This window comes from Poecilia formosa, unplaced genomic scaffold (assembly GCF_000485575.1).
Source record: "Poecilia formosa unplaced genomic scaffold, Poecilia_formosa-5.1.2 Scaffold105, whole genome shotgun sequence".
NCBI classification, from domain to species: Eukaryota; Metazoa; Chordata; class Actinopteri; order Cyprinodontiformes; family Poeciliidae; genus Poecilia; species Poecilia formosa.
Window position 1 is genome coordinate 1,049,714 of NW_006800044.1, and position 71,270 is coordinate 1,120,983.

Sequence of the window (71,270 nt, forward strand, 5' to 3'; positions counted from 1 at the left end):
CGGCTCCTCCAAACCAGCCAAGAGAATCATAGAGCATTGGGGTGGGGTGGAATTCAATGTCCTTTTTTTCTTGACCTGACAAAATGCCCCTAAAATGAGTCGCATAGATAAAACCGGAACACTGACCCAATACTAACACAGATGCCAATTTTTTAATTATCTTAAATTCTAGTTTTCATTCATTATATATGCTAAAGTTAGCAACCCAGCTGTCAGCTTCTTGCCCCACTTTGTGAACAATTGCTGTGGCTTATATGGCCTGCCTTGATCAGAAAAGAGGAAAAAATAGACAATGGATTTAAAAATCCATTGTCTATTATGGATTTTTAAAAAAAAGTATCTCAATTATCCTTGTGGGCTTAAAATTATGTGCAATAGGTGAACATTTACAGTTGTGTGGTTCTGTATAAGTTCTGTTCATCGGAGTCAGAAGGAAGCTTTAGGACTTTTTTTTTCTTCCAGTGTGTGATTTTTCTGTGATCCATTCCTTGCACAACCCTACTCCACTGGAGGGGTTTTCAAGTAGACCGGCACTAGGTAAGGAGCCACCATTTTATGGCAAGTCCAGCACACAAAATGGCTGTGAGCAGTTAACCCTTTAAATGCCTTTTTATTTTTTTTTATCACAAATCAGCCTTTTGGTCTGTGACTGCAGTTAGGGAACCACCATAGACAGGATGGTTATGGGAGTGCACAGGAGAGTGCTGAGTCTCTGGTGAGGACTTCACTGACAAATGGAATCTGTGCCAATGCAAGCCGCGGAGCACACATGCCTTTGCAAGGAGGGAACCATCATGCATGCTTACAGAGGGGAGCTGCGCTACCAGAGCATCAGGGGTGGACTGTGGAAGATTTGTACAAATTAATTTCTGATATAAACTCATTTTGATCCAGTCTTGTATTCATAGGTTGTAACATATTGATTGCTTGGTACAAGTGTTATTAACCCAGCTCAGGAAAAGAGGGAGAGAGGCAAAAGCAAAAGCCAAAAGGAGACATTTAAAGGTGTCCAATGATCTAGTCTGTGACACCTGTTCTTGTGGGGTGAAAACAATTATGTTAGACCATAAAGGAAAAATATGAACTGTGTGGTTCTGAATAAATTCCTGTTCATCTGAGTCAGGACTGGGCTTAGAACACTTTTCCTTCAAGGTACTCCTTTTCGATTGTGATCCAGCTCTTGCACATACCTACCCCACCAGAGGGGTTTTCAGATAGACAGGCACCAGGAAGGGAGGCGCCATTTTAAAGTCCTGCACACAAAATGGTGTAAGCAACTTAACCCTTTCAATCCCAACCCCCACACAACTCCACCAGAGGTTCTTTGGGGTTCCTGTGACAGCAGCTGCTAGTGCAATACGGACAGTAGGATTATGAACGAGCACAGGGGAAGGCTTCAGTCATCCGAGGTGCCACTGTCACTGCAACCTTCAGGGGCTTTGAACCTTTGCAGGGAGGGAACCACAGTGCACCAGTCCACGGGGAGTCGTGCTACCGCCCCAGCAGCCAGCCCAGAGCCGGGAGACCGTTAGGGGGCGGGCTTTCTTGGAGTCCCCGCATCTTGTTATTGGCTGTTGGGAGACGGTTGTGTAACGTACGCAAAAGTCCGTGCTCATTGTTCGTAAATACGCAAATCGAGATAATGGAGGCGGATCTAGAGCTAGCTCCGCAGTCCGGCTAATTACATGCCAAGTTGCCCCTCGTCGAGGAGAAAAACACGCAAGGGTTTCTGATCGAGAGGTCCAGCACCGGTTCTGAGACCACAAAGGTTGAAAACTGCTTCCTGGCTGTTTTTAATGAGGAAGAAGGAAGAAAGACGTATGTGAAGTGGTTTCTATTTTATTCCTGACAAATAAAGAGAAAGGAGTGCAACGTGTATTACGTGATCGTTTCACCACAAAGAGCTGTAGCTGATAAACCTCGAAGGACACCTGGCAGCACGGATAAAGATCATCGTGGATCCGCGATCTGGTAAGAGCTCCTTCTAAGCAAGCTATTAGCTGCTCTGTGTTACAGCTAGCTAGTTAGCTGCTCTGTGTTACAGCTAGCTAGTTAGCAGCATGCTAGGCACTAACTAAGCTAGCTTCAATCTGAGAAGCTGCAAACATCATTGAAAAATTGTCAAACACGTGGCCGGAGTCACAAAACACCCTGCTGCTGTGGTTCTGCGTGTTTTATTAATGTGGCTGGAGTATGCTGGTGGCATTTTAACCACCTGCCCTCTCACTAAAGCTACAGTAGTTGACCATAACATTCAAGCTAGGAGCTACTACAGCTCTTCAAGACGGTCACAGACGCTGAAAGTACGTGCTATTTTTTTTCCTCCCAAATTAAACCTTACTTTAAGTTCAAATTCACAAAGGTGTGGATGATTGTCAGCTCAAAGACATAGATCTGATACACACATTTACCTGGTAAATCATCTCAAATGCTGCATTTTTGTGTACATCGATTAGTTATGTGATAACTAATTAAGTCTTGTTGGAGATAAATGAAACGGGGGAAAAAGTCGTGCCTATTTCTTATTTGTCCCACAAATGAAGTAATTTTCAAAGTTCTGCAGAACAAGGTCTTAAAATAGAAAATTAAGTATTTGAAACTCCAAACCACTTCCAGAAGGATAAGCACAGTGCTTGTTCACTACAAACACAAACTGACATTAAACTTTTACATTTTGTTGAGGTATTAGTCGTAATGTTGCCATGTCCTGTTTTTATTTTTATCTGGAGCATATTGTTAAGACACACAAATACTCAGCAGGTGTATGTAAATGCCTAAGATTGTAGCATCTGTAAATCTAATAATGAATAACTTAATTTAAACGCTGTCAAATATATATGGTAGTTAAAACATAAGATATCAACAGCATATTTTTTCCTACTTTTTCATAGTTTTTTTTTGATGATTTATTAATACTTTGCCCTGCAACTATGGTGTGGTATTGTTATTCGAACTGAGTTTTAGAAAGCCCTTCTCCATGACAATAGTAATGGCTGCACATGATGTGTATTTATTAGAGATGCTCCGATCAGGTTTTCTGCTGCCGATTCCCATACCAATCACCAATGAGGCCGATCACTGATCTCTGCCGATCACCTGGATTGACTGTTAATTTTTTTTTTTTTTTGCGTTANAATAGTAATGGCTGCACATGATGTGTGTTTATTAGAGATGCTCCGATCAGGTTTTCTGCTGCCGATTCCCATACCAATCACCAATGAGGCCGATCTCTGCCGATCACTGATCTCTGCCGATCACCTGGATTGACTGTTAATTTTTTATTTTTTTTTTTTGGCTTTAGGTATAAATGCTACTATGTGATCTGACAAAATAATAAAAAAAAAAAGATCTGGCAATAAATTCACCTAATTTAAGCATAAAACATGCAGGCACAATACAGCAGCTATTCAGTTAAAAGGACTGAATAATCAGCAATCAGTAAAATAATATTTAATAGTAATTCTCTCCATACCATAAATTATACATGAGTCAAATACATCTGTTTATATCAAATAATGTCACGTAAAAAAGGAAACATTAATTCAAAGTCAAACGCAGGCTGCATCAAAATAAACAATCCTTCCTGATAGCTTGGCTAGCTGATTAATGCTGGTTCTGATTGGTTGTTTCTGACCGAGCGGAGTAATTCTGAAGAACACAGGAGGAGGCAGAGGAGATCGATTATCTGTCTTGTGTTAGGATAGCGAAAGTTTTACTACATATCTTTTCTTTTTTTTCAAGTTACGTGCTGCAGCTTTAAGCAGAGGTTCGGCGTGAGAGTTCACTGCAGGTGGAGCAGAAACGGCGCTACGTCTGTGAAATATTACTAACAGTAGCGCGTTGCGGCGGTTCAACAACGAGAACAGAACCAGCATCTTACACCGCTAGTTCGAAGACTTAGATTATTTTTAGGTTTATTTGTTGAGCATTCAGCCCTTGATGCTAATCCGGGTGAGTGTTGGTAGTTGTGCGCTGCTTTTCTGGCCACTCCGGATGTCCTTTTTTCCTGCATTGAGCCTCAATGTAGCCAAACTCCGTCAAGTGCTTGCTTTTTTTATTTTTAAAAACGTCACATTAGATTCATTGTGTTGATGCATTTTGACATGCTTCACCTCCGAGGTAAATTTCCACCGCAACACGCAAACTTCCCCGTTCACTCTGGGCGTTGTAGTTTCACATCATATTACCTAGGATTTACTGCGGCGCACTTGCGCAGTGTGAAGGAAAGCGGATGTCAGCTGCTCACGCAGACTGCGAATGAGATACAGGTGGTCGGCAACAANTGCTTCACCTCCGAGGTAAATTTCCACCGCAACACGCAAACTTCCCCGTTCACTCTGGGCGTTGTAGTTCCACATCATATTGCTTAGGATTTACTGCAGCGCACTTGCGCAGTGTGAAGGAAAGCGGAGGTCAGCTGCTCACGCAGACTGCGAATGAGATACAGGTGGTCGGCAACAAGAGACCGTGATCGGCGATCACCGATCATACACTTTTTCACAGAAATCGGCCGATTATGATCGGCGGCCGATCGATCGACACACCTTTAGTATTTATTTTTGATATTTATTTTGACCTCCAGTCTGATCTTAGTGACATTCTTACATGTTCTTGTTTTGTTGCTCCTAAGGAAGGGTGTTTTTTTGCTGTCTAGATTTATACACTTTCCCATTTATGATGGCAACATGTAAATCTCGGCTGAGGTTAATTTTATTTGGAAGAGTTCTTTGGAAAAATAATCTCCTCTTTAGCTTGTTTAACCCATTATAGCCATGTAAAATGTTGTACATAAATGGCCCTTTTTTACTCTGATTACCTTCAATGAGATTCAGTGCTTTCAGTTGTGATCAGATTTCTAACATGGGTCCAGCTGTGTGGACCTCTATCTGTATCTCCACTGTGCTGTTTAGGCCCATACAGCTTAAAAGGCAATGTGCTAAAGCTTACACATTTCATATGTGACTCTGCTTCAGTACACTTGACTCATTTTATGTTCTGCAAAAGTCAGACAATGATATTCATTTGAATTTGGTAAGTGGCAACAGGGAAACTTCAAAAACATGCAGAATATAGCTGGTTTAGGGAACTTGGATTGGTGATTGACTACATAGTTAAACAACACTTTAGAACAAACATCATTATGTAGACTAGGGAGCAAATGAGAGTTGAGGGATCAATTCGTGGAGAACTTTAAAGCATAATTATATTGGAAAGCTCTATGCCAAGCTGTCAATATCTCTCTGCACCATTTGCATCCTTTACCAGACTATAGTTCAACTGCAAACCTACCAAAACATCTATAACACCACATCCAGAAGAAAGCTAAGACATGATGTCATTCTGAACTCAACACCCCTTTATATATATATATAATAGAGAAACTTGACTGATCAGAATCTTGACCTCAACCTGAAGACAAACCTTGGGAATGAGTTAAACCAGGGACAACAAGCTAAAGTTTTCTTTAAGCATTGGTGTCTCACTTCATAAAATTGCCTCCTAAAAGAATGGTCACATATTCCTTCAATCCCTCTCCTCTAAACCATGTTGAAAACCTTTTCGGAACTGTTCAATCAGTTTTAGCTGCAAAGCTTGTTCCCTGCGCCATATTAAATCCTTTGTATTAAACACATGATGTTAGTGTGTAGGTCTGCGTTACAGCAAAAAAAGGTCGATATGTGACTTTGTGCCATTCTATTCAGACTTTTATTTGTAGTAAAAAATAAAAAAAATTGGAATATGCATCCTTTTCCTACATTTTGTTGGTCTTCCATATAAAACTCCCCCCAAAATGGACTGAAGTTTGTCTAAATATGAAAAGAAAGTAGACATGTATCCATACGCAAAGCAGTTTTCTTTTTTTCTTTTTCTTTTTTTTCACCTGACTAGCTAAAATAGCATTTTTATTTTGAAATCTTTGTCTTTGGTAAACCATTGGTAGAGAGGTTTGGCGTGACTCCCAAGACTTTCTGATTTTGGATCTGCTCTGACTTGCACACAGCATCAGAAGGAAATGAACCGTTTTTTCTGAGACCTGTTACTGGTCAGAAACTCATTGTTTCCTAAGCTGAATAAGATTGAAGGCTTGCCATTAACCTATCCAGTTCACCAAGCCTGGAGCCCTGCTCACTGTCCTCTGAGGTGTGACTGCAGCTGTTCATTTTACAGGAAGCTTTAATGTCACGTGTTTGAAGCTTGTGCTGCCTACACAACCACAGCAACTGTGTGCCTTAGTGAGGCGCCATCTTGGTTATCTTCTGTGTTCCTTTGCCATGACAAAGCTGATAAATATAGTCTTTGTCAGCCACAAATATAAATGTAAAATAGTGATTGCTTTATCTGTCTGCTGAAAAAATGGTAGTGAGTCTTATAGCATCAGATATTTGGTCTTTATGCAAGACTGAAGTGCACAGTATGTACACTAAAGTTTAGGGGTGGAATGATTTACAATATTATTTGTTAGGTTTACGGTTTCAGGTTCATAGTCTTGTAGGTTTATGGTAAATAGCCTGTGGTCATATAGTGCTTCATCAAGTCCAGAGTGCTTCACATTGCATTCAGTCATTCACGCATTCACACCAGTGGTGGTAAGCTACTGATTAGTAACTACAACATGGCAGCCTTACAGAGGCAAGGCTGCCATGTACTGGTGCCACCAGGAATCTCTGACCACCAATAGCAGGCGAAGCGGTTTAAGTGTTCAAGTGTCCCTAATGGTTATAATTCTTGGAAACACAGTGTACTGTAGACTTAAGTACTTATGCACTTAAGTGCATATGTACTTATTTATTACATTTATGTAATTGTTGCATATAAGCTACTCAAAGGTTCAGTACAAACTGCCTCAAAATGCATAAAATAATTAAAAACAATGCAGGAGCTACCAGCATCCTGTCATCTAGTATACTGAAGGACTAGTTACATACTAGTCCTAGATGATAGGTATGCTGCTACCTCGCCTCCTCCAGTTTTTAATTATTTTAGGGATTTTGAGGCAGTTTGTACTGAATCTTTGAGTAGCAACAATTACATAAATGTAATAAGTACTGATACACAAATTCGCTACATGCCAAAAGTTATGTAGTGAATTTGGATCGCTTCTCTTTTCAGGGAGAATGGGCATGGCTAACTTTATTCTGCTATTGCTTGGAGTACCATTGTACTCAACCTTTGAGGATTACTTCACTCTTGTACAATATTGAAGGTTTTTTTTTTTTACTGATCGTAAAGGTTGCACCTTTAGTTGTCACATGTCTGTATCTGGACATTCAGGATCAATCTAGATTGGTGGTGAAGCTCTGGTTATGACAAATCACACAGGGAAACTGTGGTATAGCAACAACATATCAAGGGCGTAATATGTGTTGAGCAGTCAGATGCTCTCCTCAGAGTTAATTGTGGCCATGGAGAGCAGTTCAGAAAAGGTTTTTTCTAGCATGTTAGGCTTTGAGATATGTTAGTGCCCTGTTTTTGCACAATAAATATCCACAATGCCCTTATGTGAGATTATAACAGGGCCACATGGGTCTGATATTTTATTTTGTAGGTACAATGACACAAATGATACTGAAATTTATATTTCTGTAATGCTAAACAAAGTTTCCATACAAGCCATTATGATACTCCCTGGAAACCTGGCAACGCTATACAGTACAGTATGGTTGGCAAGAATAATTACCCAGAGGTGTGAACAAAAGCATTTCAGTACCTAAATCATGTAGCAGATTCCTTCAGTATAACAATTTCTCCACTCCTCAGATGGCAAGGCGCTTTGGAAAATTGCCAAGCAAAACTTGAGCTGTAAATAAGAAAGACTAACATACCCATCTCGGTGGTTCATCTTCCCCATGTTCAAGCGTTTCCAGAATATTTTTGTTGAAATACTGTCTGACCTTGATCATGTAGTATTAAAGGGTGGTAATCTTTAGGCACTTGACAATTTAACTACCAACTTCTATGCATCTATAATAATGAAGAACCAAAGATGCTTTAGTTCAATGGGTAAAAAAATCTGACAATCGAAATGAAACCACATGCTTAAAAAATCCTTAAGTGTGTCAACACCTCTGAAAGATATGTTTGGAGATCTTCACTAAACTCATAGACAACTGATTGAACTAACAGGTAAACGAGTCCAAAATCTTTCACCTTATCAGTGTCTCAATCCTTCTTAGCACCACACATTGGTAGGCACACATCAGAAACATAACTTTGCAGTTGCCTAGGATTTTATTGCAGTGGTTGTCCTTGCATCACAGGTTAGAGTTGTACTGCCAGCTTAGTGATCTTGTGACTTTGGTCACATAGTGTGGAGATTCCTATATTAATTCCTGATTCTCAATGACTGTTGACGTTTTCAAATCCTTTGAGATAAGAGCTACGTAAGAGCAATAGGTTTTATTTTCCGAATCGTTTGACTGTCTTGTGGTTTACAGTGGGAGGCACTGTAAACCTGAGTGGAAGAGTATAAAATTGTTTCTCATGTTTATCATTTTTCCTCAAACTTGTCAGCCAATTTTAAACACAGCCTGCATATGATGTCTTTCCAGGGTTTTGTTTTTTTTTTTTTTTTCCTTTAGTGTGCAGCATATTGGCTGTCTTTTCTTGCTCAGCCATGCTCTGGTGTTTCTGGTTGGTGTTCAAGACAAACTGTCCAGACGTGGCATTTGTGAGCTCCAGAGTTCCATGATTTGTTTCTGTCTAAATTAGGTGATTAACTTAATAGGAAAATGGCGTTTCATTAATCGATGGATCGGAAAATAGATTTTGTCCCCTGCCTCTACTTTATATGATGTAAAGAAGTCTTGACTGCTGCCCTTTCCCACACCTACAGGGCCATACAGTGGTTCCACCTATTACAGCCTTCTTACTTATATGTTTTCTCTTTTTGATTGGTCAAAGAATAACTGTAGTATTATTAATAGATTACTTTGCAGTAGGTAGCCATGTAGGTGATGGTGTTGAAACCTAGCCCTTAGTTTAATCACTAAAAAGACTACTGAGAAGCAGGCAGGGATTGCATTTTTCCTGAATCAAGGTTTTTGGCATCAATTAGTTGGCTATGCTTTGAGACGGGCATAGTTATGCAAATGTTCTGTAACATCAGTTCTACCCAGTCTGTAGATGGCACTGACATCCAAATGGTCGGTCAAATCAGTTCCTTAAGGATAAGTCTTTGAATGATTTCTCTGTCCTGTGATGGAGGATTCACATTCCAAAGCCATGTGCTTTCACCAGATGGGGGAGGGGAGGAGAAACACAGTCCCTTGCCAAACTTGCTGAGCTCTTGCAATGAGCTGCCAGAACTGTTGGTCAGCAACTGGAATGACATAGACAAGAAATTAATATGTTGAGTCCATTGTACTTTACCCAGAAAAGGAAACAACAAAATGGTACAGCTCCATTGGGAATAATCAAGGCTTACAAAGTCCAAAGCATGGTAATTTTGTGCTCACTCTTGCTTTCTCTTGCAAGCATTCTAACAATCACTGCTCTCCTGGTCCCACCTGATTTGTTCCACCTGGTCTTGTGATATCCCCACTTGTCACACAACATTCTGTAGATGATTTTCTTTCTTCCTTTTTTCCCCTTTCAGTGGGTTTCTTTGAGGAGGATTGAGTGTGTCTGAAGTGCCTCCTTCGGCAGACAGTGGTAGGCATAATGTGTGAACTACTTTCTCAAGCAACGTTGTGGCTTTTTCTTTGAGGGGAATGTCTTCCAAAAGTATTCACACCTCTTTAGCCCTTCCACATTTAATCACATATCATATTTTTCAATGTAATTAATTCAATAAATCAACAACACTATTGGTATGATAATGAAAGGAATAATGCTAAAATCTTTAACATATCTGAAATGTTTGCACGCATTTGTGTTCAGACTCTCTTGAGATATTACTTTGTAGAAGGTTTCACTGTCATTAAAGCTACAAGTCTGTGGGGCATGTCTCCACCAGCTTTGCACATCCATCTGTTTTTTCCTGGTTAATTCTTACAGGGTTGTAGTGGACCTGCGAGCTCTGTCCAGTTTTGAGTGGCCAAAAGGCAGGTCACACAGGACATACAGGATCAACAGCACACACATGAGGGGAATTCATAGCAGCCAGTTACATAGTATGCATGTTTTCCTTTTGAGTGTTGAAGGAAACTAGAGTACCTGGAGAAAATCCAGGTCAGTGGGGGATGAACATGTTTCATACAAAAAAAAGCCCTGGAATAAAATATGAAAGCAAGATTTGCTGCAAGGCAACTAGGCTAATAATGTCACCAGTCAGGCCTTTATATGGTGTCTCAACTATTTTCCTGGTCTTCCTCTCAAAGATTCAAGCTCAGGAAGATTTGAAGCTCCTATGACAATCAACTTTGAAGTATTTCCTGAGATTCTTAACTAAGTCAAAGATTTAGGGTTTGACTGGGCCATTGTACATTCAGAGTAATATTGAGTCATTGGCCCCTTGTCCCTTGGGAAGTTTCACTTTAGCCGGTTTGTGTCTGATTTGATTCTTGCCAAGAGTATAATATGGCAGAAACATGAAAACATGGCTGGACCATGAGTGTGCGGTATCTGTGGTTGACCCATTGATATTGTCATTTGCAGCAGCACTCAGTTGGGGAACTTTGAGGTTGTGCTTAAATCAATCAAGTGTCAAGGAGTGAAGATTAAAGCCTAAAATTATATTACAACTCATCCTCCGTCTGGATGGAGTGGCTGAGTCAAATAAACCCATATTTCATTTGGTCTATAGAAATTCTTTGCTGACCAAACATAATGAAAACTATTTATCTTGCAAGGTCCAGCCTTCACTCCAGCAGTTATGTAAACCACAAACTACTCAAGGAATGCAGTCTGCTTATCAAATCAAGTCATGAAAAACAAGGAAAATTGACACAGGATCTGCTAGTGAAGACAAATCCGGCCCAGGGTTGACTGAACTGGTGAAAGCCACACACCCTTGGAGAAGGGGCTCTGGTCTTTTATCACACACATCATTTTGGATGTAGGCCAAACAGCTTGGTATTGCTTCTTCCACATATTTGTGGAAGAAGCAATACATATTTGTTCTGACCCTTACTTACTTACTTTTTGCCTATTTTCCAACAATGTCCTTCTTCTTTTCATTCTTTAAAGAATTCCAGATTGATAGTGTTATAAGAATAGTTTTCCTTTCTACAGTTTTTTTCACCTGAGCTACGAATCTGCAGTACCTTCAGAGATTCCAGGGATGTATCAACTTTTCATATTAATGCTCTCTATGGTTTGCAATTTTTGAGATGAGTGTCTGTAGACTTTGAGTCTGAACCTGGTCAGTGTGGCGCTGATTGAATGACAACATTGCGCTTGTTGATCTTAAGGTAGTTGAGGCTACAATGTTACTGTTGGGGTTTTTAAAATTAGCTCAAGGCCTGTAAAGAACCAGACACAAGACCAATGAGGTTTTTATGGCTTCCTTTGCAAAGGGAGCGATCCACAACCTCTAACCCGCTCAGGATCAAAGATTGGTGAGCTCTGCTCAATTCTGCTTGGGAATTGGGTTTTATTATGATGACCTTCTTCAGTGGAACAGTGCTGAGATAACAGAACAGATGGACCCCTTGAGTGGGAAATTGCATCATAGCTAAAGAAAGAATCTTAAAGAATAACTGGTCAGAGCCAGTTAGGTAACTGATCACATTTAGATAAAACACTCAAATAAAATGATAAAACAATGATTAGTTTTACCCAACAGTTACTTATCTCCATCAATGTGTGCATGGATGGAGGAGTGACTCATTGTGTTGTAAAGGGTTTTGGAGACCTCAGACTTGATAAATCGCTTTACAAATGTCGGCCATTTACCATCCAGAACACTGTAAATCCTAAAAAGTTGCCATGTACTATGAGACTCAACCCTCTTTGCATAATGGGTCCAGAATAATTGGCTACTAGGTAGGATCATCAATTTTACTATATCTCAAAATAATGAGTCAACTAGTCACAGGTCAACTTCACAATCATCCGATTTTTCAAGGATCTCGAGAATAAATTGTCCTAAGTCTTTGATTTTTAAACTCATGAAAGCGTATAACTTTTCGTCTGCTGAAACCAAACCAGTGTAAACAGGTAAAGTCTTGCAAATTGGGAAGAGCATTGTTGAGACTTGTACTACTCATGCTTCATGCATGACTAAGTTATCAGAGTGAAAGCAAGAACAGCTCCATAGGATGAACAGTGAATTAGCTTTAGAATAGACTAATCAAACAGGTCTCTCCTGTTCACCTTTGTAGTTACTCTGTCTGTATGCTAGAAAAGATAGTTAGCAGTGTTTCTCTTTTATGGAAATGGGTTAAGGAATCTGCTTTTCTTAAGGAAGTATTTGGAGTTTGAAATGATTGAGGCTCAACTTCCTGTTTAGGAAAAATACTATTTTGGGCAAAGTTTTTTTTGTTTGTTTTGTTTTTCATTTTGCCCCAGTTCTTCATCACACTCTCTAAATTCTCCAAGATGCTTAATTTGGAGCAACACACAGAACCATAAAGTTTCAAACACCTTTGTGGTAGAGTCAGAACCGCATGAGCTAGTTTTATTCATGTTAGTTGTATTCAGTTAATGTGACCTTGTAGGATTTTGACTGCATTGCATTTAAAATGGTCAGCAAGTGCCATGCGTTTTTTGTTTTGTTTTGTTTTTTGCCTCAACTAACTACCTGTATTTAAGGAATTGTAACATTATTTTTGATGTTCTTGCTACAGTACTAATTAAAGAAACTGTCACTTTAACTGTGAAAAAGGAGTGTGGTTAGAAATTTTGTTTCAGCATGGCCAGAAATGTAAAGTCTTTCAGGTAATTATTTACTCAGAAATTTGCCAACTTTTTCTATATGTGTAAGTCCTGTTTTGCGCTTCTTTGTGCTGACCTAAACCACAGAAGTTAGTAGTAAGTTGGTGATAAACCCCTAAAGGCCATAGGTGAGGTTTGCAAACATGTTGCCTTGTGAAGTAGACCAAATATGGCAGCTATCCTCTGGAAGCTGGTGAATATCAAGCAGGTGGAATTTTTGCTTCTTGTTCTGTGCAACCAAAACTTCCACAACCATATTGCTAATATATCATGTTATTGCACTTTGCTGACTATAATAAAATTGATTACAGGCAGAAAGTAGAACCAGCAGCACTATACTTTTAAACCTATTGAATTGAATTGCATGTTCCTATGCTTGAGTCTATGAACCTTGCGCTGTGGTGCAGTAGGAATTTGTGGAACGTTGAACATGGTGTGCTGTGGCAAATTCTCTCAGGCAATTGCTGCAGGATATCTGAGACTGCTGTTTTCCTTTGTTTATTCTCTTCCTCTTTGTCAGAACAAGAGGGGTAGTTTTATTATTGTACTCCACTAGGGGTACACCAATACAATTTTGGAACGTCAGTGATTGGCCGATACTTACATGTGATGCCAAGCTTATCCACCAATTCTATTTACCTGTTTTTAGGCAAAGGTCTAAAAACCAACCACTGTCCTCATTTTTGCTTTGCCATGAGAGAGCTTTGACTGATAGACCCACTCACCAGGTCACATCTGCATGTTTACAGTTAACATTAATCAACCTTCGACCTTCTCGCTGTATTTAATAACATTTCAAACAACAACAAAAAAGGAAATGGCAGCCAAAATCGGAATTGGCAGGTCAGGCTCTTTAATGATCCACCATCGACCAGAAAACTGCACTTTTCTGATCGATGTGCCCCTAATCACTATAGTACAGACATCCAAAAGCAGCAAGATCTGTTGACTTCTCAAACAAAAAAGTAGTTTTACTGATATTATGAATGCATAGTCTGCTAATAACAATCCTTTTATTATTCTTGCAGATGGTCAGGACCAGCTTCCTCAAGATTCACATACCAGGAGACGCCTTACCATCAGGTAACACTTTTGAATATTTTGCTCCTTTGTATTATAGATATGTTTTGTCTAATGCATACATTTGTCTTGAATTTAGTTTAGTTAAAAGGAACTCATTATCTCTTGAGTAAACCGACAAAAAGAACTAAGGACAGAAAGAAGTTGGCCTATTTAAGAATAAATTTGTGTTATTACCAAAATTAATTCTAAAATGTGGAGTTCACAAATCCAGACTTGGTGTAAACTAGAGTTGAGGCTTCATCAGAGACAGTAGGAGGTGGTCCATTCCAAATGCTAACTCATACTTACTTGTGTGCTCTTCTCTTTAGTACTCCATTTAACCTAATGGCTTCTTTCCAAAGTTTTACCCTTTAGCGATGAAACTGGTTCATCACTAAACCAGTTTCAGTGATGAAGTAGTCATAGTGTTCACTGAGCAGCAGATCGTTGTGTTTCCACCCAGACCCAACCTGGCCTTAGCCCCGAAAACACTCTAGTCCAATCTGTAGCTGGACTAGAGGAAAAAAACCTTAATTCACCAGCCAGCACATGGTAAACGGCCAATCAAAGCATTGTGAGTTCCTATGCAAGTTGAGCGTTGGGGATGTAGCTCTAAATTATGTTTGTGACCAACTTCTTGGCAGCAAGGGCATCGACACCATTAAGACTATCTTGGTTTGCTGGATGCCTGATTTCATGCCTTTAATATTTAAACAGGTTGTGGTGAATTGCACTAGACTTTAACCACGAGTAGTTTCTTCTGCAGCACCAATGCTTGAAAATGAAACAACACTCTGCTGGTTCCAAGGAAGTCTTGAGGGTCCTCAGCCATGTGCTTTGCTATAGTATTGCAGGGTGGCTGGAAAGGGCTTAGACTGGTTGGAGAGCTAGCTGGTTCTAGATGGGGGATTCATCCGCCCCTGTGTAACACATGCAGTACCACACAGCAGCAGGGTCCTGGGGGGTGAAATGGTGTAACTTGAGCCCCTTCTGCATTATCAAGTTTCTGTCATGTCGGTTAATGTCTCGTTCATCTCCATCCAATTTCAGTGCATTTCCATTTGCAGTGTATGAATGGTTGTGGTTTTGAGTTGTAATCAAGATATATTCATCCCATTGCGTGTAGCGACAGCAGGAGCTGAGGAGGGCTACTGAGTGTTGTAAAGGGGCCACACAGTGATTTGTCTGCACAAATGGATCTCAGGGTGCCTTACTTTGTGCACTAGTCCTGCCTATTTAAATAGCTCTGAGATCCATGAAATATTTTTATTGCATGGATTGCTGCAGTATATAATAATTATTATTGTTGAGGTTGAAGCCTAAATTGATGTTATGTTTCACCCTCTGTCTGGGTGTTATAATTGCCTAAAAAAGCCCAGATACTTAATTTGTCTCAAATACAAACTGCTAAAATGTCAATTCACTTAAAATTTTGGTCTCATCTGGACAAAGTACATTATCGTAATATAAATGCTGACTGTGTGTTGTAATGAGACGCCTTTTTAAAAAAAACCTTAGGTTTGACTGATGTTGTTTTGCACCAATAGGCAGGTTTTCTAAGTAATTATTTTAGAAAGATAATTACTTGGAAAATTGGTGATGTGTTAAATACTTATTTTAACAGCCATACTCTGACTTTGAAGAGACATGGAGTATTGACAAATATTCCTACATATTTTAATGCAGGCTGCCTACCAGATGAGGCCCCGATAACCTGGGATGGTGCTTGTTTGTCGAAATAGAGGTGAACAAATATTCTTTCTGCTGTAGTATATTGGTTGTCAAAGATTTTACTAAAACATTTGTTTTTCTCTTGTCTGTGTACTTTCAGGATTGGATGCAAAAACCGATTTCGCCTGGTCCCGCTAGAGAATGGCTCATGGCTGGAATTCATACTTCCCAAACATTCCACCTCGTTCATCAGATCCTCGAAGGAGGACTGCGGACTCGGGTAGACCTCTGTCCCAGCATATAGGGAACTTCACTGGACATCATGACTTCTCCGGTACACGGGGCTCACGAGAAGTCCCTGTACCACACACAAACTTCAACGCAAACTATTGCAGAAATAACAGTTTTGAAACTCCAAGATCAGACTGTGCCTATAATAGGTACTATGAAAGACAATGGCAAGCTGATAGACAACAAATGGGAAGGGATTACCCACAAAGATGCAGGAACAGAGATTTTCCCAATTACTCTTCAAACCAGTTTTCAACATCGGGATCGTATCATTCTTCATTTGCACCTGATTTTCATCATCCTAAGCAAGACCGAGACATGCGGAACATGTCATATCGTGGGAACTCCTCTGCTACAAACTACTCTGACACTGATGCAAGGGAAGCAAGGCCCTCATGCAAATTCACTCAAGCGAATGTTTTCCCTCGGCCAAAAACGGACATTGTTTCAAATGAAAGCTCAACAAAATACCTTTACCCTCCAGCTGGAAATCAAAATTCACAGAATGCAAGACTGTGTCCTAATATGTCAGAGACAAGTTCATTTTCAGTCAAAGGTTACAGGGAACACAATCACTCTTCTGCTACCTCTTCTGATGCAAGGACGAAAGGGAATGAATGCGATGGAAATGTTTATCATCATCAAAAACAAAAGATTGACGTGGACAGGGATCTTGGAAAAGCTGCATATTCAGACTTCCAAATGACTGAGAAATGTTCTGGAGATGGAAGTCGTCAGCATCTAGTGGACAAGGAGGATGAGCCTCCAAACTTAACTGACTCAACTGGTGATCAAGACCCAGTTGTAAATGACAACATGCTGCAAAAAAGTCAGGCCTTAGAAAACCTTTGGGAAAAATCAGACTCATTGAATGAGGAAGTTCTTAATGAAAAAACATCGTTAAGTCCAGTTCCCACTAATGGCAAAGATGAACTAATAGAAACTGACCAACATGAAAGAGGAATCCAGAAGGACGCATCTTACCCGCTGACCCTGAATGAAGCAAGTTCTTCAGATTGCAATGATGATGAGCAAAGTGAAAGCATCTCAAGTAGCAACAACCCCGACATAGAGTTCAGTTTGCAGTTACCTGAATCACAATTCTGTGAAAGTCTTGGTGGAGTGAGTGATAGTCATTCAAGTGACTCCAATGCAGGTACAAATATTTGTCAAGAGAAACAGAAAGATGAACAATTTTCAAATTCTGTAGTGGAGGAAAAGTCAACTCTTTCTCCAGACGTAGATTGTTGCAGGTCGGGTGATACGAGGGGCCAGTCTTTTGAAGAGATGATTGACCGTAAAAACAAAGATGTAGCCAGTGATGTAATGTCATCACATAGTTCAGGTACAGATGAACATCTCCAAACACACAAAGTGGCTACAAATACAGCAAAGTCAAACATGAATTCCCAAGTTCCAGATTGTTGTGGCTCCACTGCTATCAATGACAGCATTTCGAAGAATTCTGGTCAGAATAATTCTGCCTTGCAACCTTCATCTTCAGGCACTGACGTTGACCCTACTGTAGAAATGGAAAAAAGGAGCCCATCAGAAAAAATAAGCCCAATTTTCTCCCAAGGTGGTTGTACCCCTAATCTAACTGACTTTATTTCTGATGACCCTTGTGACAAAAACCATAACTGTGTGGAAGATCATACAGAATCCCCATTAAAACAAGGTGATTTGGACACAAACTTGCATGCAGTTCCTGAAAATGAAAGGCCATCATTAAAGATTGCACCAAATTCTCCAAGTGAAGGGTCTAGTCCCACTGTCACAAGTGAGACTATCTCTGCAGATACTATTGATATTGTCAGAAATTCAGAATTCCCTTTAAAAGAAAATAGTTCAGACACAGAGTTGCATACTGATGAGGAAATGAGAAACCCACTAGACAAGGAAGCTCCAAATTCGCCTTCAAATCCAGAATCTAGTCCCAGTCCCATTCATGACACTGCATCTAATGATATCTTGAACACGGATCTGCTTTCCAGTCATTCAGAGGAATGGACAAGTCCAGTTGAGAGCACAAAAACTACCTCCCATACAGATCCAGAATGTATAACCAGAGCTTTGAAAACTGAAAGTAACACACAAGATTTCAGTGAGTTAAAGTCTTGTTTACAACCCGATGCAGGATTTGATGTCAATTCACTGTCGGAAGAGAAATCAGACAGTCAAGAGGAGAATACAAATTCAGCCTTCTTCCCAGATCCCCACAATTCAATAAATGACAGTTTTACAACCCAAGAACAAGTCGAACATGATTTAAATTTTCCTGAAGATACAAAGGACTCATTTGAAAAGTTGGATCTCTCCTTGTCAGAACCAAGTTTGTTGTATGGGGAGCCTCTCTCTGGAGACGAGTCTTCATGTGGCGATGTTGAAACTTACAATACCTCATATCAACTTCAAGAAACACCAGGGAAGAGACCTGATGAGGACCCAATGGACCAGTTGAAACCGCCAGCACCTCAACTGACTTCTTCCATACGTATGAGACCCTTCATGCACCCCGTTGTTGTATTGATGAACATGGAGTCAACAGAGGTAAACGACACCTACAACTGTGCTGATTGCCTACACACAGCCAACAGTGTAGACAATCTAATTGAGCACCACTACTGTTGTCATCCAATGCTAAGTTATCAATTTTGCAAGACGTGTGATGTTTATATGTTGAAAAATGAACAAGACAAAGACCATTTGTGTGGTGAGGTCATCTCAGAGAAGAAAAACTGTGGTCGGCACAAGTGCAATAGGTGCGGACTCTTATTTTCCAAAAAAAATCACTACATCAAGCATATGCGTGATCACACTGGTCGAACACCTTATAGGTGCATTGGGTGTGGTGTGTATTTTTCACAGTCTAGTGCTCTGAATCATCACAGAAAAGTTCCTGGGAGGTGCAAGCAATCTCTGTTGGCTAAGAAGACAGACCCTGTTGTTGTAAAAAGTCCAAAACCAACCCCGAAAATCCAGGCTCAAAACCTTTCATATAAAAGCATGACGCAATGTTATGTCAGGCTTCTTGACATCTCCAAAACGAATATCTGTCATTTTTGTGGCAAAACTTTTTCAACTAAGAGAAAGATCAAAAAGCACATCTACAACATGCACAAAAGGAAAAACGTGGCTTCCTTGTCCTACACAGCTGAGACTAGTTCGTTAAATAAATGTCCTCTATGTCCGCGACTTTTCAAGTATTCCTACAACAGGGCTCGGCATTTACGTTTCTGCATCCGAAATGCAATATCTGGAGGCAAGAAGAAAGTTGGTGGCAAATATGTCTGTCCCTTGTGCAAGGCTGCTTTCACAGCAGCGTCCAACAGATATAGACATATTAAACTAACCTGCCTGCGAGAAACCATTAATCGCCTCGCAAGGGAGAGGGTGCGATTACGTAAAACGTCTGTGATGGAAAATGAGCAGAGACCAAGCTCAAAAGAATCTGTACACATAACACAAGAGAAGGGGGCAGAAGCAAAACAGCAGGCACCCCAAGGTTCAGGAATGTCCCCCATTCAGTACAAATGCAATCACTGTCCAGCAATTTTTTTCCATCCCTCTGGAAAGTACAGACATATGAAAAAACACGAGTTATTTAAGCACACTGGCAAAATAATCAAGTATAGGAAATCTGTCATGCCCAAACGATCCTCTCCAGATGACACAGTAACCGAAGAGAGCACCAGTCAGCCAGACATTGCAGAAGACTGCCCAAAACCTACTTTGACCTGTCGCTTTTGTGGACTATGTTTTCATGTTCTGTCAACACTAAAGAAACATGAACGCAATCATCGTGGCGAAAGACCATACCGCTGTCTGGAGTGTAGAAAGGGATTTAAGAAGCTTACTCATCTGATTAGTCACAGAGTTGTCCACCAGAAGAGGATACAATGCACAGTTTGCAGAAAGATTCTACCCACAATTGGAGATTTGATCCAGCACCGAAGCTCCCACCCTAGAGAGAAAAAGGGAATGCTTCAATGCCCAGAGTGCCCGGCGAAGTTTCAGTATCCGGTATATCTGTTTAGGCATCTCCAGACACACAGAAATAAAGACAAATCCATATGTAAGTCTGAAGAGGAAACTCTTATGAAACCACAACAGTCCTCGAACTCTGTCAAAGAGAAGAATAGCCACAAATTGTTACGATGTTCGTTGTGCAAAGAAACATTTGATGATGCGCAAAAACTAAGAACACACTCCCTCACACACATTTCCAAATCTTCTTTAAACCAGTGTCCATACTGCAAGAAGAAATTTACAAGTCGTCATTCTCTGATACGTCACATGGTTAAGCACACTGGGGACAAACCTTTTTCCTGTGCCAACTGTGGAAGACAGTTTTATAAATCGATATACCTCAAAATTCACTCAGAGACCTGCGCACCTCCAATAAACAGTCCCCCTAAAGAAGAAGACACTAGTAATCTGATGAAAAAACGATATTGTTGTACAATTTGTCCCCGCAGATTTTGGAAAAAAAACCGTTTACAAATGCATTTAATTGCCCACAAGAATAAGTCACTCCATCAGTGTACAAAATGCAGTCAGTACTATGGAGCAAACATGATCTCTCGTCACAAGTTGCTTTGCATCACAACGCAAGAGAGCTCCTCTGCTGATCAATCAACTAATGGTAGTCTTGAATCAAACTCAATCCAAGTGAGTCAGAAAAGCCAACAAACGCCTTCAAACTCCAATGCAAAGAACCTGTTCAAGCTTAAATGCTCCTACTGCCCAAAGCGATTCAGGTACAGATCACTTTTACTTCGACACAGTGTTACACATACTCGTCTGCAACCCTTCAAATGTATGCACTGTAACCAAAGATTCAAGAATCAAACTCTGTGTATAAAACACGAAGCCGTTTGTGACAGTGGGTCAGAAACATCTCAGCCAAAGCTCAAAGTGAATGCTGAGGCAAATATGGCATCAGAAAAGTTCCCATCGGAGGCTGACGTTGAGTTGAAATGCAAATTCTGCACCAAGACCTTTGTGAAAGCACGAAGCCTGAGGCATCACATTCTGACGCATAACGAGGTAAAGCCGTATCGTTGCAAAGCCTGTGACAGCTGCTTTTCACGATATGATCATCTTAAAGTGCACCAGGCTCTGTGCAAAAGTAAAAAGACACGGCTAGAGGTGAGAATCCCCAAAATCAGCCTGGAAGATGTTGGAAGAGGTTGGCAAAGTAAATGCTACCTGAGGCCTCTTGATGAGCAGGAGAGTTTTGAATGCAAGGTTTGCTTGAAAAGCTTCCCAACTGAGAGGAGACTGTCCAGACACAATACTATGTTCCACACTATAAAGAAATTCAGGTGTTCACGTTGCGGTTCAGCCTTTTCTCACGAGAAAACGCTGAAACAACACCAAAGGCTGAAAAAATGCAAAAGAACAATAAATGAATCGCATACTTCACTGCAGGAACGTGATCAACCAACTCACAATATTGCCAAACAACTTGATGGCATAAGGAAAAAGATTTTGGTGAAAATTCATCCTTTATTTAACAAAGACTTGAAGTTTGTATGCAGCTACTGCCCCCGTGCTTTCAAAAACAGCTGGCAATTAAATGTGCACACGCGGTTACACACGGGGGAGAGACCGTATTCGTGCAAGCACTGTGGAGAGAAATTTATTAGAAGTGATTATCTTATACGTCATTATCCCAAGTGCAAGGATGCGACTCGGCCGGGCAGTGCTCTCTGCGACAGGTGTGGTGGATTTTTCTCTGAAAAACAGCTTGAACACCACAAAAAAACTTGCATTCTAATCTCTAGCTCACCAAACATTTCTAAAAGCAAGCAGCCATCCCCTCAGGGCCCACCAAAAGGCTTTTCATGTGCATACTGCAGTTCACGATTCTTGCTGTTTTCACAACTCCAAGAGCATTTTTTAAGTACACACAAGCTGGAAACGGATGCTCAGCCCATGTCAGCTGCTCCGCTGCAACAACTTCTGTCCAATATCCAAAAAATTAAAGAAGAGCCTGTGGATGAAAGTTATGGAAAAGCATCCAGTAGTCATGCTGGTGTATTGTCCAAACCAGGAGCAGCTCTAATGTCTGGCACCTCAGATCAGTTTGTCTGCCAGCAGTGTAACATGTGTTTCAATAACAGAGCAGGACTAATTGGTCATCAGCGTGCGCATGCAACAAAAACACCATACAGCTGTAAATACTGCAACAAGGGCTTCTGGAACAAGACTCAACAGCGCAATCACATCAGAAAATGTAGAAATGTTACCCAATACCTGGACATTCCTGTTAAAGCAGAGATTGATGATGCATTTATCTCCAAGTCCAAAGATAATTTCAGATCAGCAGCAACAACAACAAGAGCAAAGGTTTCACCAACTAATGTCCCCTGCAAGGAAGAGCCAGAAGATGAATCAACACAAAGCTCCTATGGAAATCAGGGCAACAGTACCAACTCCAAAGCAGAAAAGAAAACTGTACAGTACCAATGTTCAGAATGCGAGAAAAGCTTCACTGATGGTCTATTGCTCATAAGTCACCTTGAAGACCATGGAAGGGAGGAACAAGAGAGAAGAGCGAATAAATGTTCCAAGTGTGGACGAAGGTTCTCTAATCAAGGAAACCTGAGAAGACACATGAAACTGCATATGGCCCACCAGAGGTACTTCTGTTCCCTTTGCACCAGGGTCTTTAGCACTATGTCTGAGCTTGAAAATCACAACGCAAGTCATGATAGTAACAAACCCTTTTCCTGCAAATTGTGTGACCAACATTTTTTGACGAGGCTAGCCTTATGTGAACATTACAGTGGAGAGCATGCTGATGAGATATTTCATTGCCAGTGCTGCAGCAAAGTGTACGCATCCAAAAGGTCGCTGTATAGACACTATAAAAAATGGCATCCAAAAGAAATTAGGGACATTAGGAGTGCAAATCTGCAAAGGGGAGGTGCTGACCAGCAATCAAGCAGTCATGTAAGTACCAACGGTGACAGTGATGATGATCAAAACCTTGGCAGTGACAGCGATTCTGACTCTGCCCCTTATTTCCCATGCCATGTGTGTGGGAAGACATTCCCAACATCTGAAAGTCTTGAGGATCACCAGTTGTGTCATCTGGGCAAAAAGCCACATGAATGTGCAGAATGTGGTAAATGTTTCTTCCAGGCATCCCAGCTTCAGCAGCATCAGCGTATGCATAAGTCTGAGTTTCAATGTCAGACATGCGGCAGAGGATTTGTTACTCTCTTTGCGTTACGGAACCATAAGCACTCTCATGGGAGGAGTCGTCCATTCCGTTGTTCCAAATGTGACCTTGGTTTTGCTGGACCCACACAATTAGCAGAGCATATGTCCACCCACCGTGAAGAGAGCTTTCCATGCGATATCTGCAATAAGATTTTCCAGTGCAAGAGCAGCAGAGCCGAGCATCGGAAGACCCACTCAGTGTTAGGTGACAGTGCCTCATCTTCAGGTTCAAAGGGAGAGCATAAACAGTCTAAAAGTGTGTTTGGATATAGCACAGAGTTCAGGTACCGCTGTGGCATCTGCAATGAGCGCTTCAGAGATCCAGAAGAACTCTCAGAGCATGGCTGCTTGGAAGCAGTAGAGCGACCCTACATTTGCAAAGAGTGCAATAAACATTTTCTTCATGCATCTCACCTGAAGAAGCACCGGAACACCCATCAGCAGTCATCATGGTCTGATCGGGAATATCCGTGCAATCAGTGCAACAGTAGTTTTTCCTCATCTCAAAACTTTCTCCGTCATCTTGAAACCCATGTTGGCACAGCAACCGGAGACGTTCAGGAACAAGACTCATCAGATGGGTTCATATGTCCAGTTTGCCACCAATGTTTTGCCAGTGCCACAGAACTGATCCATCATTTTCCAGCGCACCCTGATTGTGCACCTGAAACGGAAAAGGCTGAATGCGACGCCACTGAAGGTGAGCTTGAAGGACAAGAACTGCTTCGGCCTACAACACCCGCTGAATATGAATGTTCACTGTGCAGTGGAATCTTTCTGGGAAAAGAGGCTCTTTGCGGCCATCTATGTGCCTTGCAAGGCCAGAAAGAAGTGGAGAACACAACCTCCGATCCAGCTGATGCAAGTTCAGCTCATCAGGCTGCATGGGATGAAGAGGAAGTGGACGTTACTGGAGAGGACCTGTACAAGTGCCATGAGTGCACAATGCAGTTCTCCTCCAAAAGCAGCCTCCTGGAGCATCAGAACAATAAACACCCCAACAATTGGAAGGAGTTCAAATGTGAGACCTGTGGAAAGTCATTCGCCAAGAAACGATATCTCAGAAAGCATCAGCTCAGACAACATGGTCCCAAAGAGCATGCCCCCACGACAGCCGACCTGGACAAGACTTTCAAGTGTGTCCAGTGTCGAGCCAAATTCTACACAGCCCAGGATTTATCTAACCACATGAGACTGCATGCTGAAAAACAAGCTGGAGAGTACCGTTGTGACATGTGCTACAAGTCATTCAGCAAGCGGGCACTCCTTAGACAGCATCAGGAAAGCCATGTTGGTGAGGTCGTGTACGAATGCACAGAATGTGACAAAGCTTTTGCTTTTCCTCACCTTCTGGAAGAACATCAGCTTTCTCACGCTGCACCCTCTGAGTAATGGATCCCGGTTATCTAATTAACTCAAGGTATTTTATGGTCCCCTTCATGCCTTACTTATGTGTTCTTCCAACTCTTTGGACCTTACTTGTTGCGTATTCATAAAGCACTTGACTTTCGTCAGTATGTCAGAACATCTTTTTAGTTAAACGTCTTAGTTTCAGAGACAGTGTTTGTAAATCTGTGTTAAAATTGTTGAATTATTGTTTAAGAGAATAAATATTGACCAATATGGCTTGGTTAACGACCTTTAGGTTTAGCATATTTGATTCACAATGTGTAAATTAGGGTTTACCCTGGTAATTGTATTCCTTTGATCCCCCTTTCTATGCTATTACTATTCCTGTACAATATAATTTTGTAATTTTCAGTTTATTTCTTGTATGCCTTTTACCAATTGTTTCTTTTTTGATAATGTGAAAAAGTCTTGTACAGACACTGACAACATGCTTTGATGGAATGTTGTTTTCACCACCTGATACTTTTTTTTTCTTAAGGAAATTAGTTAATGCAGTAAATTCAGTTCTAAAATACATTTGTAGGTCTCGTTTGTTTCTCTGTCCTCCTTTTTACTACCTCAGAAGAAGCATAATAATTTGATGTAACTGAAGGATGCTGATGGGGCTTAGAGGCATTTGGAAGTACAGAAAAAGTAAAAATACAACTGATGTGAGTAGTTTGTTTTTATTAATTGTTACATAGATGTGGGCCATATCAAAAGGATGTTTTTTTTACTACTCTGATATGTGAGCCTCATCAGGATGCATATTCTAATTAAATATGTAGAAACTCGTATGAAGTAGTGTCATTCTACAAAAAAATGGGAATCTGAGGGACATAAATCTGCTGAAATGTAATTATATATAAACAAACAACATTCAAACAACTAGCAAAGTTTAGTAAATCATAAAAAGGTTTACTTTGGTTCCCGTTTATTATAGTTTTTCAAAAATAATAGGAGTCCCACATCACTAGTGTTGAGAATGAAAATCCTAATCGATGAATCATAATTTGTATTGACACATGGAGCATAAAATCAGCCAGAAAAGCTTTCAGACTTTACGTATTTTATTCACTTTAAGCGCTGAAAGGAGACGCTTTACCATTACATTTAAGAGTTTCTAATAAAAAAAAAGTCTGTGCAGCGTCTGAGTAGAAGGAGGAGGGTAAGCTGATTATATGGACTGAAGACACTCCCTGAAATCACACCATGTCTCTGTGTCCCTGATAAGTTTCTGTTTCTCTGAGGAATGAGCCTTAGTGTCTAACAGAATCAAAAATGTAATTCTTTACTATGGGCCTTTTGTCTAACAGCATACGACTCTTTCTTGACCTGGTAAAGCATCTCAACACTAGCGAGACGAATCACTGTTTCTGTTAAAATGTCAACTTCTAAGCTGCAAGTATGTTTGCAGAAGGTTCAGTAAAAGTATAGAAAGCCAACAGGGATGATGTGCATGTTGCTGTTCTGTGAAACTGAATCATTTGCCAAAAGGGGCGTGTTCAGTTAGTGAGGTCATTGATTATGTGGAAAAAATAGGTGTTAAACGGGTGGACCTTATTTAAGGTTCAAGGCAACTGACATGCATATGCTGACTGCATTTGTTCTTGAACAGTGTGAAATGGGTAATTTAAGACAATGTACAGAAGGAGAGCCCTCTTTAAGAAATTAATAAAAGAGGAGAAACCCATAACGAAGTGTAGATTATATCACTTTAAAATGGCAGCCAAAACTAGAAAGGCAAGGAAGAAGAAAAACGACTATTTGAATGGATTGGATAATAACCAAAATGGCAAAGGCTCAGCCAATGATCAGCTCCAGAAGGATCAAAGAATATCTGAGATTGCTTGTGAGTACTGTAACAATCGGACCACATCTACGTGAACCCAAGCTACCAGCAAGAAGCCCATTGTTTAAAAAAAAAAAAAATACACGTGTTAAAGCAGTTAAAATTCGCCAAAGAACGCATTGACGTGTTAAAAGAAGCAGCATAATATTTTGTGGACTGATGAGTGAGATTATCTTTGGGTCTCAGGGCCACAGACAGTTTGTCAGACGCCCTGCAAACACTGGATTTAATCCACAATACACAGTGAAGGCAGTGAAGCATGATGATGCATCATGATATGGGGATGTTTCTTGTACTATGGCGTTGGTCCTATTTATTACATACCAGGGATCATGGATCAATTTGAGTACACCAGAATCCTGGAAGAAGTCATGTTGCTGTATGCTGAAGAGAACATAGCCTTGAAATGGGTGTTTCAACAAGACAATGACCCCAAACACACCAGCAAGCGAGCAGAATCATGGTTCTAGACAGACAGAATTCAAGTAATGGAGTGGCCAGCACAATCCCCAAACCTCTAACTCTTTCAAAACTTGTGGACTGACATAAATATGCTGTTCATGAGGCAAAACCAATAAAAACAGAGGAACTGTGGAAGGTAGTACAGTTGTCCTGGGCTGCAATACTTGTTGATCGGTGCAAGGCATCACAAGTCCATGTACCACAGATGTAAAGCAGTTATTAGAAACAGGGGTTATCCAACTAAACAGTAATTTATGATTCTCAGGAAAGTTAAATCTTTTCTTAGTTTTTACAGGATATTTTTGAATTTGTAAAGAAAGATGTCAGCACACTGTTGTTTTTTGGCCATTGTATTTCTGGACTTTCTGTAAAATATTATATTCAATTACTTTTTCCAATTTTCTTGCTTTGAAATAGAATGTGCAGTGTCTCCAATGCATTTGTGTTAATTAAAAATACAATTTATTTGAAAAATGTTGAAGTTTATCACAATGCTATTATGAACATAACTGTAAATCAAAAAGCGTTAAGCTATTTTTCAATGGTTTCCCTTACGATCTAAGCTATACTAATGGTACTGTTTGTGGGCTAAGTTAGACCAGTATCAGAATAATAGAACTCTTTCTTCCTTAAATATTAAACAAAAATGCTTTGAGTTGCTTGAAAATGTCAACTGTATTTTAAGTACAAAATACTAATATTGTGAGGGAAAATACATTCAAACAGTTAAACAAAACCATTGGGTAAATAATGATAGTAAAGCATTAAGTTTTAAATTTCTGCTTACTATATTTATGTCAGTATTTCATTAAATGCTTGGAGATTACCACAGTAAAATTTGAACATTTTTATTTTGTTGAACTACTGTACGTTTATTTTCAGTGTAGCAGTTTAGGAGAGTAATTTTAAATATAAATGCTTTCATTTCAACATTATGGTTGTCATTTTAAAGAAATTTTAATAATCCTGTATTATAACAATATTGCATTACTATGCAATATTGTTCACCAATGTGACATTTTAAAATTTAAAATCAACTTCCTCCCCCCTCGTCTTACTGTAACAGCAGTTTTTTAATACTAAAAATGTAACCCTCACTGTTTGAAATGAGCCAAATGAGACCTTGTAAAGTCAAACACCAACTACAAATGCATGCCTGGTGGGTTAATTGGTCTCTTTAAATTCCCTGTGAGTGTGTATGTGCATGACTGTTTGTCCGATGTCTCTGTGTTGTCCCATCAGTGGAAACCTGCCCAGGGTGAACCTTGATTCTTACTTTGTGACCGAAGCAAGAATCTGCATAGAATGGTGTCTGTTGGCATAAAAAGATGACCAAAATGGAAAGTTGTCAAGGCACTGCCCAAGCTAGATTCACCGGATCCACCTAAGCTTCCTAAAAAACACACTCTCGTATGATTCATTACCGCCGCTAATTGAAGAAGACCCAGACTGCCTGTGATTTTTTTTCAACCAGTTGTCAAGGGATACTCCCCCAAGAGGATGACATGCAAACATTTGACATGTGGGAAATATCCTATCATCCCCATCTGTTCGCATTGTTCCAACAAACTGGATGCAGCCCAGACATTTTAAACAGACTGGATATTAACTGAGCTTATAGATAAAACTCATGATAAAAAAAAAATACCACTTCTGATTGCTGCTTAGAGGAGAGACTCCCTACTCCAACCCAAACCTTAAGGTAGCGTGATTGCCTTCTACAAGTTTCAGCATGACCTGAACAGATCACCAGCGTCTTTTATGATTTTAGGATGGTTGTGTTGTGTGCCCTTGTGCTACATCCCTTCTTTCCCCCTCCCTTCCATGATGCTGATTCTCTCTGAGTGTGGCCTCCTCATGCTGTGTTGATGATTCACCTGTTTGCAATTTCCGCATCGGGACTGGCAGGAGTCCTCAGTGGTGCCTGATTGTCCTACATGGTTACAACAATCAAGACTCCTTGTGCTTTCCTGTACTTTTTTGAGCTCAAACAACCTTTTTGGAGCATACCTCAAATCCACTCACCAGATCCTTTCTCAGATTCTCAAGTCACTTTGTGATAAAGACTACAAGCTCTGCTTAAGGCTTTTACAATCAAACAAGACACATAACACTAGACAGAAGTCAATGCATGCCAACTAACTAGTCAGCGCACTTTCAGTACCTTCCCAAGTACTCCATGTGGTCCAGGTGACGTTTTTGGGTGTACTCTTTTCAGTACCCAAAGTACTTAGTGTTCCTGAAGACCAATGGCCGGAAGATTGACTAGCAGTGTTTTGCATTTTGTTTCAAATCTTGCAAAAAAAGAGATGTAGTTCTTCCACTAGTAGGGAATGAGTGAAAACAACCTAGGTTTAGTAGCTGCACCTTTGGCTGCAAGCACAGTACAGAGTCTGTGTGGATAGGAAAGAGGGAAGCAAAATTGCTCAGAGGACAGAAGAAGCAAACTGCACAATGAGAAAGTGACCTTTAATCAACCTCAGGTCAAGACTTTTCTAAGCAGGACAGAGAACTCCATCTAATGCAGGCCTGATGGCTAATTCATGTTGGGCAAAGATAAAGTTTACCTCTCTCTCCTTTTATGGAGCTGTGATCAACGAGGTTATGGGTGTCAGTAGCTGAACAAGCCCATGACGTCTACCACCAAGATGAGAAACTTTGCGATTTCCTTCCAAGCAGTCAACCTTGCTCATGTCTAGACGGACCAAAGGCCTTAGAACAAGGTGAAGAGGATCTATGAACTGCAGAGGGCTGTTTTGTGTCTGAGGAAAAAACCCCAAGAATTACGAATGACTGCCGTTCTAAATTGGATCTCTGCCATCAGCTGAGGCCTGGAGGTCCCATAACCAAGACAAGAGCAAAAACACATTAGTCCAGAGAAGGTGGCTGCCATCAACTAGCTAAATGGGGACCATTGACAGACTCCCCTGAGGACCTCTGCTTGGCTTCAGCCTGCTGTTCCCCATGCTCACACTGCTGGGGTTCGCTCATCATCAGGCCTGTATTGGGGTTCAAATCCTCCGTCTATCAAAGTCTTCTTTTAGCTCTCTCTGTTTCAGAGTTAGGGAAAGGTGTCTTAGATTAAAGCTGATTCTACCTTATTCGTTTGCCTTAATGTTATCTTGATTGATGCTTCTGAATTATGCTCAAAAGCATTAGTAATAAATTGAGCATGGAAAAAGCTTAGAAGCTGTGTGGACATTGGACTTAATGAATCATCTTACTTCATGTGTTCTTTGATGGTGGTAAGTCAGCCATGGTGTATGATTCTAGAAAAATAAGGAAGGTTTGTCTGAATTGCTTTTAGCCCAATTTCTAAGATATAAAATAACATCCATGGGACTAGTCAAAGTGGCTAAAATAAACCTGAATCAGCTCCAAGAGACAGTTGTGAGAAGAGAAGAGCAGCTGTTTAATGAATGTCTTCTGTGGGACCTATCTGATTCAGGCGATATGGAAGGAAGCGAGATGGGAATTTAGACATAGGCTGTTAGAATCCAGGCAGATCTTCTCCAATAAACCAGCTAGATAGAGTCTCTATGGATTCTGATAACCTGCAGACAAGGGATTTGAAAAATCTATAAATTGGTGAATTCACAGACACTTAATGAATTGGTGGGGCTCCACCAATTTGCCATAGAGTTTGTGAAAATTGGTTTCAGTGTAATGCTGTGGGGTTACCTCTCTATGGGAAATGCAGAGAAGCTGTTCAACATCGACGGATAAGCATGGATGAGTAAAGGGGAACCATGGAAGAAAAACCAAATCGAGGCTGCAAACGACTGGAGCAAAGGGTTGAGGTATGGATCCAAGGAGGACACTGAGGATGAACATACAGCCAGTGGAATAGTTTTGATCAAGTCAAACGTGTGTCTAAGTCTGGTTCAGACGAAGTACAGAAGCACAAACTATAAATACAATGGAGGCGCTGTTGCAAGATTTGAAAATTATTGCTCACAGATGCTTTCCATTCAGTAATTTAGTTATTTTTGCAAAGTTGAGTGAGCAAAAAATTTGTTCTCCAGATGTACAAACCCTGTAGGAACATACCACAAAATACTTCCAGCTGTATTCTTCTTCTCTTTTGGCTTTTCCCTTCAGGGGTTGCCACAGTGAATCATCTGTCTCCATTTAGTCCTAACCTCTGCATCCCCTGGCCTCACATCAACCAAGTCCATGTCCTCTTTCACCACATCCATAAATCTCCTTTGTTGTCTTCGTTTCGCTGGTTCTACCATATATTCACTTGAAGCAGATTGGTCACAGATTTTTGCCATACTTTTAGATATTTTGAGGGGAAAAAAAAACATTTAAAATGATGTGTAATTTTCTTTCATTTCAGAATTGTATTATTTGTGTTCTTACATCACCTCAAACCCCAATTACTTATACTGCTGTCATTCCTCTTCAGTCACCACAGCTCATTGTTTATGAATGCAAAAGACACTGCTAAGTATTTCACCTGTGCAGACCTCAAAATGCAACCTTCCACACATCACGCAAAAGATCTGCAAACCAAAGTGCCACTTGCCTCTGCTTTGGCATTGCCTCTTTCACATCTCACTCAGATATAGCCTTTCTACCTATCCAGTTTTCTTATACACAAGTCCCATTATTTGTCTACTATACCTGTCTATCCTTCATCAGAGTTCTCAATCTACTTTTTATTTCACCCTCATCCGAAATGAATCCAGCCTTGATTGCACTGATTACACACACTGGGAAGATGTAGTTGTTTTATCCTCCTTTCCTGCCTGGAGCCTCTCTTTCTCTGTCTGTGTGTGTGTATCTGTGTGAGAGTTCTTGATTGCAGGAAAAAGATTGGTTCCTGAGGACTGTGCAGAGTCCCACCAGCTGCAATGGCTTCTGCTGTAGAGCCTTCTTGAATTAATCAACCCAGCCAACGTCACCCACAACCCAGACTCTGCAGCTCTGTTTTTTTTTTTTTTTGTTTTTTGTTTTTTTTTGTTGTTTGATATTTCTGTGTGGAACATTTTTTTGTGTGATTAGCGGTGTCAATGAATATTAAAAGCACTGTACAACATTGCTTCACTGACTGTTGTACAGTGCGTCTACAAAGTAATCACAGCGATTAATATTCCATTTCATTTTATGTTATTCCAGCTTGTATTTAATAATCTACTTCCTCAAACTTACACACACAGACATCTCATTATGACAATGTGGGAAAAGGGTTTTGAGATTTTTGCAAATTAATTCAAAACAGAAAACCAAGTAAACCAACATACCTAAGTATTCACAGCCTGTGTTTAATACTTTGTTGATACACATTTAACAACAATTACAGAGTCAAGTCTTTATGAATATGATGCAACCTGCTTAGCTCAACTACGGTATCTTTAGGGAGTTTCACCCATTTTTCTTTGCAGTTCTCAAGCTCCAACAGGTTGGATGGGAGATGTCTGTGCAGCTGTTTTCTGATCTCTCCAAAGATGTTCAATGAAATTCTAGTCTGGATTCTCCACTCCAGAACGTTCACAAAGTGGTTCTGAAGCCACTCCTTTGGGATCTTGGTCATATGTTTTGGGTCGTTGTCCTGCTGAAAAATGAACTATTGCCCCAGTGTAAGGTCAAGGTGCTCGAGCAGGTTCACATCCAGAATGTTTCTGTACATTCCTGCATTCATCTTTCCCTCTTCCTCACAAGTCTGCCAGTTCCTGCTGCAAAAAAAAAATAAAAATCCCATAGCATGATGCAGCCACCACCATGCTTCACTGTAGGAATGGTGTTGGCCTGGTGATGACTCATGCATGGTTTCCTCCAAACTTGATGCCTGGCAAACACACCACAGAGTTCAATCTTTGTCTAAGGTGCTTTTGGCAAACTCCAGACAGGCCACCATGTGCCTTTTATTAAAAAGTGGCTTTTATCTGGCAATGCTACCATATCGATTTGATTTCCTATTTTCAATAAATTTGCAAAAAGCCCCCCCCCTAAAAAAATACCCACAATGTCATAACAGGGTATTTGTACGTATAATTTAAAACTAGTTCGGACAAGGCTGTGACTTAACAAAATGTGGAAACAGCAAAGGGCTGCAAATATTTTCCGGATGTACTGTTATTATTGCTATTCATTTTTTACACAATGAATGACATGGTGGTGCAGTTGTCAGCATTGGGGCCTTGCAGAAAGAAGGTTTTGGATTTAATTGCCAGTCTGGAGTCATTCAGCAAGAGAATAACATATTTTCTTGTGAATGATTTCTCACCAGGTACTCTGGCTTCCTGCCAGAGTATCTTACTCTAAATTGCTTTTTGGAGTGGTCATTTGTCTTTTTGTTATCCTGCGATGGATGTATGGATGGATGGATAGACGGCCAGTTGTCCATAACAATGTGAACCAGGGGCGGACCTACTGGGGCGGCAGTTGCCACCCCAAACGAGAGCCTTGCCACCCCTGTTGCCACCCCAGCTAGCGACAATGAATTCAATAAATAGTTATGGCAAATCGGACATTAAGCGCATGAAACTCTTTTTTCCGACAATATTGAATGCAACACAATGTAACCTGACACCCACTGCTAAGTAGCGGGAAGTGCGAGCAATGCAGCATTGATGGATAAATATTACTGGACTGGACATTACNTAGCGACAATGAATTCAATAAATAGTTATGGCAAATCGGACATTAAGCGCATGAAACTCTTTTTTCCGACAACATTGAATGCAACACAATGTAACCTGACACCCACTGCTAAGTAGCGGGAAGTGCGAGCAATGCAGCATTGATGGATAAATATTACTGGACTGGACATTACATGATTTATAGTAAGTCACACATGCGCCATTGCTGTCCATTGAGTCAGGAATATCGGTGGAAAGGAAAATACTACAATCACGCAAAGAATCATAACAACGGACGCAATGTTTAGCAGTTAAGTCAATCATAGATAAAGGTAATAAGGGCTTCAGATTTCACAGGTGAGGAAAACTTTTTAATTTAAAGAAAATATTGAACAAGTGAGCAGTGGGTCAGTTATACTAGCCTAACTGCTGCTAGCCTGCTATTGACTTTGATAACCTTAACGTGCTGCGCAGTTCGGTGTGTTTTGGTTCCGTTAGCACTAAGCAAACCGCCACCAAGTCATCAGTAGGGCAGCTGTTTAAATCAGTTAATCAACCACCGCGGTGTTCAGGCGAAAACTTAATAATGACAATATAGACATTAAGCCTGACAACATAATGTAACAGACTGGATGTTCTGTTTTAGTGTTTTTGCTTCTTTTCTGTGTGGGAAATGTTTGTTTTTGGTGATTCCCCTGATCGGTGATCTCTGCTCTATCTGCTTGTTGAGCTGTTGTTTGTCGGTTGCCATGGCAACGGGTCGTGTGTAATACCGACATACAGAGCGAGAAAAGGCGGAATAGAAGTTGATGGAGGTATTTTTTCTTTATTTCCTTATCCATTTGAATTTTGTTACTTTATTCTTAAATTTCTATTTTTTGTACTATTTACAGGGTTTATTTGTAGGTTGATAATTGTTGATTGTATTTATTTTATGTTTTATTATTTTTCTTACTTATTTTCTAAATTTAGACAGGAAGTAATGTGGGTCAGTCCACTTTCTATAGGTGCAGGGGCCTGGTGAAGGACCAGCAGGCATTTGGGTTTGGGGCCGATGGTTTTTACCAGAGCAAGAGTGGCAGCATGAGAACAAATGAAAGTTTGATCTCTGTAATTGTAATTGTAATTTGTAGTGGCGTGGTGGAACTTTTATTGGATGTTTGGCTTGGCAAACAATCAGAAGTGGTTCTGTCTAGTTTGGTTCTTCACCTGTTTATCAGCTTTATTGTACCTTAATTGTGGCGCACTGCAGCTGCTGCAATTCCTAAAAACAAGTGACAAAAATTTTATTATTGTTCGGGAGTCAAAACTGCTTATATATCTAAAGTTTTGCCAGTGATTGCCTTATTTGCTGTGGATTATATATTCTATTTTTTATTTTTTTGTTTATTCACAAACATTTGTGAAAACTAACTATCTTTGTGCTTTTCATGCTTCACAGTATAAGAGCAGGCCACGCGGACACAAAACTTAGCCATAATTCCTTATAGAACTATCTTGTGCAACTTTTTGCTTAAGTTTTAACAAAAATGCTCCTCACAATGTGGCAGCAATATTGGAGTTGAACAAACACTTTAAAGGATTGTTTACACCATTCCATCTGCTTTGGGCCCAATTAATCTGTATTTACACTAAAACAAACACACAATCTACCAGAGAAATTATTAACTATTTCATACAACTCATTTAACAACAAAATCCTGATCTATCCCTTTAAGAGCTGACTCTAGCACTGAAATGGGGGGGAGGAGGACAGAAGGCAGAGAGGGTAGGTTGGGGGAGGTTTGTGTGCCTTTGTCTATTCCTTGCCTCCCAGCGGTAAAATGCAATGACCGCCCCTGTTCACTTGACCTGTCAAATTCACTGTGGGCTCGGATACAAATGCCGTCCAGTACGCATGCGCCGTGCGCAGTATTCCGCGCCTTCTGCAGGAGCGGTATGAGCTCCAGGGCTCGGTGATCTTCCTCCTGGCACAGCATCACGTTTGCTCAGTCCCGAGCCCAGCTGCCACAGTCGCGGTGCTTCCCCAGAGAGACCAGGCTTCGCATGGCTAGATGTCTGCCGATCCCATTGCTCCTCTCCCTCGCTGCCTTTGTGGTTGTTTTTCGACAGAAAACTCTCCTTTCCGAGTAGCTGGTGAGTATGTTTGGGTGCGAACGGGCGGTTGCTTTGGTCCTGGAGCTCCGTAGCTCTCCACCGCTGGTTGTTTCCTCCCTCTCAGGCCTCCTCCAGAACGTGGTCAGCCTCGTCCTCCCCGTGTTAGCCTTCACTCTAGCAGCCCCTCCGAGATGTTGGAGGACAACCTAGCGTGAAGGCTAGATGCTAACCTAAACAATTGCCGCAGAGAAAACGGAGCACATTTTTAGCAGCTCTTCAACTTAAACAGGACAAGTCAGCATTTTATGTACATAAAACATTTAGCGATAGGTTGAAACGTACCTGTGGAAACCTGTTACCTCGGTCCTCCGGGGGTATTACCCTAATTAGCCAGCTAACCTTGCTCCTCGGCACTGTTTATTTTCTTAAGCAGCGTCGATGTGTTGTGTTTCTGCTGACCATGACTCTCTGACCTGCTTACTTGTGAATTAGCATAGACTTCTGAAACAGAAATGTGAAAATCTAGATATCTTCTCAGCTGATTTTAAACTAATTTAACTAATGAATGCTTACGCTTTAAGCTTGATTCTGAACGGCCGTTCTGCACAAGTTGCTCCGAGGTGTGTTAATATACTATTACTTCCGATACTTGCACTAGTTTTTTTGTTTTGTTTTGTTTTTTTTGTCATAACTAATCAACAAATCTTAGTGTATTTGATTTGGATTTATGTGATAGACCAACACCATATAGTAAATCATTGTAAAGTTGAAGGTAAATAATACATGGTTTTTCGAAAGAAATCTGAAAATTGTGGTTTGCATTAAGTATTCAGCTCCCTTCACTCTGATACCTTAACCTAAACTGTCATGCTGGGGAGGGATAGTTGTAATGACATAAGCAGCCAATAAGCTATGTATGATTGACAACTTATGGCTCGCACTACCCTGAACATACCGTGATGATGCATGGTTGAAGCTGCATCATCACTTGAAGCTATGGTGAGGTTTGACCTTTCAGCAGAACAGTGACCCTAGAAGAAAAAGCAAAACTTTCAGTCTGCAGATGTGCAAAGCTAGTGTCGACCCTTAAAGACTTGCAATGTTGCAGTCTCGCTATTTTTACTCATTAGGAATTCAGAATAATTACAAATGCACAGTTTGACTTGTGTATATATTGAATAACTTGAAAACACTGCCATTCTTCCCCAGTTTCATGTAATGCACAGCGTTTTGTTGATCTATCGCATAAATATGTTGCGGTTTATGGGTTTTGAATACTTTTGTTTGGAACTTGTTCATCTAAGCTGTAATAAGCTGGAAAGAAATAATTGAAAGTGAAATTATTTGGATTTGGTGTTTAAGGGGTTGAAATGAGGATTAAGACTTTATTCAATGTTTCTCTCTGACATATGAGAATAATGAATTGGAGGAAGAATGAAAAGGTTCATAAGCATTATATCTTAACAGCAAAAGTGAAATGCAACAGAAAAAAAAACATGATTTGCTCACCTTGAGGAAGAGTGAATGCAGTCACCATGTTTTATAGGTGAAGCTGGGTCATTTCTCTCTTTTTTTTTTTTATTTGGGTCTGTGATGCACAGATCAACTGCAGATCCCAATGGATTGACAGTTTCTGTCCATATCTAAGGATTTCAGACGCCCTTCACAAACCTCCTGGGAAAAATAAAATCGCAACTCTTAGTAGTCAGATTTACTTTGCTGCCAAAATATTAGAATATTTGCATTCTGTACTTTATTCCTGAAGTACAGAAATTGTACTGTGAAGCAAGAAATGTCATCAGTTCTTTCTTGGACCTTCTCTGGCTTTTATGACAGCATGAATTGTTTAAGACAGTGTTCTCATATCGCAAATTTTATCTGTGTCTCTGCTTCAGCACCCCTGGCTCCAATATAAGCTCAGTGGCAGAGCTCTGTAGGGTGAATCAGTTTTACCATTTAATTAAAGTGTGTAGGACAAGGGACGCATGTAAAAGTTGCAGGACTCCGGTCCTCGACGAATGCAGTTTGAGACCACTGCAATATATCCTCGGTGCATTCAAAGCTTACTGAATGCAAAATGAAAAACGCCAGTGAATAAGCTGTTTAATTCATTTACTAACCAAAGAAAATGTGAATCTTCAGTCTTGATGCAAACAAAGTATATTTTTTTGTATTGGAGCTGTTGATTACTAATGAGGAAAAATTAGCTTCTTTTAACTGACAGATTCATTAGTGTATTCCCAGGGTTCTGGCTTTATGAAAGAAAACACAAAGGCTACAGACACTTGCTTTGATGCATAATTTCTTAATTTTATGTTGGATATAAACTTCTGCAAGTTTTCCCTCAAGGTTGAACAGTCAACCAACCAAGCATCCCACTGATTACATCTGATATGTGGGTTTAAACGGAGAATTATTTTTTACATTCTCTCTAAGTTTTCTCATAAACTCCATAGTTTCTCAAAACTTCTCTGCCTTTTCTTTCAAATAAATCCTGATTTCTTGCTGCATGCTGGCTCTTACGTGCTCTAATCCGCCATCTTTCCAGTTTTGATTACAGCCCTCATGGAGTCACATATGATTTCCAACATGTGTGTATGTGAGGAAAGCAGGATTTCTCTCCAGACCTCATTCTTCAGACACTATCAGATGTTATGTAGGGCTGCATATTAGAAAGTCTCGCCGTGGCAATAATATTGCGATGGTGATATCTGTCATGGTATGCGACAGTTGTCTTCCTCCTTCTTTCTGATCTGTGCTCCCATAACTCTGCGGCCTTTAGCATTCAGGACAAGGTCATTTGTGTCCAGTTTGAGCATCTGCTGTCGTGAGAATCTGTCCAATTAGATAAATATTACATTAGCATAAACAATCCAAGAATATCGCAGTTGGAATGTATTTGCCAAAAATTATAGTGCTTCAAACAGCTATGACATAATGTGCAGTCCTAATGTCATGTAGTAAAGCAGCTCAATGATTGAAACAAGGGAAAATAATTGTAGTACACAAAAATATTAATATCAGATTTTTAAAAAATTATTGCATTAAAAAATAAATTGTTAATTTTTTTTTCTTTTGTTGTGTAATACTATGTCACTTTAAATAAAACTTGATTTAAAAATATAATTTTTCTTTCAGGAATATGAACTATATTAAAGATGAAATAATAGAACAGAGTACTCCCGCGCTAAGATATTTTGACTTAATAAATTGGTTAGGAAAATATCTTAAACATAAATCTGCTCTAACTTTGTACAGAATGACGGCAAGTCGTGTAGTTTCATTTAAATATTGCAAATATTTCAGCGGCTTTGCTCTGTCTCGTGAAGCTTTCTCCACATTCTAGTTGGTCTCAATTCAGTCGAGCGATATCTTCTCCCAGATGGTAGATTAAACCCACGACTTGGTGGCACTCTGACTAGTCGGTCATGATTCAGTAGGCTCCCTTTTAGTGTTCCTCCTTCAAAATGGTCACTGGCGAAGGGACCGAGACCCTGGTGACTCTCTAGCCGTCCTCACCAATCGTTGCAGCCTTCCTCTGAGCTAGACTGCAGTTTCTGTTGCCAAGATGGGAAGCAGCTTGTAGGGGAGGCTCTGAAGACTGCCGTGGTGAGGATGGAGGAGGGGAATTTTCTCCTGCCTTACCCTCCCGAGGAGTTGTTCTCGCTGCAGAGCTTTCTTCATCATTCATGTGGACTACTAGATATTTGACACTGCTGTACCACTGATCATCTTTCTAGGGGAGCTGCTGATGCTCAATGGAGATATTTAGCCTTTTTTCTAAAGCTGCTAATAAGGGATGTGATGCTCGGTCTGCACACCACCTCCAAAAGTACTTTTATTGTTTCATTCTCATCCCAAGGAGTCCCACTGCAGTTGTATCATTGATGCATGTAATACACTGGTTTGGTCTGAATTTGGTGGCATAGTCGTGCACCATGTCTTCTTGTATTATTGCCGGACATTGTCCTAAATTAAAGGCCTCATAGCTATACGGATGTAAACATGATCGTCATTATACATTCCTGGCATCCTGCTGCGTGATTCTGGATGGGATGTATTGGAAAGCAAGTGGACATTTCGGCGTCATTGTGAAGCAGACACAAAGCACAGACTACAGGATTAGTGGCTGGGTCAGAACATCTCCAATACTGCAGCTGCTACGAGGTGCTTTCTGGCAGGACAATGGGCCCTACCACTAAACAATGAGCTTGAGTTTAAGGTGTGGACTGCTTGGACATTGGAGGCCCTGCCTGGCTAGTTGCAAGACTCAGATAATCTACTGTCAATGTTTTAGTGCCAGAGAACAAATGTTATGCCCGATTTATGTAATTCGAGCTGTGATTTTACTGTGATAAAAGGTTTTTGTTTATATTTTTAGCTAAATTAGCCAACCCCTATCTGCACTCTTAAAATTTTGCAATTAATCTATGGTTACATACCTGAAGGTATATTCCATAAAACCTGTCTTAAAGTTACAGAAAGCTCTGACGACTTGACAGCTTTTGTGACCTTTTTCTTGGAAGAGGGGCTGTCAGAAACAAAAACATGCTTATCATGATTGAATCAGTCCATGTTGAGGCATTACAACACTACAAGATCACAATATCAGGTGCATTATTGGTATGTAAAATATATGTTCAATTGGAATAGATCATCTTTCAGTAATTGACAATTTATTCAGAGTATATTGTGCAGCCGTAGATCTGTGGTCGCTCTTTATGACAGATTCACTGTCGGAGGTGTTTTACAATCCGGCAGAACTAAAACCATGATATTTAATATCATCTTTTTTTGATATTATTAAAATTACACAATAACTGATCAACTGTAGTGAAACTTGAATACAAAAAATCTTCTGAAAAAGCATGGACATAATAGTATTTTGTTCAGCAGCAAACCCCACAGCTAAGTAGAACGTGAGGCTCGGATGTATTGGAAAGGCTCGGTGAGCCTCACCATGTATTGGTGAGGCTCGGCTTTACAGTATAATTTTTTTCATCATCTGTGAAAAGAGTGAATTCAAAACCAACCTGTTTGTCCTTGTAGACATCTGATTAGAATCTACAGCTGCAGAGTATAATTTCTGTTAAAAAAAAAAAGAATCTGGTGACTCTGCTGATGGCAGTCTGGCACAGCTGTCTCTTTAGATCGGAAACCATCTTCTGCCTCAGGTGCTCTGTGAGGTCAGGTGTTGAAGAAAATGCAGCCAATGCCCCCTGAAGGCCTGCCAAAGCAGAGGGATCATACCAGCTTTTATTTGTTTATATATTTCATGTAGTGAAGATGATGTGCTTACTGGTTTCCCTGATTGTAATGACATTGTTTATCTTACCGTTTTTGAAAATGAAATCCAAATGAATCCAATCCTTACACTGTTTTTTTTTTTTTTTGTAAGATTTGCAATGTCCAGCTCCATCTTTCTTGCATGTACAGAATATTTTTTAACTTGTAATTTATGATTCACAGAATAATCCTTTTTATGGACAGAAAATGAATTAAATGATCAATTTAGGGTTGGCAGTGAAAATATTTTGACTCTAAAACCTATCTGTTTTGTGTTGGTGAAATTAATTTGTGTGCGTTTGTGTCTGATTTATAGGACTCCCAAGAGCTTGACCAGAATACCACGCTTTGCATTGCGACGTTTCACCGCCACAATGCTGGGGTTGCAGGGAAATTCTTCAACGCCCAAAGTGTATCGCTGCATGGCATGTTCAGACACCTTCAATGGATTAGCCTCCCTACTGGTACATCAGGCTACTCATGCGACTACCGAGCCCAAGAGCTCTACCCCCCCTCCAGCACGGCCTAACAACAGTCTGGTGGAAAGCCAGGTTACGAATGATGTCCCAGCTACAGAAAAGCCTGCTTCATTGGCTCAGCTGCCTGACAGCCCTGCAAATTCTTTCTACATTTGTGATTGTGGGGACGAATTTCTAGACTTCCATCTCATGCTGGAGCATAAACGGTCACATGTCCGTCAGCGACAGCAGCCTGTGGAGGATAATGTTTCTCTGCCTGGTGGAACAGAGAATAATCATGTCTTTTCAGCCCAACAGACATCATTCGCCTCCGTTCTAGAGGCAGGTTTAGACCTCAGCTCCCCCTCCACTTCCAAGTCCTCAGGCTCTGAGGTACCCACATCAAATGCACTTTCAAGAGATGTGGCCTTGGAAGACAGCGTTGCCATGGTAACCCCTCCTCATGGCCAGCACACACCCCCTCAAGATGTCAGTGTGAAACCAATTGAGGGCATGTCTACCACAGGAGAGCCTTTGCCAGAGAGCACAGAAGACATGGATTTGGAGGAGAACACCAATTCTGTCACGCTCTCTGATCAGCTGGAAAATGTGCAAAAAAACAACATCCTCATGAAGCTGCTGGCTTCTGCGTATCAGAACCGCTTGCCGTCTTCCGATTCTGAGAATGAAAGCAAACACAACGTCATCCCAAAGCAAGAAGACATTCCTATCAATATAAGCCCAGTAGCTAAAGCCGAACCGTCTCAGAACAACGATCTCTCCATTGTCCAGATGAGGCGACTGCTTGTTAAACCTGGAATAAAGACAAAGGCCCCACCCATCAGCAAGGTTCTGGCTGCAAGTAGGAAGAGAGTCGTCTCTCTTACTAAGACTATGTCTCCTGTTGTGGTTCTGGAGACCCGCCAAAAGCTCATGGATCCAACTTTAAAAGGGCTTTATGGAAGATATCAATGCGGCCGTTGTCGTAAGGTCTTTCCAAACTTGGACAGATTGACAGAGCATCATTTTTTGCACAAAAAAGAAAGGATTAAATGTTGCCGCCGTTGCAAACAGCTCATTATTGGACGGCTGCCGTTTTCTGACAATCACGTCTGCATTCAGATGAGAAACAACTGGCCAGCAAAGAATCTTCAAAACAAATCGCCCTTTGGCTCCAAAATTGTGCCGTTTCATAGTCTGAGCAATGCCAAAAAGGTTTACTTCTGTCCATTGTGCAAAAACAGCTATGCTCGAAGGTGGAACCTTAAAACACACAGGTGTCACGGTGCTGGGTCGGGCTTCCAGGGTGAGGTGAATACTTCGTTTAAGAGAATGTCGACGCTGAGATCAAAACTTGGTGCCCAGACGGCAAGAGTCGAGGATGCAAATGAAGGATTTAAGACAGCCTCTGTGGGAACTGACACTGGTGCTCACATCAAAGTTGAGGGGACTTCTCAAGATTCAGAGCTGTCTGCAATTTCACAGTTGGCTTGGATGCCTCCTGCAAAAACTTTCACCCCATTTTCCTTAAAAGCCTCCATGATCGATTCACTTCAGGACCCTTCACTGGCTTCCCTCGAGGAAGAAGATGAAAACTGGAAAATGGCGGAGAATAACGGGGAAAACGGCAATGAGGGGCAGTGGACAATCCCCTTAGACGATGAGATTCAGGTATTCAGTTCCACCAACAAACTTGGCAACGACAGACACCTGACTCAGTCTGGATCTGTCGAACACACAGAGATACCACCTCATGCGCTGCCCTACTTTGTCAGAGAAGGAGTAAGGCGTTACCCTTGTAGCAGGTGTCACAAAACCTACAGTAAAGCGTCTACTTTGAGACGCCACCTGCTACTGTGTGGAGTCAGGCCACCTGGGTTTGGGACTGTAGCTCAGAGTCAGCCTCACCGTGCCACACCTCTAAACACCACTAACATGAAACCGATGTTTTCCTGCTTTGTCTGTGGGAGGGCCTTCAACCGCAAAGACAACATGATGACCCATAGGAAGAGATGTCAGCTGAAGCGAACAATGTCTGGTCTAGACGGAGGGACCATGGTGCAGGGCTTGCAAGGCGACACGCCAGCTGATGGTCAGATAGAGGAGGAGAACAGTGCCGGAAACTGGGGCATCATGTCTCTGCCATCTGTGCTCCCAAGAAGGGTGACGTGCGAGTGTGGGGTGGGATTTACATCCCCGAGGCTTCTCCTGGAGCATCTACAGAAGCACGCACAAGAGTCTTACACATGCCCAACCTGCGGAGAGACTGTTAATTCCTGGGCTGACTATGAAGTTCACCTGCAAATCCACATGCATCCTCAGCACAAGCTGGCAAAGGGACACCGATCACAGCCTCTTTTACTGAGACTGCAGCAGCCACAGGCCACCCAGTCAGTTCTTCCACCACCACAGAAACCGCCACGCTCAGAGCCATCCCAACACCTACACCTGCTCTCTGTGAAAAAGGGGCAGCGGATTGTGTGCACCCGGTGCGGGAATAGTTTTGCCACCCGCTGTTCCCTTCGTAGGCACATATCCTGGAATCGCTGCAAAGGCATGCGGGCTGTGAACCCCCCGACAAATCCACCCAAAACCTTCCACTGTTCTCACTGCAACTCTGACTTCCCCAACAGCATCAGCCTCGTGTTCCACCAGAGGAACGGAGCATGCAAACCTGCCATCAAGCCCGTCCGCTGCCCTGTTTGTCTTCGCTGGTTCGGCACTATGGACAGTCTGCAGAAACACCTGGTCACTCACAAGCAGTCCGACTCGTTCCGCTGCGACGTGTGTCAGGGAACGTACCGGAGCCTCAAGTCGCTCAAGAATCACCGCAGAAGGATTCATCGCATTCTAATCGGACACCCAAAGTCAACAACGGTAGATGCGCTGACTGCCAAATGCCATCTGGATTTAACTGACTGAAGGTCTCTCATGAAAATTGTATGTATAAAACCAGAGTCCATTTTTATTATTTTTTATTCCTTTCATAATTTCAGATAATTTTCACTTTGCAGAGCCTAAGGGACTGGGGGGCAAATTCATAAGCTGTTTTAGAAAAACTTTAGAAGTTTTTTTAGCGTGCCGCTGCTTATAAATTAGCTTTGTCACAGTGTACATTTTAGGTTTGAATTTAATCCCTGCCATTCATTAGCCTTTTGAGTCTGTAAATTATTCCATAACTACTTAATAATCAAAATACGTTTACATGTTTGGTGATGTAGCTTCTTGTTCTTGATGTTAGTAAACATACAAGGGTGTGCAACGTCCTGAGTGTATTTTGTTTTAGTTCTGATACATTGATTTAAGGTAAAAAAAAAAAAAAAAAGGTTTATCAAAATTTTTTGGGATATTTCTAAAATGTAAGTTAAATCCATAAAATTTGACATGACTTAATATGTACTTCTTAGCACACTACAGCAATTAAAGCTTCACACTTAAACTCCGTATAACCCACGTAGGGTAACGGGTCTTAAGTGTAAATTTGCATTTCAAGTCATGTATTTTGATTTTGATTTTTTTTTTTTTTTTTCCCCCTCAAGGTTTGTATCCTTAAACTGTGTGGAGCGGTAATAAAGATGCATCAGAAAAGATGAATGTACTTCACTGTCTTCTTTACAAAGTGTCAGGTCTTTAAATTAGAATTTTGTAGATGGAATCATTCATGTTTTGAATAGTTAAAAATGTGGTTTAGGGATTTAATGTGTAACACTAAACATGCTCAATCTCGGTTGCAAAATTAGAAGCCAAACGTGTGTTTAACTTATCAAAAATTGTAATTTATGTGTTGGACATGCCTTTAACAGCAAGTCCCCTGAATGTTGCCTGTGCTAAAAACGTGTATTTGGGTGACATGAAAAATGAAATTGTCTGGTATTTGTTGCAATGTAATTCACCTACATTCAAATTATATTTTTTCACAGTTTTGTGTGATAGGAAGACACCTTACTGAGCTCTGGAAGTAAGTATTCGTTTTTCTATTTGTTTAGGTTGCGTTACCTTAAGATTAAATGGAACACACGTTGGGACATTATTCAGAAAGCATTCATGTTAGGTTTTGTATGAAAACCAGAGACTTATTTGTCTGCTTTAGCATACTGGGATAAGTGTTTACTGAAAAAAATGTTTGACTCGTGAAATACCATTCTTTGCAGATGCATTGGTTAAGTGAATATGTCAGATAACCAAAATAAAACATACTTTACTTAGTTTCCTTTTTTTCCTCATTCCCTTTTGTATCTTCAGCAAAAGGCAGTAATATTTATTGGTTTCCCAAATTTGACACAATTGGATAAAAAAAATTTTAGTCAAGCGAAAACCCACTCTGTGCTTTGCTTTTAAACATATTTGCTGTTATTTACTCTACAACTCACATTGTGCAAAGGTTGGTTCAAAAAGAGCTAAAATTATTATTTTTTTTTTCAAAGATGCAAAAAGTAGAAAAAATAAGATTGCACAATTCTGCAAAAGTATTTAAATCCATGATATTGTTCCATTTTTGTCACATTAGTTATGATCTTAAATATATTATAGGTTTTATGTGATAGACCAACAGAGACGATTTCATAATTAAGCGAAATGGAAAGGTGCATGATTGTAAATTTTCTGGAAACAAAATTTTACATTTACCTACATATTTATATTTAAAGTGGTTAAAAGAAAAATGTAGATGTAGTACAGATATATCATCAGCAACCATTGCTTACACCTTCATTTGTTGTGGATATGAAAGGTTTTCAACTACTGGAAATTATAAGGAACAATTTTTAAGATTTTATGATGGGCTTATTTTCATTCCTCATTTTATTTAGTTTGTGGATGACTGTCTCTAACTTTTCTGGATGCAACGTCAAAAATAAAAATTTCCTCAAAGATTTTTGTGTTACCAAAGTATGCCTTACGGTATTGAGACACGTTTTGTCAGTCACAAGTCACCATGACAAAAGGAGGAAGTTCTTCAGCAGATAGGGGGCGGTAAAGCCAAGAAAACCCGGATGTGAATGTAGAAGAAAATACGTTTCCCCCCCCCCCTCTCTCTTGTTATTTGGATTGATTTGGAGGGCTAACTATCTGCTACTTGTTCGTGTGTAGCACCGGCAAGTGGGCCAAGTTCTTACTGTCTCCGGAAACAACAGAAGACAAGCTTTTTTTACTGTTTCAACCCAAAGATATGACACATTTTTGATTGACGTTAACCTGAAGGTAAGGCGGTGGAAGCATCCGTGGTCTGTTTGATGCTAATGTTAGCATTGCAGGCTAATAGCAAGACAAGCCCGCGTTTAACAAAGTAAGGCGGTGAGTCGATTAAACGTGTTTAATGTTGCAGGATTTTCTTTTTTCGCGTTATTACAGCGAACTATGTTCAAATACTCTGCTAGGATTCCAGTGGTTCCATCTTTTATAGTTGCAGCCTGTTTAGTACATTGTAATTATTTGGACGAATAGTTCATTCGATGTTCGTGAGTTGAATAATCTTTTTGGATGATATGCAACATCATATTTAGAAAAGTACCCAAAGCCATTTCCCGCAATTATTAATCGTTTATTATCTTGAACATTCATTTTTGCATTTTTGTAAGTAGCGGAAAATGATAATGAAACTGTTATTAAAAATGAAGGTTTCCCAGTTTTACCCAGCACTGAATTTAGTATCTTGAAGTTTTATTTTTCAGGAATGATTTAAGTGACAGACCTGGAACAGAAGAAAGGAATCCGCTAGAGTTACTGTTAAGGTTTACGTAGAAAAACCATAGGAAGGGAGAAGGCAATGGACATTAAGATCAAGGACGTGTATTTTTCTAATCTCCAATTAACTCAAATACAAAGATGTCTTCAAATACGTTTACAAGCACGTTTACAAGCAATGCTCTAGAATTTGTGTTAGAAAACAGGAAATAAGTGGGTATGGTGGGTTTTTGTCATTTTTCCAAAACAGTTGTATTAGGTCTGCACGATATTATGAAAATATGCAATTATTTTGGTGAATGCTACAATAACGATACAATACAACTAAAATTAGCAAAAACCAGGTGCAAGATTTATTCTGCTTATGATTTATGGTGAGCAAGAATCCCAGATATTTGAGTCCATCCAGCTACTGAAAAATATACAACTATTTCCATTCTAACAAAGTTTTATTTAAAACGGTGCTTTTAGTTTATTGTCTTGGTATTAAAACAACTTACTTTTGATTTCTTTATTACTCTGCCACCTTACTAACTCTTTAACATTTTTATGCTACGTTAAACAACGAACCCCACTTCTCGCCCAATTACTGCTGGACATGGGCACCAGCCCCACCTGCGAGGAATCACGGGGTGAACAATGGATGGATGGTTCAACAAGTGTCACCAAATGTGTTGCAGGCATAGATGGACCGCTCGTAAATAGTTGGCAAACATTTAATGTAGTCCAGACAGTTCTTCTCATTTAGCATATGTTTTTTTTATTGTAACAATAAACATGCGATATCTTGTGCAGCCCTATTTTGTGTGTCAAAACAGACAATTTTAATAAAAGAAGAATTAAATGAACTAAGATCATGTGTGTGGGTTTCAAAACATGGTTACTGTGTTTAAAAAGTCACAGTTTTGGTTTCATTTATGTTCCTGAATTTACTTTAAAACCTGAAATATTACACTGAGCCGGTGAAATAAACACAGAAATTGTTAAAAAAAAATCTTTGACTTGATATGAACATGATCTAGGCTAAGGAAGGATGTGTTCTCTCTCTGAGTTTATTCTTTCACTTAAAGTTAAGTGAACTTTAACAACCCAACTATATGGTGGAGTAAAGAAAATCTTATCAGGTAAAACAGTTTTATCAGACCAACATTTTAACAATTGGAAATTTGACACCCTTTCTTTCTTTTATAAATATATGGGGGAACAAAATTAGATAGTCAATGATTTTCTGTGTATGTTTATCAGTGGAAATTCTCAAAACTACCATTTAAAATGTGTTTTTAGTGGACAGGGTGAAGCCAGGAGCAAATCAACCATCCAGGGTAACACTTTACTTGAAGGGCTGTGCATAAGACTGACATGACACTGTCATAAACATGACATAACCTGTCATGAACATAAAGAAGTCTTTATGAATGTTTATGACAGTTGTCATGAAGTGTAATTCGGTAACTGACACTTTTAATGCAAAGTTTTTCTAAAAGTTGCATTGAAAGTCCATTAAAAGTGCCAACTTTGCATTAAATTATCTACAAAATCATGCAAAGATGGCACTTTTAATGCAACTTTTAGAGCAACTTTGCATTAAAAGTGTCATTATTTACCGAATGACACTTCATGACAACTGTCATAAACATTCATAAAGACTTCTTTATGTTTATGACGGTGTCATGTCAGTCTTATGCACGCCCCTTCAAATAAAGTGTTACCGAATTCAGCTTATGGAGCAGAAGCACCAGCAGTAGACCCGTTGATCTAGACATGTTTATTGTTTTTTTATGGACTACGATCGACCTGCATGTAGTTACAGCAACAGGTTGTAGTAAATAAGCCAATTATAAATGACAAAGGGTGTCATGCGCTTAAAGAAATGTGAAAGATTTCAAGAGAAGGAGCTGAAGACTTAGCAGAAAAACGAAAAAAAAATCATCAATTTTATTTTTCCTTGACCATGTTCCCTTTTTTAAGACAAATTGAGTTTGGGCTAATCTTCCCTTCTGACTTTTGATGGCTCCAGTTGACTGTAGATAAAACATAGTTTTATGGTCAAAATCGAAAATAAAAATGTACATCATAATGTTTTATTGAAAACAAATCAACGGTGGCTTTACTTTTCATACATGGATTTGAGCAAAAATTTTGAAAATATGTGTAGCCTCCTCCTTTCAGCTGCTGACCAGCAGCATTTCATTTCTTTCAAACTGCAGCTATTTAAAATCCTACTATCCCATAATACAGTAACTTGGCCATATTATCCTGGACTAAACCTAAAGAAATTTTTCAAGTGGGCTCAAATGGAGCCAAGTTAGTAATAGTAGTTGGTACCTCATTTGTTTTTGTCAAGCTCTTTTCAAATTTTGATGGAAGTGAATCGTGAAGAAAATTATTGCGGGTCTCGCATTGGAAAAAAACCCCACCTTGATCTTTTAGACTGAAGTGAAAATATTCTGAACTGAAGAAAACAAAAGTGGATCTTTTTGGAAGATAAGTCAGCATAAACCTATCCCAGGATTACACATAAGGAACACATTGACTGTCCCATATGGTGGTGGCAGCATTATGATCTGGGGTTGATCTGCTGCTTTTGGACTTGGATACTTTGTTGTAAATTATTTTTGTAATAAAAAAAATCTTGAGGGGTAATATTTGGCAAACACAATCAGCATGCTAACTGTGAGTGACAAAATAAAGGTTTGACATTAAAGTTCGGACTAAACTGGATAAAAGGCTTTTTGTATTTATTTGTCTCTTAAAATAATTTCTTTTAACTAAAAAAGTAAGCCAAAAAGTCAGAGGCCGGGATCAGATAAGTTTATACTTCTGTCTACTTCCTTTTCAAACAGTTATCGAAATATGTTGAGTATTTGCATTGTGAATGGGAATATGTGTGAAATGAATAAACTAAGCTAAACATGCATAACAAATTAGCAAAAAAGTAAAAAATTTATATACGGGGGAAATACTTTTTCATAGTTGTGTAACTTAAAAAGCAAAAGATGCAGACTAAAGCTGTATTGTTATTTTTGACGTGCATTAATTATCTGTTTGACTTTACAGGAAAGGTGTTCTTGCAGACTCCGCATCAGCTGTGATCGCACACGTATGCCCAGCCTGATCATGGAGCGCAAGAGAAAAATCCTGCAGAGCATCCTCGAGGATGGCAACACCATAGACCTGACAAACTCGGGCCACTTCTGCTTCAGCTGTGAGCAGATCTTTGCCAATCAGAAATGCCTTGAGGAGCACTTGTGTCCCCTGGCGAGTTTCATCTGCTCCTGTGGAACGGAGTTCACCGAGTACAAAGACATGCTGGAGCACAGCACTACACACGAACCTGGGCATCAAGTGCTCGATCATAAAACCATCCGAAAACGAAGGATCGAGAAGTACAGGGAAGAGGAGGAGAAGCTGAAAAGGTTGCAAGATGGTGAGGTTGTCTGGAAGGCACCTAATGAGGGCAGTGTACCCTCAGTTTCCAAACTTCAAGTACCCAATACTTCAGGTCTCGCTTCTTGTGTTCCTACACAAGGGGCGCAGATTCCACAAGTGCCTGAGTTGCTTTCAAACCCTGTCCCCCAAGTTGCAGCCGTGCAGAACATCTTCGCAGATGTTGGTGCACCAACTGTGGACCTTTGGACGCTTTATCAGCCCGTTGTACTTTTGCAAACAATGACAAACTTCAGAAAGACACAGCCATACACTTGTGGTAAATGTGAGCAGGGGTTCATGTCAAAGGTGGCCCTAGTCTCCCATCACAGCTCACATGTGGCAGATAAAGTCTCCGGCTGCATAGGATGCGGGTTGCTGCTGTCGAGCAAAAAGCTAGTGCCTCGATTTCACCTTTGCAACTCCAACTATCAGAGCAAGTATCGACTCATCACCGCAAGACCGTTGAGTTACAAGCCCCGAAGTGGAGCCAGTCCTAAAAAGAATCAGCTTTCCCGTCTGCCTCAGGTTGCTTTTGCGCAGCAGCTGGAAAACCAAAATCCAAGTGCAGCTGGAAAGAGGAGTCGACCACTTCTGGCCGCGGTCGCAAAGAAGAACCAGAACATCAGAACATACAACAATAGCACCAACCGAGTACCAAACATCACTGCTCCTTTGCAGTTGAAGAGTCAGAATGCCACTGCGTCCAAGCCTTATTCTGGTGTTTCCATCACAGCAAAGACTCCAAACACTGGCACGTTCAGTCCAGGCGCTCAGAGGGATCGTGTCAGTCCTGCCGCGGCGCAGAAGGCATCTGAGGACCCCTCGTCGCAGAGCAACTTCACCTGTCGGGTCTGCCATCTTCCTTTTGAAAGCGCCCAGCGGCTCCAGAGGCACAAGTGCGTCAAGGCCCAGGAGTTCATGGCGAAGCACATGAGTGGTGGCAAACGAGATTACAGAATTGTAAAGGTAACACCAAGCGCCCTGCAAATGAACGGTGAGAGGAATCTGGGATTTTCCCCCGCTGCCAGCACAAAGAAGCCCCAACTCGCGCCGGTCAGCCTGGAGAAGGGGAAAGCGTCAACCCCCGTCAACGGAGGCGCAGGAGGGGAGTCTGATGATGACTGTTTCATTGTTGAGAGTGGACCTGAAAAGCCCGCTGAGGTGATTTATCAAGTAACCTCATCAGTCCCCATAAAGAGTTGACTAGTGGTGTAGTGCGGCACATTATGTTTGCATGTCACTGTTTTATGTTGACTGCCAAGAATCACCGTATTTCATCACACAGAGACTACATGCTTCTGAGCTTTCCTCAAACTGCTTTAGGAGTAGGGAGTAGTGGTTCAAATGCTTCTTTCATAAGCCAGCTCTCTTTTTCTAATAAAGTAAATGTTCATGTAGATGGTTCAGGAGTTTGAAGTTGCTCCCCCTCAAAATGGGAATTTGTGTAAATTAAGTTCAGCTTCATGATATGTGTGCATGGTTCGTCCACTGTAGATGGGGAAACCAGGTACTGTGTAAAAGTTTTGTTTTTTTTTAATCAGGTGAGTTTGTTGTTGAAGCTGTGGGACTGAAATCCTTATTCCTTGTGTGTTCCTACCAGCTTTGTCGGAGTTTATGAATACAGTATATGATGTAATAAAGTATATTTTCAAACTTGTTTTCTTTTTTTCCCTTCTTGGAAATATGCAACTTGTACTGGCAAGGCTTTCTAATAAAAACATAATACAGACGAGCCCAAAATTATTTGTACCGCTGGCAGATTTAAGCACAAAGAATTTTAATTTTGCCAACATGCTTCCTCTGACTTGAAGTACTTTTACCAGTTTGGAGTGGGCCAGCCATCGCCCAATTTGAGTGTGATTTGTGGGGAATACTTTGGGTTAAGGTGATGGCCAGGAGGCCCTCCAACCCCAAAGACTTGAGGCTTATCACCAAAGATAACCTTAGGGAACATGCAAAACGCTCCTCAGCAATTATAAGGATTTGATTGCTGTAATGCCAATGAATGCCATTGATTATTATTATTATAAAGGGTATAGATAATCATTGTCATGCCATTTATCATCAGAATGTAAATAAAAACATTTTTTACAGTTTCATCTTTTGAGTGTTTCATTTGCTGTCACAAACATACTCCATTACATGGTCATTCTGTTCTTACAGACGTATGAATAATTTTGGGCTTGACTGTTTGTACACAGATGATCTAAATTTGTCCAGATGCCAGGAGAATAGTGAAATGGATATTTTCCAAAATGCCTACTTTGAAGTAAATATCAGCAGTGCTATACCTTGAGAAACAGACAGGTAATAAAACGCAAATAGAGTGACGTTTTTGTTGTCAAATGTTCAGAAATATCTTTCAACAAATCTAACATGTTAATTTTTAAAAACTGTATGTTTTTAAATTTAAGTGCTTAAACCCTTAAGTGAGAGTTGTAATCGCTGCTCTTGTCCAACTCACATTTCGGAATAACCCCAACCCAACTACACAGGTTCTCCAGCAGAGGGAGTAGCTTGAAATAAATAAAAACTGTTGTGATTTAGCAAAGTAGATCGTCATCAATGCGTTTATGAGGCATTCACAGGCTGCTTGTGAAAGCGTCATTACACAACAAGCGCCAGTGTAAATACCAAATAAATTACTTTCGGAGAGCTGGCGCTTGAATGACTTAATTTCCTCTGTTTAATATTCTAATGACGGAAAAGTTGGGCTGTTTGGAAATACAATTAGAAATTTGGTGAACAGCATGAGGTGCCGGGAGAAAAAAATGTCATTTATGTTTAAAGAACAAAACAGCATTTTGTAACTACTATAGTCATCTTTGTATGATTGTATGATATATGTGACGAAAACAAAAACAGAAAAAACCCGGAGAAGGGAAAATACTTTTTCACCGCAATTATACACAATAATTGTTTTACTTTGTTGTTTTTAATTCCACATTGCAAGAAATTAATGTTTCCAATGTAAAATTGAAAGGCAAAACTCAGTGCCATTCATGTGTATGATGAGCGTAGGCAAACGTCACATCAAAACTTTAATTACCATAAATCTCAGTTTAAACTCTACATCAGGCGTTCCGTTTATTCAGACCCAGGGTTACATTGGAGGCATTTGCACACGACACATTTGAATTTGTATCCAAAATGTTAGGGAATATATTCAAAGTAAAACATATTTGTGTATGCTGGTATTGTTATTCCTAAAAACATACATTCCGGTCAGCGTCTTTTTAAATATAGCTGTCTAGTTATTGTTCTGTTTTGTCAAGACCCTGTTGTAGTATTCCTCATTACTGTGGAAACATCTTGGGATTTTGTGCAGTTTTTGCTAGTCCTCCAGGAGAATAATCCCATTTCCGACGGAACGGGAAGCAGACGCTCTGTTAACCCACACAGCGCTATTAGCATTAGTCTGGCTGCTTTGTGCATGGATAACGAGTGTCGTATTGCAGAAAACTGGCCCGAAAAGAAGGTAAAGCCTGGTTCCCGTGTGCAACCCCGTGTCTGGGTCACTGTTACACCGCAGAAAGTTTCCAAACAGCCTCAGAGAGAGCCAGATTTGAGTTAGCTAGTGCTAGCTAGCGGAGCAACGGTTCGTGCACGCGACGCAGAAACCAATCCCGACTTGGTTTTACCCCACGCAGGCGATGCAGTGTAAAGCAGGCACTTTGTGTTTATTACCACCTATCACGTTCCACGAACTGCAGCTGTAAAACGATTCACTCACTCCTTATTGTTTATACACAAAGTTTTGCCAGTAGACGCTGGGGTTAACGGGTTGATGCGGTTGGCCTGCGACGTTTTAGAAAACCGAGCTAGCTAACTGGCCTACAGAACCATAAATGCCTCACATTCACTGTTGGTCATTCTGCTATTAGTTTCTAATGTTAACTGGTGTCTGGATGCAGGGGAGAAACATTACAAAAAGGCTTGGGAAACACGTTTGTGCCATTTTGTCTGATCGGCATAAGTGGGGTTAAATATGAGGCACAGACACAAGTCATTGTTAGTCAGAAAGTCTCCATCAGATGTTCAATGGAGGTGAAGAGCGGGCTGGTGTTAGCAGCAGCTTCCACATGCGGACATGCAGTTTCCCCTATGTTTTTGTATTTATTGATCATATGCAGTGTAAATGAGCTGTTTTGGGATGCGTTATCAATGATCTCCAACTAACCAATAGAGTTATTCTGTAAAAAGTCATTTAGAGGCGCACTGATGAGAAATGTTTACTGATCTGCCAATACAGATTTTATTCATGTCCTATAGAAAGAGCAAAAATAGTTGTTTTAATTAACTTTATGAGTAACAATGATTTGCTCATAGTAACATAAAATCAAACAATTTCTGTAAAATGACCCACATTCACTCTCTCAAAGCATTACTAAGAATCTACTAATAAAGTCAAATGAAATATTTTAAAATGTGCAAACTAATCCAAATGCAAAAAACAGATGAAGGAGGGATTGATAAGTTTGTAGGTGTTTGGAAAACTGACCACCATTCAGTAAGGACAATCCACTCAGCGACACACTTGTTTTTTCACATGATTAACCCAAAAGAAGACGGATCCAAAGCAGCATTCACGTAACCAAACCATGATTCAGCGCACTGGTTTGATGCATCTGCTTCATGAACTACCGCACATGTCAAAGCTTTAGTTCACTAGATTTCCCTCAGCAGCGACTCGTGCACCAGAAAGAGTTGTTATTTTCAAAGTTACCTCTGATGTATCATGTATCCACTTATTGGAAAAAGAAGTACATTTTGTTTTCCAGTTTGCTGATTACTGATCAGTTTAAATCAAGATTGTCATCAGACAATTTCTCAGAGCACCTGATGCTTTCAGTGTTTTTTATGTTGCAGCTAGTGGATATCGCATACAGCAGACAAGTTACATTGAACGTTGTTCATTTTTAAGTAAAAACTCTAACCTCTATAGATGTATAGAATAGTGTATTTTATATTTTCCCCCACTGATATGCAATGAAGAGTCCTTTGTCTGCTTCAGATTTATACCACCATTAACGATGATGCCCGTGCTTGTTTATCATCTTCATACAAGCACAATGCAAACAACCACTTGTAAGCTGTTGACACAAACCACCACTGTGGCACGTTTTCCATGCTTTTCTGCTGCAAATGCTACATATTGATGTCAGACATTATAATTATGTTGTTCTTGCATTTCGCATCACTGCTTGTTTGTCATTTTCTTCCCTGCAGACTTTTTGCCATGGGGACTAAAATGTCGTTCGGCAAAGGAAGCGGTGATCAAAATACAGAATCTGATTTAACGTCTGCAAGCTCCCCCTGCAGTTTTGTTCACGCTCCATCAGACTGCAAGCAGGTAGCCACTGAAGGAAAAAAAATGTGCATGGAAAGCAAGAGTTATAAGAAAGTGCTGATGTTGAAAACTCGCCAGTTTTAGCAGCACGTCTACAGTTTTAATTTTAAAGTACACCATATTATCTCACAGTTCCAAGTATGGGGCCCTGCAAAAGTATTCATGCCCTTTGAACAATTAAATATTTTATCCTCAAACACTAACATTTTATAGGGTTTTTATGTGTAATACCAGCTAACGGTATTGTGTAATTGTGAAATTGAAGCAAATAGACGCCTGTTTTTTTTTTTTGTTTTTTTTTTTTAGAATTAGAGATCCCAAAGGTGCAGGGACCATGGCATTCTTATTCACCCCAAGTCAGTATTTTTTAGAATCACATTTCCCTGGAATTGCATTCTAAAGTATTTTGAAATTACCAAGAGCAGTTTTCAATATTTCACACAGATTTTCAATTAGGATTATATCTGAACTTCAACTGGGCCATTTTAACACATACATATGCTTTTATGTAAACCATTCAGTTGTAGCTCTGGCTTGATATTTAAGTCAGTGCAGTGCTGGAATGTGAATATCTGCTCCACTCTCAACACTTGTTGCTTCTAACAAGTTTACTTTCTTTGTAGCCCATATTTCTGTCAGCTTTAAAAATAAAAAAAAAAACTTAGCTGCCTCTGCTGGAAAAAAAAATGGATCCCCACAGCATGGTGCTGCCTCCATGTAGTGTTGCATGTTATATTAAGGCCCTATCCATTCGGGAATGTTTTTGTCTTTTTCAAAAAGCAGCCTCGTCCTAATGGAGCCATTTGCAGAAATGGTTTCATTCAAAAAGCATGTTTTTATTCCACAGACCTGTAAGTGGAGTATGGAACATTTGCATAAAGCCGCCACACGAGGTCGGCTGTAAACACAGTGAAAGAAAAACATAAGAAGAAGAATAGGGAACAACGAAGTATGAATGGAGTTTTTTGTAAAACCTTTACTGAGGTTCTGCAGCAGTTTCCCTTTAGATATGGAGCACAAATGCTAAAAAATATTCTCATTTTAGGAAAAAAATGTTTCAGCGTGGACAGAGCCTAAATATGAATAAAATATATTGTGGTTTCTGGTTGTAATGTGTGGCAGATTGTGTGCGGTCAAGTCTTTTGCGTGGCTTTGCATTATTTGCTAACTTGTTTATCTGCATGCTGTAGTCGCATGAAAAAGATTTAAAGTGCATCATAAATTTGTTTAATTTTTTTGGAGAGTTTTCCAACCAAACACTTGTACGTTAAAGCCTCTTTTCCCTCATTATTCAACAGACAACTGCTGGTGAGAGGTGCGGAGAGGACATGAGTGCGACAGATCTGAATCAGTCTGCTCTAAAAGCGTCAGGACACATGGAGTCTGACGTCCATACGAGCTCTACAACTGCAGACCTAAAATGTCAGCCAAGTGAGGACGCGTTGTCACAAGTGGGGATGGACAGTGGACCTCAGCTGGCCTCTGTGAACTCACCAGCATATAAGAAAAGGGCCAAACGAAGACGTGGGAGGCATGTTAAAGGCAAACAGACTTTGACTGAAGAAAAAAAGGATTCAGAGGCTGCTAGTTGTGATACAGATCAGCATGAGGATGTCAGCACCACAATAGCTTTGTCAGCAGCTTCAGTCAACCACATCACTGGTGATTCAGACCATCATATAATCAGTGGATCATCTCAAGATGAGAAATCAGGTTCTGACGCCGTCCTGAGTGACAAAGTAGATGGTGAGGTCACATTGCAGGTAAGAAGAAGAAGAGGACGGCCAAAAAAATCAGAATCTACAGCTTTGCAACAAACTGCTCCAAAGCTACCCACACCCCGTCAATCTAATAACCTCGGATGGACCCTGAGGAGTAGAGGAGAGCAACACCCTTCAACGGAGAACGGAAACTCTGACAGCAATACTGACATAAGGATATCAGAAGGGACTTCTACAGACGACAGTAACCCGATGTACAATCATGGCATTAGGAGGAGAAGAAGGACTAAGCCTCTGGTTAATGAGAATATTCCAGCCAAAGTGGCAAAGTTGGATGATTCCACAGAGGCTTCACCAGTGTTGGGCAATGAGACAGGGGAAGCAGAGACGGACAAACAGGTGGAACACTGTGCTGATAAACAGGAGACTGATAGGAACATTAATGCTGATGAGCCTCTAGTACAAGAGTTGCAATCCTTTCCAGAGCCCGAAAAGAGTCCTGGAGAGGAACTGAACAGATTAGATTTAGTAGATCCCTCTCAAACGGAGAGCTCTGATGTAAAGAAGTCCTCGAGGACAAATGGCATAGAGGAGTCTCAGTTACAAATTCCTAATTCATCTGATCATCCAGATCATCTGCTCTCTGCAGATGTGCAGAAAGCAGAAACATCTGGCATGGCTTTAGAATCATCCTCTGAAAAAACACTACAACCTATAACTGTGAAATCTGAGAATATTGAGATAGAGGTCAATGCTTTACCTCCTGTGTCAGATAATCATGCCTCTCAAAACAGTGCAGACACCTCAGTTACATTACCAAACAGGGCTCATGCAGTCTATAGGTGTAAGAAAGGTGGCAAAAGAAAGAGAAGAGTTTTTAAAGTTCCCACAAGCAACAACCATGTAGAAAAACAGGAGGCTACCCCCGAAGTTGAACAGAAACCCGACTGTGGCAATGTGAAGACAGAAGCCAACTCAGATGTCAACGATAATATCATTTATGTTAAAAAAGGGGGCAAAAACATGCTAAAATGCGGCTACTGTGGCCGTTTATTTAAATTTCTGTCTCAGTTGATCGTCCATCAGCGCATTCATACAGGAGAGAGGCCCTTCAAATGCGCAGAATGTGGGAAAGGTTTTACCAAAAACTCCAACTTGAATCTCCATCTCAAGATGCACCTAAAGAACAACATGTATCAAAAATGCCAGCTGTGTAAAATCAGAGTCTCCATCTCGCAGTTCGCCGCTCATATGGAGACACACACACAGGGGGTGAACGAGCCGGCCCTTATTTATCCCAACAGGAGAATAGAAAATCTAAGCCAACCCAGAAGCAACAAGAGTGCCCAGGAAATTCAGAATGAATCTGACGAGAAAAAAAGCAGCAAAACATGCCAGTACTGCGGCAAGACCTTCCCGTTCCAGTCCGCCCTCAAGCGACACGTCCGCATCCACACGGGAGAGAAGCCCTACAAGTGTGACATATGTGGCAGAGCTTTCGGGCAGTCTTATTTCCTCCGCGTGCACGAGCTGACGCACTGGACTGTGAAGCGCTACAACTGCACCCGCTGCGAGAAGTCCTTCTCCCACTACAGCAACGCCAAAAACCACCCGTGCAAACCGGTAAGCGGCAGCAACGACTCCCAAGCCAACAGACGCATAAAGCCGCTGCTGACGTACACGTGCTACATCTGCAAGAACGTTTTCGAACACCTGCAGAACTTCAACAATCACATGAAGGAGCACACGGGCACCAAGCTGTTCCGCTGCTTGTATTGCGACAAGCTGTTCAGCGTGATGTCTGACTTCGAAGCCCACCGGAGTCGGTGCGCAGCGGAAAGGAACGTGTTCAGCTCAATAAAGGAGGAGGAGATGATGTCAATGATTCGTTACAGAGTGCCTTCGCATAGCACTTCGAAATGCAACAGTCCGCCTCGTGTCGCGCCTTCGGATTTTAAACCCCAGAAAAAACAGCAAAGCATTGTTCGCAAAAGACGCCCCGCTCACTTAGGCAAGCCGCTTCAGATCCCAGTCAGCCCCGCTCTTCCTGTCTCGTATGTTGTCTCAAAGCTAAACAAGTTGGACAACAGATCCGATCCCAGGAAATATTTGTGTCCGAGCTGTGGGCGTCAGTTCCGGCACATGGGCAGGCTCCGGGCCCACATGCTCACCCATTCTCCCAACCAGACATTCCCCTGTACCCAGTGCGGAAAGAGGCTGGGAAGCTGGAAGAAACTATGGATTCACCAGAGGGTCCATCGGCAGCCAAGCGGCCGTTTCACGTGTCCCCGGTGCGGGCAGGGTTTCCGATTCGCCAGTTCTTACAGAGAGCACATGAATCAGCACCCCGACTACCACTGGATCAAAGAGAGGCCGAAGAAAGTTTTACTGCCTTATCAGTGCGAGCAGTGCACATGTAGCTTTGGGACTCTTGATCTGCTGTTCACCCATCAGCTCTGCCATTCGTCAGTGCTAGACCTACGCAAGGAGCCCAATTTAGTGTTGCTCACTGACCCTCACAGTTCTCAGTCGAAAGCCAAAATTGCCCCACCTAGCGAATTTGCACCCTCAGCTGGCAGAACTAGCTCTGTTTTATACTCTTCACAAAAACACCCAGATCTAAATCCTCCAATGCAACCTTTAGACGTAGATTCTTCTATTCATTGTCCCAACAGGACACATTTAATCGGCACCAATAAAGTTAAAGAAAAGGGCCCTGGAAAACCTTCTGCACCCCTAAAACATGTGAACTCAACCTGGACTCAAAATACCAGCAAATCAAACAAAGACTCCTCAGACAGTTTAGAGTGTGCCGTGTGTGGAGTTGTTTTTCCTGCAGTCTCAGACCTATTTCACCATTATATGGACCACGCAAGAGGCCTGGTTTAAAATAATACATTTTAAACGCGTGTCAGTGAGGTAAGACCAGTGCCACTGAAAGGCTGAGGTTAAGAGTTTACATTGAAGGAATCATAGGATAATCTCCAGACACCAGCTTAACTTTAGAAAGATGATCATATATGATTCTTCCCCTTTAACATGAGATCTGGAAAAAAAAAAGATGAAAACGGTGTAAAGCTGCTTGTGCCATGGGCCAGTTAAAGCCATCAAGGTGTACTGAGGTTTTAAAAAAGTTACATCTTCATAACATACAATTTTACATCACAAAAAAGAAATGGGGCACCATGTTGCTCTTGAGTGGCCTATCAGCCGTTTAAAATTCTCTCTTTTTTTTTTTCTCGTACTGATAAGTACCTATTTGGTTGTTTGGGAATATTCTCTTATGCTATTTTGTTTGTTTTCTTAAAACATTGATATTTTTACACAAGATTGTCATATGGATTCTCGTATTCATGGAGACAAGCCCATACCTGTATAGGCGCCTTACCTTAGTTTACCAACATAGTTTCTGTCAGTTTGAGCAAACTACCTGAAAACCTTTAGATGTGGAGCTCTGAAACTTTAAAATTGCTCAAGTATGCCTAAAACTGTAGCTGTGTGTCAGAAAAGCATGTTGGATTATTAGTGTTCTGGGTAGATGAGTTACTCACCAGATTCAAAGATTTAATAGTGGGATTGGATTTGTGTCTAAAGAATGTGTTTTAGGTACGCATAAATTACTCTAAATAGGAAAAGCATAATCGCCCCTCGCCCCCCAAAGAATCTTCCTCTTGATCATCAGGAATTTAATAATGGCTTGAGAAAGGTTTGTTTTATGTGCCTGTTCTAAAATAACAGGAGCTGGTTCTGTAAGCATACTACTTTGAATTGATGGATGGCTGAATATTTTTCCTGACAGTCAGTTGCAGAGGTGCAATTGATCTTGAAATGTCACTGTGAACTGAACATCCACCTGGTGTTTTCTGACCTCGGTTTATTTCTATGGGAACAATCAGAAATGAAAAGAGATTTGGTCGCAGACACTCATCAGTATTTTCTAAGATTTTAAGACTGATTACCGGCTTTGTACATGTTCATTATGATGGATTTCAATTTTATAATATGCTGATCAGTACACTGGCCGACAAACATGCCCCTCCTGTTGTATCTGGACTCTCGCAGAACATTAATGTTTTGCTCCTTGTCTTGTTGCCTTGAGTATTTTGGAACCATGAAATACATTTTTTTTTAAGAAACACATTTTGTTTTGTTGTACATAAATTTATGCTATAGTTTGTCTTAAAAATAAAGTTTCTTTTTCCACATAAAACTGTCTTTTTTAAGCTTATGAAACTTTTATTTTCTTGAAGATGAGAGGAATCTTGACTCCAACACTAATACAGTTATTGGAATCTCTGTAAAAGACATGCAAAGTGTCTGAAAAAGTAAAGATGCTTGAACATTGCAGGATTTAATATTTGGCTCTTCATCAGAAAAACAGATACAAATCATAAGTCCTGGAGTGTGCAGATCTTTTTATTCATTCAACACAATTTACTGTGTGAGTTTGCTTTTATTATAACTTGCATACAGTTGGTAAAATAACTGTATGCAGTTATTATTTTACCAGGCGTTTATTTTGAGGCGTTGACATAGATTCACACCAGTCGTCGGTAACAGCCTAAGAGATCTACCATGAATTTAAGGGTATTAGAAATTCGAAGTATTGAAACTGCTAACATTTTTTAAATGTTTTCTGGAAAAGCCTTTTAAATAGCTACTAATGTCAAGACATGTTCTGTATGGGGAAGCTAGTCATATTGTTCTTTGGAGTGACTTTGACACATTCGTTCTCACAAACCCTTTGAAACTCCACAGGGTCTTTTCTATGCTCACTAAATTTATTTCCACTGATTTTTGATTATATACCAGTAAGGTGATTGAGTGAGTTTAGCACATATTTTTCTGGTGATGTGAATGAAATCTGAAGCTGGCAAATTGAAACAATCTGTTTGCAAGTACTTTATTTAAAGTGCTTTCCCAAATTGTTGAAAGGTACAGCAAGACTAATTTAGTGAAAGAAAATGAGAAAAAATGTTTGACTATATGTACAGCGACTGTAAATACTTGATATCAACTTTACATGCTATTTTAAAGTACGAAGAATATTTGCTCCTGAATATCTCACCGAGTTGTTTGAAATCTTTGTGTTTGTGTAATGTTTAGCCACACTGTGTACTGCGGTGATGTAAAACTAGTAATTTCAAGAGGAATTTATGACGCGCTTTACATTCTTGTGATCTTGTTTTTCTTTTTAATCCAGGCGAGCAAGTAGATATATAACCTTAACCCGAGGCCTTCAGCCTCTGAAAACTGAATCTGCAATGGAATCCCCTTTCAGAGTCCATGTCCATTCCAGATGTTCCCAGTTCATCCTCACAACTCATTAGGATTTACCCGGTCCGTCTGGCAGTCCCACCCAACCCCAGATCAAATTCCCCGACCTTATGTTCGCCAAAGTCTTCAAGACATAGCAGACTAGCTCTGATGATACAATACACAAATTTGATCATATACCTTGAGTCATGAATCACTTGGTGTTTAAATTAGCGTGCTGTTCGTTGTGGACATCCACTCCTCGCCACAAAAAAGCACTGTGCATCATACCCCACTAGCTGACAAAATGGTTGAACGCACTCTATAGTCACTGACGTTTCTCATCAGCACATCAGAACACCCAGATGGCATCCTTACCAGGACACCATCCAAAAACACCAAAATGTCTGACTAATCTTAAATGACATTCGACGTAAAAATACAGACAACAGGCAGAGCTTTCCTTCTTCTAGCTTAAAGCACATTGAGGTTCAGTGGCCATGCCTTTAATAAATGGCATGATGATCTTTGTCATTTACCAGTGGAAATAATCAGTAGTCAGTTTAGTCAATTGTAGATTAATATTTTATGATTTTAGAAAGTATATTTATTTTTATATTTTACTAATTTAGAGAAGTTCTTATAACTGGGAAGCTTTCTCAGCAGTGGATGTTGTGAAGCAAGCAAAGGTAGAGATGTGAATTGAAGCTATTTATTGTTTGTCATGTTGAAGGTTTCTTCAGATCCATCGCTGACTTTTAAAAAAAATTTTTTTACTCAGTCTAAGAACATGATGTTGCAAATCCAGGTGTTGTAGTTGCACACGTTGCCATGAACGTTTGCACAGCATGCCTTTTTCTCATGGCACAGCTGTAACACCAGGTCACTCTGCCCTGCAGCTTGTGTGCCCTGGGGCCACCGGAGACAATGATACACAGAGGAGAGAAGACGAGGTAGGGGTCCTTACCTGCCTCTAGGAATCCGGCTCAGATTATGTTGGAGTTGTTGTGTGTTACTCAGATTCGGTTTAAAGTGAAGTGTGCTTTTTATTATCTTTGGCCATACGTGATGGTAATGTTGGCATGACTGTGCAAGCTGTTTTTGTTAATCACAGCTTTCTATTTTCTATTTTATTTTGTGCTGATTTAGAAAAGGAATTTTTTTTATCCAGGGAAATAAGACAAACAAGAACATTATTTTCACCATTTATTTGTCATATTGTGAGATTGTTCAGCGTCGTGACAGATCTCAATGACTTTATTCTCCATCTAGTTGGAGGCCATGGTGCTCTGGATCCAGCTGTTGTAGTTGCAGACCTTGGTGTAGACACCGGGCCTGTTTGCCTGGGCGCAGCCATAACCCCAGGACACAATGCCCTGAAGCTGACCATTGCAGACCACGGGGCCACCAGAGTCACCCTGAAACACAGAGAAGGTATGAGTTGAAGTCCTCTGAAGATGTACCTGTTTTACCAAATGCTGTTTTTTGTTCGTGTTCTACCTGGCAGGAGTCCTTGCCTCCCTCCAGGAATCCGACGCAGATCATGTTGGAGGTGATCTCTCCAGGGTAGGAGTTCCTGCAGCTGGTGTCGCTCAAGACGGGGGCATCCACGCACCTCAGAGTATCAGGGTAGTTGGCTAAAGCATCATAAATAAATATAAATATCCATACTAAACTACGATGCATTGTATATAAATGATGTGGCACTGACTTCCAGAGCTGAGGGTGTTTCCCCATCCAGAGATCAGACAGCTAGTGCCGGCACTGACGCAGCTGGAGGGCAGGGACACGGTGCTCACGTAGCTGTTCAGGGCAGCAGGGGAGCTCAGCTTGATCAGCATGATGTCATTGTCCAGGGTGTAGCTGTTGTAGCTGGGGTGACGGATGACCACTGAGGAGTCGATGAACTGCTCTGTTCCCTCAGTGACAGCGATGTTGTGCTCACCAAGACGGACGTTGATGCGACTGCAGAGAGAAGGAAGGTTGCACACGTACCCTGAAACTTTGTGAAATGTAATTTTGAGTGTCTTTTAAAGCTACATCCGCAGATGATTGACTTACGACTTCCAGCAGTGAGCGGCGGACACCGCCCAGGAGCTGCTGATCAGGGAGCCTCCACAGAAGTGGTAGCCAGAGTTCAGGGACACGATGTAGGGCACAGAGTTCTTCCTGCACTCGTAGCCACCAACGATCTTGTCATCCTCAAGGGGAGCAGCATCTGTAAACCAAAGCGTAAGACTTTTAAAGCCTCAAATTAATATAATACAAGAATAAATGAATCCTTGACAGAAACTTACAAGCTGCAGCAACAAGAGCCAAGAGAACAAAGTACTTCATGGTTGCACCTAATGAATCCACACACTTCTGGAGCAGATGCAGTGGGTTTATATAGAGGGGAACTCTCTGACTTCGCCGCTCTTTATCAGTCCCTTCTCTCAAGGTTTTTCCATCTAACTTGCTCAGTGATTAAATATTATCTCACCTGGGAAAAAGCCTCCTGGTCGAAGATAAAAAAAAACAAACACAGAATCCCACATATCACCTGTTTTTAAGCTGACTTATCTGACAGTCTTTAATATGTCTGTGCACTTAAAATGAAGTATTTTAAGACCTATAGTGGCTCCTAGATGTGTATATATTCCTGTCATATTTTCCAGATTTTATCGCATATAAAATGAGTCCATGGTTAATCACTTGAAATGTTTTTACGTCATGAAGTGACATTCTGCACCACTCAAATGAAAAATCAAACAAGTCTGCTAAAGGAAAATATAAATAAATAAATCTGCAACAACTTGTTTTTTTTCATAAACATGTATACCCTTCAAAAATGTTTGTTGAAGTACTTTTTGATTTTATTTCAGCTTTCAGTCTTCTTTGACTATAACCATGCCATGCCACATTTTTTTTGGCAATATTTCCACCGCACTGGTTTGTATCATTTTTTTCTAATCTATCATATCTTCTCTTCATGTGACCCTCGAAAAAAATTCTGCCAAATTTACTTGTGAATCCTCCTTACGCCATTCCAAAACTTTTCAGCTTTTCTCAGTTAAAGCAATTCTTTTGTTACTTTACATGAATTCTTCAGTGTGGAAAATAAAATCCCTTTTCATACTTTGTTTCAAGTAGACAGTAAATGTTTCGGGTCAAAACTAACTACTGTTTGGAAATGTTTATGATTTCATCCAGTTTGACACATATTATGGTTCCGTCTGATACAGCTGTATAACGACATCATTTTGAGCCTTTCAAACCTCTCCAAAACTGTCTTTAGTTAAAGAGTGTAAATCACTTGATGTCTGTTCCAATAAGACTGAATGCTGAAACTGAACTAAAAGGTGCTTAAACAAAGTATTAGTTCAGTGTCAACCCAACCTTGCAACATTTTTAATAAACATATTTCTACCTCCAACAGTTTTCTTAATTTTGCAGCTGAATAATACAGTTAAATCTTGGAAATTGATCATCTTGTTTCTTTTAGTTTTACGACAAAATCTAGCAGCTTTTTATATTGCAAAATATAACTTAAGCATTTGGAGATCCAATCTTAGGGAGAAAATATACACATTTTGTATTTGTTTAAAGTCTTAAATAATTGATAATAAATTGTCTGAGCAATTTATTATATTATTTATTTTATATATTTGATAAGTTTACAACTTACATGCTTCTTGCCGTAAAATACACAAATAAGTTAAAATATCCAGTGTTTTTCTTTAAGTGACTTAAAATGGTTGGTTTTGTTAATTAAATAAAAGATTTTTGTGTTTGTTGGTCATTTAAAAAAATTGTAAGAATCCAAAGTGTTTAAACCTACAGGCTTGTGTACTTTGAGAGATTGCCTTTGGACAGATTCCTTATCTTTGTATGTTTAACACAGATGGTCAGAGCAAGAACTTACTTTCTCTTTTCTAAGAAATCAAGTCACGAGACATGTGCAAATTGTGCTGTTTCATCTGAATAGTTATTTAGGGAATTCAGACATATTTCCAGACACCTCAAATGGCTTTTCACCATTTTATAATATAAACTAAAGTTAATAGTTTTAACATGCAGATGCAGGATAGAACAGTCACAAAATCTTTCTTTACGTAGGAAATCTGCATTTTCAAGCTGGTCAAGAGCAGAAGAGAGGAAAACTCTTACTTATTTATTTCTGTTTAAACATAATATTTCTAGGTATCAGACTGAACTACTTGTTCTAGTTAGTGGTTCTGAGAATTTAGTTGTTTTATTCTGAATTTTTTTGTATAAATATAAGCATACATATAAATATGACACTATGTATAAAATTAAGTCTTTATAACTCTTAATTTTTTTTCACATTTTCCCATTTTGCAGTCTTAAGCCTTACTCAAAGTGGTGCATATTTGTGTTGCATATCTGAAAAGTGTCACATTCTGTATTCAGTCCCCATATTTTGTTGAAATTATGACATCTTTTGGCAGATGTCTGCAAGCTGTGCACATCTTTTGCCAGCATTTTCAATTGAAATTAGATCTGGTCATTTTAAACATGAATATGTGTGGAGCTTTATTACTTTATACAGTAAGTCTTACTACACGCTGTTATCTTCCTGTTTCTCCCAACACTGCCTTGTATTTATCTCGATCCGTCTTCCCATCAAACTAGACCAGCTTCAAACTCCTAAAGCTGTTTTGTAATCTAACTCTGCTTAAAAACTATTGTTCTTTAACAAATATTTGAGATCTTCAGAGAACAGCTGCATTTATTTAATTTAAATTACACAAAGAATAACTAATTATGTGACTTTTGAAGACAATTGGATGTACTGGACTTACATAAATAAATAAATAAATAAATAAATAAATAAATAAATAAATAAATATAAACGCATGCCACACCTTGCAGATTTTTGTACAGGAAAAAGATATTTCTTCCAGTTCTATTTTGTTCTATTTTGTGATGGTCTGTCAAATAAAAGCACAGAGAATACATTGCAGTTTGTGGTCCTGACATAATGAGATGTGAAAATACAGAGGAGGTGTTGGTTTTGTCTCCCAAAGCTGCAAATGTTCCAAAAAGGCATAATTGTAGTCAAGCTTCGGCATGTCGGATAAAAAAACAAAAAAACAACAAAAAAAAACTTCAAGTCTCTCGCCGACTGTTCCTGAACGCCGCCCACCAATGACGTAAACATTAAGCGACTGTCTCCGGGTCTGTGTATCGGCTGCTAACAGGAGCTTTTTCATTGTTGTTGTTTGGTCTCGCCTCCCATGTGGGCTCGTCTTCAGGTAGGACTCACCGAATTATCTCCCCATTAGCCGCTTCAGCCCAGCTTGACGCTGACAGCTCTCAGGAAGCTGCTGCTTTGACCCGCAGCTCAGGCTAACGGCTAGCTCCATTTCAACACCAGCTCTTAATGTATGCGGAATGCGCAACCATTGCGGATGTTGTGCAGAAAAAAATGCGCAGCGATGCGACACAGAGCAGGAGAAATGGCGTTTTAGAATGGCAAGCAGCGGCATCATGACTGTGCAGCCCAGCTGTTAGCAGTGTTTTGTTTTGTGTTTCAGATCTAGGAGGAGAGTCTCCACCTGGAGGATGCTGCTGTGTGTCAGACAGATGGAGGGGTTCGTGTAGCCCTCAACCTGCACCTTATACACCCTCAATGTGGGAGCAATAACACAACAGTGCAGCTGAGAATGGCTGAAATGCACTGAAGGTGCCATAAGTAGACAGTAAAGTGTCTATAAATGTACAATCAGAGAACATGATTGTTTTAATTGCCATTCTTCAAGTATGACTTAGACTTTCTTAAGGGATACTGTTTAAAACAGTATTTAAAAATAGATACATTTTGTATTTTCGAAAAGGAAACAAACAAAACAAAACAAAGAAATCACTTCAGAGTGTCTGTGCAACAGTAACCATGTTAAAATGCAAGCTTTACATGAAACTTTGAGTTGCAGTTAATGGGGTACCAGAATTGCCAGTACCAGAATTGGCCCGCCAGTCAGTTCTGCTCTAAACCAGGTCTGATCCATGACTGAGTACTACGAGGAGGGGGGGCTGCTGTACGAGCAATCACCTCCCATGCACATCAAAGTGGAGTCCCCGGAGGGAGCCTTTGGAGGGGCAGCCTCAGAGAACGGCTTCCCCAGGGAGGATGAAGACTCGGAGAACAGCTGTGACCAGACCAGCGCCTTACCTGGAGGACTTCCCTTCAACGTGGTAGTGGTGCATCCCAACATTATGGCACCCGGCATGTCATCAGATGACCTTTTGACCATTGAGCAAAGTAAGTTTGTAAAAGTTTTGGCTGTTTGTTTCTATGCAAGTCAGCTATCAACTCTGAACAGCTTCCCTGTTCCTTCTGAAGAAAAGCTTTTCCCACAACATGATGCTGCCACCATTATGGTTCACTGTGGGGATGTGTTTTCATGAGGTTGAGCAAAATTAGAGATTTGTAGATTTGCAGTTTAACCAGAGGAAAGTCTGGATGTTTCTCTAATTAAGCCACTGATGTTCTAAAAAAAACAGTTTATGCTGAGATTAAATTACTCTAAGATGGACTTTTTATGAATTAGGTGTTTCTAGAAGACGGTTGGTAGAATAGGTTGATTAAATTCAAGCACACCAAAAATTTTGTAAATAAGGCAGAATTTAATTTCTCTTTACAATTATGCAATTAATAAAGCTCTTAATAAAATAAAATTAAATAAATAAAATCCCAGTAACGATATTTAAGTTTGCAGTTGTAAAACTAAACGTTCCATGGATTTGAAAACTGTTTGTAACTGAAATTAATGTCAGGCATGTAAGGCCATTATAAGATTTGTTGCTACTAGTTAGTTAATCTTTTTTCTCCATTCTTTATACGCTGTTCTGAAATGCAGTTAAGTTTATCTTTAAAATCAAAAAGACCGTTTGTTTGTTGCAAATAGCTCTGCTTTAATCGATGAGGGGAAAGAAACATCTTTTGACATTAATTTATTTTATCCATCTAAAAATGTCATTTATGTAAATATTACACAAAAGTACATTCCTACCAATCTTTTATGTCACTTATAAGGCTTGTATTTTCAAATGTGACTCTGAATTATAACAGAAACGATGTAAACAACAGAAAATTATTCAATTAAAATTATTATGACCACATTTCACTTTGCTCCTACGTTCTTATAATGTTCTTTGAGTTTACTAAATGCAGAAGATATTTTATTTATTAACATTTATTTGCAGTGCATGGACTAGGGCAAATTAATGGCAAATTTCATATAAATAAGAACGGGCCTTTTAGTATTTTGTGTTATCTTTATTAATTCTCTATGCTATTACAGGCATATGTCTGTATTTTAATATATGTTTCAAGAAATAAGGTTTTGTGGCTTTGTGACTAGATACATTCTATATAGTGAAAATATGTGGTAAATAGCTCTTTGATTCATAAATGTTGCAAAATAGTGCAGCTACACCTAGTGGACCAATGTTCAAGATCATATCATTTATGTTGATTATAAGTATAAATAGAGATTAAAATTTTTGAAACAAAAATATATAATAATGAATGTCACATTAGATGTTTGTGTATGAAAATTGATCACTTCAGTAAAATGTGCTATCTTATTATCCATCATTATTAAAACACAATTAAACGTTTTGTTTGACAAAAATCAGAATAAACTTTTTTAGGTAATTTATTTATTTTTTCCTAATTTGATGTCTGACAATTTAAAAAAAAGAAGTTGTTTTTTTTAATTCAGTGCAAGTAAAAATATGGCTTTTCTCCACAGACAGAGCCATGTCGGCGGCGCTGGCCGCCGGCGGAGCGGGTAAAAGGAAGAGTCGTTTCAGCGGGGCGGAGCTGGAGGTGCTGGTGTCAGAAGTCACCCGGTGCGAGGGCGAACTCTTCGGTCCCGCCGGGAGACTCCGGCGGAGAGAGAGGGAGCGCATATGGGCGGGGATCCTGGAGAGGGTCAACGCCGTGTCCCGAGTGCCGCGCACGCTTCGAGAGGTCAAGAAGCGCTGGGACGACCTGAAGCGGCGCAACGGAGGCAGGCTGGCGGACGCCCGCCACCGCAGCTGCTACCTGCCATCCAGCAGGGGGGCATCGATGCTCGGGCGCTCCTCCCAGCCAAGTCCGAGGCTCCAGCAGCAGAGGCAGAAGCAAAGCAGCAGACCAAAACCTATTTTCCCCTGCTTCCCCGACTCTGACCCAGGTAGCAACAGATTTTTTATTTATTTATTTATTTTGTGCAGCTGGATTTGCAGTAACTTCTGGTCCCATCACGCAGGTGTAGGAGTGGATGGATCAGACAGGGATGCTTTGGAGAAAGAGGAGGACATTTCTGAGCGTGAGAGAGACATGGGGGAGCCTGAGTGTGAGGCGGTGGAAAACAGCATAGATGACAAACTGGGATTGGGTCTGGGTCTGGGAATCGGACCCCCACCTACGTCGGAACGATGGCTGCCGCCTTCTCCTCTCTACAGCGCTCCTTTCTTGAACGGCAGCCCCCAGCCTAGCAGCCCCCAACCGTCACTCGGGACGCAGCAGGGTCCCCTCGATGCCCCGCCCCGCAGCTCGTGGCTCGAAGATGAGCTCCGAGGCTTAGGGGAGGCTGCGATTCAGCTGGGGAATCGGGTGGAGAAGAGCCTGCGGGA

At 40.4% G+C, this 71,270-nt stretch overlaps 6 protein-coding genes across 7 annotated transcripts in view; 5 read left to right on the plus strand and 1 right to left on the minus strand.

Annotated features, from left to right (window-relative positions):
• The first annotated feature begins 1,444 nt into the window (after positions 1-1,444).
• Positions 1,445-24,999, plus strand: znf1035 (zinc finger protein 1035). Its single transcript, XM_007559556.2, has 4 exons — positions 1,445-1,971; positions 13,845-13,899; positions 15,565-15,622; positions 15,710-24,999. The coding sequence occupies exon 4, from the start codon at positions 15,751-15,753 to the stop codon at positions 24,463-24,465; it is 8,715 nt and encodes a 2,904-aa protein (XP_007559618.1). The 5' UTR covers positions 1,445-1,971; positions 13,845-13,899; positions 15,565-15,622; positions 15,710-15,750; the 3' UTR covers positions 24,466-24,999.
• Positions 25,000-34,679: 9,680 nt separating this feature from the next.
• On the plus strand, positions 34,680-44,794 carry LOC103143139 (zinc finger protein 425). The gene is made up of 2 exons (XM_007559557.2): positions 34,680-35,499; positions 41,063-44,794. Exon 2 carries the CDS (start codon positions 41,121-41,123, stop codon positions 44,124-44,126), a length of 3,006 nt encoding a protein of 1,001 aa, XP_007559619.1. The 5' UTR covers positions 34,680-35,499; positions 41,063-41,120; the 3' UTR covers positions 44,127-44,794.
• A 1,383-nt stretch (positions 44,795-46,177) lies between these two features.
• LOC103143140 (uncharacterized) lies at positions 46,178-52,038 on the plus strand. Its single transcript, XM_007559558.2, has 2 exons — positions 46,178-46,403; positions 49,944-52,038. The coding sequence occupies exon 2, from the start codon at positions 49,989-49,991 to the stop codon at positions 51,516-51,518; it is 1,530 nt and encodes a 509-aa protein (XP_007559620.1). The 5' UTR covers positions 46,178-46,403; positions 49,944-49,988; the 3' UTR covers positions 51,519-52,038.
• A 1,609-nt stretch (positions 52,039-53,647) lies between these two features.
• Positions 53,648-61,596, plus strand: LOC103143141 (zinc finger protein 616). Its single transcript, XM_007559559.2, has 3 exons — positions 53,648-53,793; positions 55,545-55,668; positions 56,964-61,596. Exons 2-3 carry the CDS (start codon positions 55,555-55,557, stop codon positions 60,273-60,275), a joined length of 3,426 nt encoding a protein of 1,141 aa, XP_007559621.1. The 5' UTR covers positions 53,648-53,793; positions 55,545-55,554; the 3' UTR covers positions 60,276-61,596.
• Positions 61,597-63,835: 2,239 nt separating this feature from the next.
• Positions 63,836-71,270, minus strand: part of LOC103143143 (trypsin-3-like) — a 19,410-nt gene continuing 11,975 nt past the window's right edge. Inside the window, exons 3-7 of the mRNA XM_007559560.2 lie at positions 64,940-65,002; positions 64,704-64,860; positions 64,354-64,607; positions 64,143-64,279; positions 63,836-64,060 (exon numbers count right to left, since the gene is read on the minus strand). Of these exons, the coding sequence (XP_007559622.1) occupies positions 63,911-64,060; positions 64,143-64,279; positions 64,354-64,607; positions 64,704-64,860; positions 64,940-64,979 (738 nt within the window). The 5' untranslated portion in view covers positions 64,980-65,002 and the 3' untranslated portion in view covers positions 63,836-63,910. The remainder of the gene's footprint in view (positions 64,061-64,142; positions 64,280-64,353; positions 64,608-64,703; positions 64,861-64,939; positions 65,003-71,270) is intronic.
• LOC103143144 (myb-related transcription factor, partner of profilin) overlaps positions 67,774-71,270 on the plus strand; it is a 5,984-nt gene continuing 2,487 nt past the window's right edge. The window contains exons 1-4 of one of the 2 annotated variants that reach the window (XM_016675020.1): positions 67,774-67,900; positions 68,183-68,907; positions 70,403-70,828; positions 70,910-71,270. The exon at positions 70,910-71,270 is cut by the window's right edge and continues 2,487 nt beyond it. In XM_016675020.1, coding sequence (XP_016530506.1) covers positions 68,652-68,907; positions 70,403-70,828; positions 70,910-71,270 — 1,043 coding nt within the window. In that variant the 5' untranslated portion in view covers positions 67,774-67,900; positions 68,183-68,651. Of the gene's footprint in view, positions 67,901-68,182; positions 68,908-70,402; positions 70,829-70,903 lie in introns of both variants that reach the window. The other variant, XM_007559561.2, reaches the window with a different exon arrangement.

What these genes read in the sequence shown, in the direction of transcription:
- znf1035 (XM_007559556.2), top strand. Translation starts at nt 15,751, where the DNA reads ATGGCTCATGGCTGGAATTCATACTTCCCAAACATTCCACCTCGTTCA.
- LOC103143139 (XM_007559557.2), top strand. Translation starts at nt 41,121, where the DNA reads ATGCTGGGGTTGCAGGGAAATTCTTCAACGCCCAAAGTGTATCGCTGC.
- LOC103143140 (XM_007559558.2), top strand. Translation starts at nt 49,989, where the DNA reads ATGCCCAGCCTGATCATGGAGCGCAAGAGAAAAATCCTGCAGAGCATC.
- LOC103143141 (XM_007559559.2), top strand. Translation starts at nt 55,555, where the DNA reads ATGGGGACTAAAATGTCGTTCGGCAAAGGAAGCGGTGATCAAAATACA. An exon ending in CTCCATCAGACTGCAAGCAG is followed by an intron (nt 55,669 to 56,963) that starts GTAGCCACTGAA and finishes ATTATTCAACAG; the next exon opens with ACAACTGCTGGTGAGAGGTG.